The sequence below is a fragment of the Bos taurus genome, chromosome 17, assembly GCF_002263795.3.
Source record: "Bos taurus isolate L1 Dominette 01449 registration number 42190680 breed Hereford chromosome 17, ARS-UCD2.0, whole genome shotgun sequence".
Lineage (NCBI taxonomy): Eukaryota > Metazoa > Chordata > Mammalia > Artiodactyla > Bovidae > Bos > Bos taurus.
Genome location: NC_037344.1, coordinates 18,581,318 through 18,653,406, shown reverse-complemented (window position 1 = coordinate 18,653,406; position 72,089 = coordinate 18,581,318). Strand labels below are relative to the sequence as shown.

Sequence of the window (72,089 nt, the reverse complement as noted above, 5' to 3'; positions counted from 1 at the left end):
TTTTTAAAATCTGTTCTGCTTTTTTCAATCATTCCTTCTCCAGTGCCTTTGGTGTTAAATTTTTCCTTAAAAATACTAAAAATATGTATTTCATTAAGTACTAGTTTAAAATTCTACTGTGCTCCTAGAGTTTACTATTGCATCATTAAACTGAAGAAATTACAGTCATTTTTAATTCACTATTTCCTGGATTTACTCCTTCTGATACAGGGAGACATTATTTTCCCCTACTTTGTTTTTTCTTTTTTTGGTAGCAGCACAGGGCATGTAGGATCTTTGTTCTCCAATGAGGAATCCAAATTGCAGCCCCTGCAGCGGAAGTACCGAGTCTTAACCACCGGACTGACTGAAGTCCTAATTTTCCCCTACTTTGAAAATGGTTTGCAATTCAATAAGCCTATCTTAGGTGAAAATATGGGGAACTAGTATGTATTTATTTATTATCTATTATATGCCAAGGTGGCAGTAGAGCTTGGCAGCTAATTGCTTGAGGGTTCAGAACCACATACTTAGATTTAAATTCAGACACCATAACCAGCTGTGTACCCTTGGGCAGGTAATAAAAATTCTTGGTGCCCAAGTTTTTAATCCACAAATTGGTGGTGACTGCACCCACTTCATAGGGTGGTTGTGACAATTAAATGAGTTAATGGCAACGATGTGTAGCACATAATAAATGCTCAATAAATATCAGCTATTATTCCTTTTTCACATTATATACAGCTTCATCTTCACAGGAGCCCTTCAGGTCTGTGTTCAGCTAGCATACAGCACCCCAGCCATCCTGCCTAAAGGTTTTCTGAGCCCAGAGTTCTGACCTTTTCTCTACAGCCTGACACTTCCCAGGAAGCTGCAACTGATTCTCCTGAAGGCTTAAAACAATAAACAATACATGAATTATGAGACGGCTATCACCTATGTTCTAAAAGCACAGTTGACATAAAACTTGTTACCCTACATTTGTCTAACTCTAGGTTAAACAAGTGAGTTTCAGGGTTACTTTTGTTCCAGATTAAATTATGCCCACATTCTTAGTGAACTGAACCCTGCGATCTCCCGGTAATCAGTAGACAGCACTTCAGACCAAAATTTACACAGCTATTTCAATAAGCAAAAGGGAAAAAGGAACTCTTATATGAGTGCCATTACGCTCTGCCAAGCATTCTACATTTCCTATTTAATCCTCTTGGCAAAGTCGGTGCTATTTCTCCCATTTTCTAGATGAGGAAATTAAAGCTCAGACAGGTTAGGTAACTTCTGCAAAGGTCAGACAGCCAGCACGTGTCAGAGGCAGCATGACACCTGGCTCCAACCTCAGAAAGAAAACATCTCCATGAACTCCTGGCCTCTCTTTATGGCATCCTCTCAAACCCCTTGTCAAATACTAGTTAAAGCTTATTTAGGGTTTACTGTATGCCAGGCTCTGTTCTAAGTACCTACAGGCAATATTTCATTTACTTCATAGTTTGAGGTTGGTACTATTATTGTTCCAGTTTACAGAGGAGGAAACAGGCCTTGAGGAGTTAATAGTTTGTTTTGTGTTACATATCCTGGAGCTGGAGCCAGGCAATTTCAGAGAATGTGACCTCAGACACTAGGTAAGGCTTCTTCCCATAAAAAGAGGTAGAAGCATGGAAAGCAAACCCAGTATTCTTTCTTTTTTTTTTTTGAAAAAATTTTTTAATTTAATTAATTTATTTTTATTATTTTTTTTTACATTACAATATTGTATTGGTTTTGCCATACATCAACATGCATCCGCCACGGGTGTACACGTGTTCCCCATCCTGAACCCCCCCTCCCACCTCCCTCCCCATACCATCCCTCTGGATCATCCCAGAGCACCAGCCCCAAGCTTCCTGTATCCTGCATTGAACCTGGACTGGCTATTTGTTTCTTATATGATATTATACATGTTTTAATGCCATTCTCCCAAATCATCCCCCCTTCCCTCTCCCACAGAGTCCAAAAGACTGTTCTATACATCTGTGTCTCTTTTGCTGTCTCTCATACAGGGTTGTCATTACCATCTTTCTAAATTCCATATACATGCGTTAGTATACTGTATTGGTGTTTTTCTTTCTGGCTTACTTCACTCTGCATAATAGGCTCCAGTTTCATCCACCTCATTAGAACTGATTCAAATGTGTTCTCCCAGTATTCTTTCGATGGCCACACGCTATCAACTAGAAAGAGCCCTGGGCTGGGACACTTGATAGGGCTTTTAATCCTGACTCTTTCACCGTGCTACGTTAAGCAAATTAATCACTCTAGGACTTAGGTTCCTTACCTGTAAACTAGAACTTCATTTTACGGAACTTGAGTGTATCCCACTAGAATTCTATGACTCACAGCGTATCAGTGTAAGCGACATAAGCAAATCAGAGAGGAGTTTCATTTGGCCAGTCTTCATCAAAGGGATGACTTAAGACTCTAAAGGAGTTTTTTTTTAACATTTATCTGAGCTGGAAACTTTCTTTAAAACTCCTATTTTGCCACCTTAGAGAATACTTAATAAATCAATTCAGAATCAACATGCCATTCATGTGAAAGTGACAGCTCAGCAAATATAACATGTAGATTTTTACTGTCTGAGATGAATGGATGGATAGACAGTTAGGGAATTGAAGCCAGGTAGACCTGTGGATGGAAGAGCCTGGTGGGCTGCAGTCCATGGGGTCGCTAAGAGTCAGACATGACTAAGCATCTTCACTTTGACTTTTCACTTTCCTGCATTGGAGAAGGAAATGGCAACCCACTCCAGTGTTCTTGCCTGGAGAATCCCAGGGACGGGGGAGCCTCGTGGGCTGCCGTCTATGGGGTCGCACAGAGTGGGACACGACTGAAGCGACTTAGCAGCAGCAGCAGACCTGTGTTATTACACTGTCTCTGACATTTACATGTTATCTGACCTTTGGAGGAGTCACATTAACCTGTCTAAGCTTTACTTTCCTCATGAAGAAAATGGGGAACATAGTATCTACCCTGCTGAGCAAATTAGATAACAAATGTTTAGCACAACATTTTGGCACTGTCTTCCCCCTCTGCTTATTAAAACTGATAAGATAGAGACACATACACATGCACACATAGTCCTTAACTCTAAAAATTCAAAGACTGATAGAAAAAGAAAAAAAAAGGCAAACTCTATACAAGAAAAAATCCGACAGCAAACCAAAAAGATGGATTTTGGGGACAACCACTGAAACACAGATGTATCCTCCAGTGGGGACAGGGCAAGGGAGAAGGTGAGAAACGCAAGGCAGGGCCGGACAATGCTGCCAATCTCCTTGGAATTATCAAATTCTTCCCCACTCACTTCCTCTCAGGTTTTAGGGATCATAACAGACAGCTCCAGACCCTGATATTTCCCTTCAAGGATTTTCCCATGAGAATCCATGCTGTAATTCACTCATGTCCCTGATGCCAATTTTAACCACTGACAGTCACGGAAATCCGCCACGGAAATGTTTGCGTTGCTTCCTGCAATGACCGACAAACGGCAGGCCTCTCTGACACATTTGGAGGCGTCATCAGAAACTCTTTCTGGTGACCTGACACAGCTCCTGAGGCACAGGAAGAGAACAAGAATAAGGCCTCCCCAGCAGCTCAAGGTACATGCCAGGAAAGGGAGCAAGCAGATGATGCCGTTTGTTTTTTTTGTTTTTTTTTTTGAGAGATCATTATAAATTTATAGGCAGCTGTAAGAAATGATACAGAGATCCCGTGTAGCCTTTACCCAGCTTCCCTCAGTGGTTACAACATGGAAAACTATCCTACAGCATCACAACCAGGACGATGAGACCATCACCACTGACACCAGAACAGCTCCATCCCCACAAGCCACGTCTACTCCCCTCCCTCCCGACTACCATTAATCTATTTTCCACTTTTATAAGTTTGTCATTACAGAATGTTATGTAAATAGAATTATAGAGTATATAACCTCTTTGGATTTAACTCTCTAGTGATTTATCCAGCTGTTGTATCTATACTTCTCTCTTTCCCCTCCCGCCCTTTTTTGGGCCTTGCCATCCAGCCTGTGGGATCTTAGTTCCCCAACCAGGGATGGACCCTGGGCCCATGGCAGTGAAAGCAGAGTCCTAACCACTGGAACCCCAGGGAACGCCCAGTACAGTAGTTCTCTCTTTTCGCTAAGTAGTACTCCATGGTGTGGCTGTATCACTGTTTAATCATTGAGCTGTCAGAGGACATCTGGATTGTTTCCCGGTTTCGGCTATTACTAATGCAGCTGCTATAAACATTCATGTTCAGGATTTTGTAAGTTTTCATTTCTCCAGGATAAATGCCCAGAAGTGCAATTGCTGGGTTGTATGGTAGTTGCATGTTCAGTTTTGTAAAAAAAAAAAAAATACTGCCAAGCTATTTTCCAGAGTGGCTGCAATATTATTTTTTTTCGTTTTTTTAAAAATTATATATTTATTTTTGGCTGTGCTGGGTCACTGTTGCTGCCTGGGCTACTCTCTAGTTGCCATGCACAGGCTTCTCGTGGCGGTGGCTTCTCGTTGCGGAGCACAGGTTCTAGGGTGCAGGGGCTCAGTACTTGCAGCACCCGAGCTCCAGAGCACAGGCTCAGAAGTTGTGGCCCATGGGCTTAGTTGCTCCAAGGCACGTGAGATCTTCCCTCATCAGGAACCACACCTGCGGGGTCTCCCTCATCGGCTCGCAGATTCCTGAGCCCCTGAGGAAGCCCCTGTAGTATTTTAAATTCCCAACAACACTGAATGAGAGACCCAGTTTCTCCCCATCCTTGCCAACATTTAGTGTTGCCATGATTCTTTTTTTCGCCTTTCTGATCAGCATGTAATGGTATCTCCTTGTGATTTTAATTTGCACTTTCCTGACAGCTAATGCTCTTGAGCATCTTCGCATGTGTTTAGTTGCCATCTGTATGTCTTTGGTAAAATGCCTCTGTATATTTTTGTCCCTGTAATAATTGTTTTTCTACTATTGAATTTTGAGAGTTCATGTATTCTAGATACTAGTTCTTCTTAGGATATGTGATCTGTAGATATTTTCTCCACTCCGAGCTTGTCTTTTCATCGCCTTAACAGACTCTTCTGTAGAACAGAAGTTTAATTTTGATAGAGTCCAATCTATCAATTGTGTTTTCAGTGTCAAGTCTAAGAACCCTTTGCCTAACCCTTGATCCTGAAGAGTTTCTCCTAAATGTTTCTAAAAATGTTATGTTTATCTTTAACACTTGTGTGTGTGCTCAGTCATGTCCAACACTTTGTGACCCCTTGGACTATAGCTCGCCAGGCTCCTCTGTCCATGGGATTTTCCAGGCGAGAATACTGAAGTGGATTGTCATTTCCTCCTCCAGGGAATCTTCCTAACCCAGGAACGGAACCGCCTCTTACATCTCCTGCACTGGCAGGCAAAATCTTTACCATTGGCTTCCCCTGTGGCTCAGTTGGTAAAGAATCCACCTGCAATGCAGGAGACCTGGGTTTGATCCCTGGGTTGGGAAGATCCCCTGGGGAAGGGAAAGGCTACCCACTCCAGTATTCTGGCCTGGAGAATTCCATGGACTGTATAGTCACAAAGAGTCAGACATGACTGATCGACTTTCACACACACCTGGAAAGCCCCACCTTTTACACTTAAGTTTCATCTATTTTTAGTTTTATGGTTTTGCTGGTGGAGGGGAAGTTGTTTGTTTTTTGGATTTTTTTAGCCACGCAGCAGTGAAAACACCAAATCCTAACCACTAAACCACCAGGGAACTCCCGCTTGAGTTAATATTTTATAAGATGTAAGACTTAGGTCAAGGCTCATTTTTTTTGTCTATGGATAACTAAACTCTCCGGCACTGTTTGTTGAAAAGGCTACCTTTCCTCCTTTGAACTGCTTTTACAATTTGTCAGAATCGGACAGGCATATTTCTGTATGTCTCATTTCTGAGTACTCTATTCTGTTCCATTAATCAATTATCTATCTTTCTACCAGGACTGCACAGTCTTGATTTCAATAGCTCTGATTTTCATGTCTTGAAATTGGGTAGACTGATTACTCCCTCTGTAGTTCTTTTGACTTTTCTCATTTTGGAATAATCTTGCCTATAGCCACCAAAAAAAACCACTTGATTTTTTTTTTTTTTTCCTTTCTCTCTTGCTTCCTTTTTTTTTTTTTTTTGGCCATGCCATGTGGCTTGTAGGATCTTAGTTCCGCAACCAGGGATTGAACCTAGTCCTTAGCACTGGGCCACTAGGGAACTCCCAAGTGCTCCCTGAGTTTTTAATTTCAGTGTCTACATGTTCCTTGCTGGTATAAAAAATTACAATTGAGTTTGGTATGTTTATTTTGTATCCTGTGACTTTGCTGAACTCACTTATTATTTCTAGGAACTTTCTGGTAGATTTCTTGGGACTTCCTACCTAGAAAATCACATTATCTGCAAGTAGGGACAGTTTAATTTCTTCTTTTGAATCTGTATGCCATTTATTTCCTTTTCTTGCCCTATTGTCCCTGGCTATAACTTCTAGGATTACAACTGAACAAGAGAGATGAATGTGGGTATCTTTCACTTGTTCCTGATGTTAGAGGGGGCTCTGGGTTGAAAATTCATACCTTGATGTCCTACCCCCGGTACCTCAGAATATGACAGTTATTTAGAGAGTAAGTCCTTAAAGAGGTTAGTAAGTAAAAATGAAGTCATTAGGGTAGGTCCTAATCCAGTATGATACCAATCCTCAAAAAAAGAGATTAGGACACATATTTATATGTGAGACATCAGAATAAAACAGCCATTTCTAAGCTTAGGAGAAAGGCCTCAGAGAAACTACACTGCTGACACCTTGATCTTGCACTTCTAGTCTCCAGAATTACAAGAAAATTAACTTCTGTTGTTTAAGTTACCCAGTCTATGGTACTTTATTATAGCAGTCCTAGCAAACTAAAAGCACAAAATTTTTCACCATTAAATATAACATTGGCTATAGGTTTAAGATGTTCTTTAAGAAAGTTCTCTTCTATTCTTGTTTCACTGAGAATTTTTATCATGAATGCATGTTAAATTCATTTTTATGAAAAGCTCTTTTCTACATCAATTTATACAATTGCATGATTTTTCTTCTTTAGCTTGCTAACATGGTAAATAACATTTGACCGATTTTCAAATATTGAACCAGCCTTGCATCTCTGGGATAAGTTCCATAAGTCTTGGTATATATTACTAAATTCTATTTACTGATATTTTGTGAATGAATTTTTCATCAGTATTCTTGAGGGATATAGTCTGTAGTTTTCTTTGTACTCTTTTTGGTTCTAGTGTAAAGTAATAATATTAGCTTCATGAAAAGAATTGTGAAATGTTTCTTTCTGTTCTATTTTGTGGAAGAAATCACATAGAATTCATATTAATTCTTCAAATCCTTGGTAGAATTCACCAGTATAACAGTCTGAACTTAAAGATTTTTTTCTTGAGAGTTCTTAAATTATAAATTCAACTTCCTTAATACTTACATGGGCATTAAAATTATCTATTTCATATTGGATAAGTTGCGATAGTCTATATTTTGAAGAATAACCCATTTCATCTAAGTAATCAGTCGTGTCTGACTCTTTGCAACCCCATGCACTGTAGACCACCCAGTTCCTCTGTCCCTGGGATTCTCCAGGCAAGAACGGTGGAGTGGGTTGCCATGCCCTCCTCCAGAGGATCTTTCTGACCCCGGGACTGAACCTGCATCTCTTATGTCTCCTGCATTGGCAGGCAGGTTCTTTACCACTAATGCCACCTGGGCAGCCCTCATGGTAGAGCTATACCTATTATTCTCTTTTTATACTATTTGGGTTTTGGGTTTTTTTTTTTTCACTATTTGCACTTGTTTGTTTATTTGCTAGCTTGTCTTTTGACCGTACCATGCAGTTCGTGGGATCTCAGTTTCCCGAACAGGAACTGAACGCAAGTCACAGACAGCAGCGAAAGCCCAGAATCCTAACCACTGGGCCACCAGGGAACTCCCTATCCTAGTTATTTTTTAACTGATCTATTTATGTTTTGTTCCAAAGCAGAAAACTTTTATTTTTCTTACAGTAAAAAGGAAAACCTTCAGAACAATAATAATAATATTTTTTTAAATCACTTACATGCACACATAAATATGCATTTGTATATAAATGGAACACTATGTATGCCATCAGTAACAGCCTCTTTCATGCAACAATGCATAATAGATCTATGCTGTTCATTTATAATGACCAGCATTATAATGACGAGGCATTCTGTTGTGTGAATGTATCATAATATTCTTAACCTAATCTGATATTGATTAACAAAAGATCACGTTGTCTCTGATGTTTTATTTTAATAAATAATACTACAGTGAACATCTTCATGCATAAAATTTAGCACATATGTGTGACTGACTCTTTAGAATTACTTCCAAATAGAATTGCTGGTACATTCATTTAAAATTCTGATATATACAGTCAAACCACATTCTACAAAAATACATTACTCCACCATTACCTTGCAAACACTGGGTTTTATCTTTTTTTACCCTCTTTGCCAATAAGATATGTGAAAATAATCAGGATTTGTTTAATTTTTTTGGTAGTGGAAGTTTTTATTTTTTGCCTTTCTTTAACTACTGGTGGAGTTGATAACGTTTTATTTTGTTTTGTCATTTGTATTTCTTTTTTAGGAGCTGCCTAGAAGAGGTAGGTTTTAAATAAATGGTTTTATTAGACACTCTGGATGTTTAAGTACCTGGAAAATAAGATCCAACTTTAATACCTGTCCCAAATACCATAGCAGTGAGAATAGTTTCACGCTTTCTAATTTTACTGGAAATCATTATAATTTCCTCAGTGTAGAACAAAACAAAGTAAAAACCCAGCTGGGGATAGATGGTGGTGATTTTTGCACAACAATATGAATGCCACTAAAATATACCAATCTAAAATAGCTAAAATAGTAAACTTTATGTTACATATACTCCATCACAATTAAGAAAAAATCATCTGGGGAAATATAGATATATGTATGTGTATATATATATATATATATATATATATATATATATATATATATACATACACACACATATATAAGAATTTTTACTTTATTAGTTTATAATAAGAGGATTAACTTTCAATCTATTTTCCTTAAAAGAAAAAAAGAATGAGACAACAAAGAAAATATGGCTAACATTCTACTTCTGTTTTCAATACTCTATATATCATGGGTTTCTTAAAAGATTAAATCTATGCTTGTTTATTAACATTTTGAGATTTATAAAATCAAAAGTCGCATTATGAAGAAATTGGATAGTGTGGCAAGGGCACATTAGAGAAATATGAATTAATCATTTCCTCATCCTAAAAACTTTGCTTACACTGCTACAAATTTACTGCAGTAAAGGAAGTTACTTTATATTTAAGTACATTTGTGTATCAAACTGTATGTGAGAAAATACTCTATGAAGTCTTCTGGGATGACTGGGTTTTTTTAAACTCCCTTTATACCTTTCTGGATCAAAAGCCTTAGAGGTCATCTTCCTACTACTAGCTCATTTTTTTTTTTTTTAGGTAATTTCATCCAGTATTTTGATCCTATTTCATTATTCATTGACATTCTCATTATCATGAAGTAACATTTCTTCAGTTCCTGTTGGAGACTGTAAGACTTGGTGACGTAAGTCCTGTGGCCAGATCATAAACAAGTAGGACTTTCCATTAGCCCAGGGAACCTCAAAGTCTGGAAAAGAAGCTCAGAAACAAACACCTCACCCTTGGGGCCCCCAGGCCCAAATTCTCCTGTGGTGCCTCAACCCTCTTCACACGTACACACGGCTTTCTCGCAGAGCTGGGACCCAGAAAGAAAAGACGCCCATGGTTTTAAGGAGTGGAATTGAAAGGGCAGAGTCTCCACCCCTGCTGTTTGCATGGAACCCACTGGTCTTCAGCTAGGAGGTCATTGGGTAGATAGAGAATTCTCCCACCATTCCTCCCAGAGCTCCTTGCAACCCCTTCTCTACTTAGCAGCCATTTATGGTTTATATTTTAAGTCTTTAAGTGTGTTTTATATCTAAGAACATAAGACAGATGTTTGGGTTTCGGGTTCCCTAGGCTAATTGGGTTCCCTAGTTGTTTATGATCTGGCCACAGGACTTGTACCACCAAGTCATACAGTCTCCAACAGGAACCTAAGAAATGTTACTTCACAATAATAAGAATGACACAGAAAAATGAAATAGGAGCAAAACACTGGATGAAATTCCTAAAAAAAAAAAATCAGCGAGTAGCAGGAAGATGACCTCTAAGGCTTTTCATCCAGAAACATATAAGTTCAGTTCAGTTCAGTTCAGTCGCTCAATCATGTCCAACTCTTTTCGATTCCATTGACTGCAGCACGCCAGGCCTCCCTGTCCATCACCAACTCCCGGAGTTTACTCAAACTCAGGTCCCTTGAGTCGGTGATGCCATTCAACCACCTCATCCTCTGTCTTCCCCTTCTCCTCCTGCCTTCATTCTTTCCCAGCATCAGGGTCTTTTCAAATGAGTCAGTTCTTCGGATCAGGTGGCCAAAGTATTGGAGTTTCAGCTTCAAAATCAGTCCTTCCAATGAACATTCAGGACAGATCTCCTTTAATACGGACTGGTTGGATCTTCTTGCAGTCCAATGGACTCTCAAGAGTCTTCTCCAACACCACAGTTCAAAAGCATCAATTCTTTGGCGCTCAGCTTTCTTTATAGTCCAACTCTCACATCCATACATGACCACTGGAAAAACCATAGCCTTGACTAGATGGACCTTTGTTGGCAAAGTAATGTCTCTGCTTTTTAATATGCTGTCTAGGTAAGTAATAACTTTTCTTCCAAGGAGCAAGCGTCTTTTAATTTCATGGCTGCAATCACCATCTGCAGTGATTTTAGAGCCCCAAAAAATAAAGTCTGACACTTTTTCCACTGTTTCCCCATCTATTTACCATGAAATGATGGGGGGACCAGATGCCATGATCTTCATTTTCTGAATGTTGAGCTTTAAGCCAATTTTTTCACTCTCCACTTTCACTTTCATCAAGAAGCTCTCCCATAAGGGTGGTGTCATCTGCATATCTGAGGCGATTAATGTTTCTCCTGGCAATCTTGATTCCAGCTTGTGCTTCATCCAGCCCAGAGTTTCTCACGATGTATTCTGCATAGAAGTTAAATAAGCAGGGTGACAATATACAGCCTTGATGTACTCCTTTTCCTATTTGGAACCAGTCTGTTGTTCCATGTCCAGTTCTATCTGTTGCTTCCTGACCTGCATACAGATTTCTCAAGAGTCAAGTCAGGTGGTCTATTACTCCCATCTCTTTCAGAATTTTCCAGTTTATTGTGATCCACACAGTCAAAGGCTTTGGCATAGTCAATAAAGCAGAAATAGATGTTTTTCTGGAACTCTCTTGCTTTTTCCATGATCCAGCAGATGTTGGCAATTTGATCTCTGGTTCCTCTGCCTTTTCCAAAACCAGCTTGAACATCAGGAAGTTCACAGTTCACATATTGCTGAAGCCTGGCTTGGAGAATTTTGAGCATTACTTTACTAGCATGTGAGATGAATGCAATTGTGCGGTAGTTTGAGCATTCATTGGCATTGCCTTTCTTTGGGACTGGAGTGAAAACTGACCTTTTCCAGTCCTGTGGCCACTGCTGAGTTTTCCAAATTGGCTGGCATATTTAGTGGAGCACTTTCACAGCATCATCTTTCAGGATTTAAAATAGCTCCACTGGAATTCCATCACCCCCACTAGCATTGTTCATAGTGATGCTAAGGCCCACTTGATTTCACATTCCAGGATGTCTGGCTCTAGGTCAGTGATCACACCATCCTGATTATTTGGGTCGTGAAGATCTTTTTTGTACAGTTCTTCTTTGTATTCTTGCCATCTCTTCTTAATAAATTCTGCTTCTGTTAGGTCCAGACCATTTCTGTCCTTTATCGAGCCCATCTTTGCATGAATTTTTCCCTTGGTAGCTCTAATTTTCTTGAAGAGATCTCTAGTCTTTCCCATTCTGTTGTTTTCCTCTATTTCTTTGCATTGATCACTGAGGAAGGCTCTCTTATCTATCCTTGCTATTCTTTGGAACTCTGCATTCAGATGCTTATATCTTTCCTTTTCTCCTTTGCTTTTTGCTTCTCTTCTTTTCACAGCTATTTGTAAGGCCTCCACAGACACCCATTTTGCTTTTTTGCATTTCTTTTCCATGGGGATGATCTTGATCCCTGTCTCCTTTACAATGTCACGAACCTCTATCCATAGTTCATAAGGTACTCTGTCTATTAGATCTAGTCCCGTAAATCTATTTCTCACTTCCACTGTATAATCATAAGGGATTTGATTTAGGTCATACCTGAATGGTCTAGTGGTTTTCCCTACTTTCTTCAATTTAAGTCTGAATTTGGCAATAAGGAGTTCATGATCTGAGCCACAGTCAGCTCCCGGTCTTGTTTTTGCTGACTGTATAGAGCTTTTCCATCTTTGGCTGCAAAGAATATAACCAATCTGATTTCGGTGTTGATCATCTGGTGATGTCCATGTGTAGAGTCTTCTCTTGTGTTGTTGGAAGAGGGTGTTTGCTATGACCAGTGTGTTCTCTTGGCAAAACTCTATTAGCCTTTGCCCTGCTTCATTCTGTACTCCAAGGCCAAATTTTCCCGTTACTCCAGGTGTTTCTTGACTTCCTACTTTTGCATTCCAGTCCCCTATAATGAAAAGGACATCTTTTTTGGATGTTAGTTCTAAAAGGTCTTGTAGGTCTTCATAGAACCATTCAACTTCCGCTGCTTCAGCGTTACTGGTTGGGGCATAGGCTTGGATCACTGTGATATTGAATGGTTTGCCTTGGAAACGAACAGAGATCATTCTGTTGTTTTTGAGATTGCATCCAAGTTCTGCATTTCGGACTCTTTTGTTAACCATGATGGCTACTCCATTTCTTCTAAGGGATTCCTGCCCACAGTAGTAGATATAATGGTCATCTGAGTTAAATTCACCCTTTCCAGTCCATTTTAGTTTGCTGATTCCTAGAATGTCGATGTTCACTCTTGCCATCTCCTGCCTGACCACTTACAATTTTCCTTCATCCATGGACCTGACATTCCAGGTTCCTATGCAATATTACTCTTTACAGCATCGAACCTTGCTTCTATCACCAGTCACATCCACAACTGGGTGTTGTTTTTGCTTTGGCTCTTTCCCTTCATTCTTTCTGGAGTTATTTCTCCACTGATCTCCTGTAGCATATTGGGCACCTACCGACCTGGGGAGTTCCTCTTTCAGTATCCTATCATTTTGCCTTTTCATACTGTTCATGGGGTTCTCAAGGTAAGAATACTGAAGTGGTTTGCCATTCTCTTCTCCTGTGGACCACATTTTGTCAGAACTCTCCGCCACAACCCTCCCATCTTGGGTGGCCCCACACGGCATGGCTTAGTTTCATTGAGTTAGACAAGGCTGTGGTCCACGTGACCAGATTGGCTAATTTTCTGTGATTGTGGTTTCAGTCTGTATAAAGGGAAACATATAAAGGGAGTTTGAAAAACCCAGTCATCCCAGAAGACTTCATGGGTTTCCCAGGTGGCACTAGTGGTAAGGAAACCACCAGCCAATGCAGGAAACAAAAGAGACCTGGGTTCGATCCCTGGGTCAGGAAGATCCCCTGGAGGAGGGCACTGCAACCCACTCCAGTATTCTTGCCTGGAGAATTCCATGGACAAAGGAGCCTAGTGGGCTACAGTCCATAGGGCCTCAAACAGACACAATGGAAGCAACTTAGCTCCAATGCATTCACCCTTCAGTAGCTTTCCATTGTTCTTAGAATAAAACTAAACAGAGAAGAACGCAGAGCGTTGCTCACCACCCAGTTCTACAAGGATTAAGTCCCAACCCACTACAGTCACTGACCAACACTGCACGAAGAGGAAATTCAACGATGACAGGATGAGTTACCCTGTGTTTTGGAAAAGTAGACCCTTTAGATTGAGGTATACCTCAAGAACAATTTCAATAAACCCAGACTCTTGCATTTTCTCATACAGAGAAAAACATTAAAATCATTAACTGGAGAGACCTGGTTTTTGAGAACAGCAGTAATCTTTTACTAAGATATATGTTGACCACATACATTTCCCAGCCAGAAATTATATGTAAACTGACTTCTTCTCAGTCTCTACCTTCTCCTCCTTTTGGAACTACTGAGAGGCTCTCTCCTGGGCTATAGTCCTCAGTAAGACCTGGAATAAAACTTAAACTCATAACTCCAGTTTTTTCTTTTTTTTTTTGGTGTTCCATATGGCTTGTGTGATTTTAATTCCCCAATCAGGGATTGAACCTGGACCCTCAACAATGAAAGCATGGAGTCCTTACTACTAGATTGCCAGGGAATTCCCAAAATTCACAATTCTCATGTTGTGTATTTTTAAGTGAAAACAAAAAACCAAATTCTTTGACAATTGTGATCTGACTCCTGTCACATTGGCTCGTTTTGTACCCAAACATCATCAAATGATTATTTCCAATTCAAGGCCATTACCCTGGCAATTCTCTGCCCCAGTTCTTCCCAGAGAGGGGCTCTTCCTCATCCTTCAGTCTCAATTCAGTTATTACTCACTATCACGTTGTTTCATTTACTTCCTTCATAACACTGACCACATTGTATAATTATCCTATTTATTTTGCAGGCCTATTATCTGTCTTCTCCCTCAACTAGAATGTGAGCTCCATCAGGGTACCCCTGTCCGGGTCATTCACTGTTGTATGCCTATAAGCAGACAGGGTAGAGCAGGGGTCCCCAGCCCCCAAGCCACAGATTGGTGCCCAACCATGGCCCATTAGGAAAGGGCTGCATAGCAGAAGGTGAACAGTGGCAAATGGGTGAAGCTTCATCTATATTTATAACCACTCTAGTTGCAGAAAAACAAGCTCAGGGCTGTCACCGATTCTACATTATGGTGAGTTGTATAATTATTTCATTATATACTACAATGCAATAATAATAGAGACAAAGTACACAATAAATGTAATGCACCTGAATCATCCTGAAACCATCTCCCCCACACACAGGTCTGTGAAAAAATTGTTTTTTATGAAACTGATCCCTAATGCCAAAAAGGCTGGGGTCCACTGGGGTAGAGGACAAGAGAAAAAGAACCAGGCACAGCTTTCTTAACATAAGAAAAGCCATTTTTGACTAAGCCATTTTGTGATCTAACCCTGACTACAATGCTTGCCCTGGAACAGGTCTCAGTAATCAATGAGCTTTTTTTTTTTTTAAGTAATAATGATCTTAAGGGAACAACAAACAAATTTTCAGGCCAGAGAAGTAACAGTAGCAGAGATAACAGATCCTTTGCAAAGACTCCCTGTTCTGTTTCAGTTGTAGAGACTAGCTGTTTTGCAGAATTTATATGCCCCTCAAACACTCCAGTACTCTTGCCTGGGAAATCCCATGGATGGAGGAGCCTGGTAGGCTACCATCCATGGGATCGTGAAGAGTCAGACACTGAGCGACTTCACTTTCACTTTCACTTTTCACATTCATGCATTGGAGAAGGAACCGGCAACCCACTCCAGTGTTCTTGCCTGGAGAATCCCAGGGATGGGGGAGCCTGGTGGGCTGCCGTCTATGGGGTCACACAGAGTCGGACACGACTGAAACAACTCAGCAGCAGCAGCAAACACTACACCACCAGGTCAACTTGAACTTAAGGGATGGTGATACTGAACTTTTTTGACCTTCCTGACTTTAGTCAATGAAAGTCTGGACCTTTGCCCCTGTTCAATGCTGAATTCTCCTCAAGTCCCATCATTAACATGCATATACCCTTAGCTTAAAACATTCCAATTTTGCTGTTCAGGGAGACACTAGCTTTGGAAAAGGTCCCCAGTGTTCTCCTACTTGCTGCAAATTATAAATCCTTCCTTCTCTCATATTTTGGTTTGATTATGTCTTTTGGCTCAACACCCACAAAGTGGTGCACCTAGTTTCTTGGGTTACATGCCCAGCACTTAGAAGTGTGCCTGGATTAGGCAGTGGTCAATATAAGTGTCATGAAACAGACAAGAACGAGTGCTTAAAGACCCCTTTACCCTCTGCCCCAATCAGTTAGTGACCATGAAACTGAGATGCCCAATGTATACCATCTTGTGGGAAAACAAGTATACTGCAATTCATTGAGTATTCTTAGCAAATACTCAGTGTGATAAGAATTACAATTAAGGTGTCTCTGTCCTACCCTCGGAATTTAAAAAATTAAAAAATTCAGGATGAATTTACCATTTGAAATTAGAATACATAATATCTGGTAGCCACATCTTTCAAGTGCTCTGGAAAAGACCAGGTGTTTGCTAAATCTCTACCAAGTGTTGCCTCAGGAATCCATGATATAACTGGGATACAGGGATGCTAAGAAATTTCTTTTGCGTTGTACCCAGAGGGCTGCGGTTAAACCTAGTCTAGAAATAATGAGTATCAGGGGAATTTAACTGTGTTTCTCAAACACTGTATATTCTAGGGGAAAGAATGTAAGGAAAGAACAGCCATAATAAAGATGACTGCTCCCCAAAAGCAAAAAGCGATCTTTCTATAGCTAGCAAGCCTAGGGCTGTTCCCATCTCAGGCACCTCCTCTCCCTTCTGTTTTGCTGGCCCAAGCACTGCAGCTCAAGTTCCTCCTAGGGGTCTTAGGCAGGCTCCTTCTGAGGAAACTGTTAGTAAGAATTACCTGGGGGAGGAGGGTAGGGTTACCTGAAAACTGGTTCATGGTAGGTGTTGAGACAATAGATCAACCAAGCCAAAGATTGGGAGAAGGAAGGATTTATTATTACTTACAGCAAGTAATAGAGGAAAACAACAGAATGGGAAAGACTAGAGATCTCTTCAAGAAAATTAGAGATACCAAGGGAATATTTCATGCAAAGATGGGCTCGATAAAGGACAGAAATGGTATGGACCTAACAGAAGCAGAAGATATCAAGAAGAGGTGGCAAGAATACACAGAAAGACTGTACAAAAAAGATCTTCACATCCCAGATAATCACGATGGTGTGATCACTGACCTAGAGCCAGACATCCTGGAATGTGAAGTCAAGTGGGCATCACTTGAGCATCACTAAAACAAAGCTAGTGGAGGTGATGGAATTCCAGTTGAACTATTTCAAATCCTGAAAGATGATGCTGTGAAAGTGCTGCACTCAATTTGCCAGCAAATTTGGAAAACTCAGCAGTGGCCATAGGACTGGAAAAGGTCAGTTTTCATTCCAATCCCAAAGAAAGGCAATGCCAAAGAATGCTCAAACTACCACACAATTGCACTCATCTCACACGCTAGGAAAGTAATGCTCAAAATTCTCCAAGCCAGGCTTCAGCAATATGTGAACTGTAAACTTCCAGATGTTCAAACTGGTTTTGAAAAAGGCAGAGGAACCAGAGATCAAATTGCCAACATCCTCTGGATCATGGAAAAAGCAAGAGAGTTCCAGAAAAACATCTATTTCTGCTTTATTGACTATGCCAAAGCCTTTGACTGTGTGGATCACAATAAACTGTGGGAAATTCTGAAAGAGATGAGAATACCAAACCACCTGACCTGCCTCTTGAGAAATCTGTATGCAGGTCAGGAAGCAACAGATAGAACTGGACATGAAACAACAGACTGGTTCCAAATAGGAAAAGGACTACGTCAAGGCTGTATATTGTCACCCTGCTTATTTAACTTATATGCAGAGTACATCATGAGAAACGCTGGGCTGGAAGAAACACAAGCTGGAATCAAGACTGCCGGGAGAAATATCAATAACCTCAGATATGCAGATGACACCACCCTTATGGCAGAAAGTGAAGAGGAACTCAAAAGCCTCTTGATGAAAGTGAAAGAGGAGAGTGAAAAAGTTGGCTTAAAGCTCAACATTCAGAAAATGAAGATCATGGCATCCGGTCCCATCACTTCATGGGAAATAGATGGGGAAACAGTGGAAACAGTGGCAGACTTTATTTTTGGGGGCTCCAAAATCACTGCAGATGGTGACTGCAGCCATGAAATTAAAAGACACTGACTCCTTGGAAGGAAAGTTATGACCAACCTAGATAGCATATTCAAAAGCAGAGACATTACTTTGCCAACAAAGTTCCGTCTAGTCAAGGCTATGGTTTTTCCTGTGGTCATGTATGGATGTGAGAGTTGGACTGTGAAGAAAGCTGAGCTCCGAAGCATTGATGCTTTTGAACTGTGGTGTTGGAGAAGACTCTTGAGAGTCCCTTGGACTGCAAGGAGATCCAACCAGTCCATTCTAAAGAGATCAGTCCTGGGTGTTCTTTGGAAGGAATGACGCTAAAGCTGAAACTCCAGTACTTTGGCCACCTCATGCGAAGAGTTGACTCATTGGAAAAGACTCTGATGCTGGGAGAGATTGGGGGCAGGAGGAGAAGGGGACGACAGAGGATGAGATGGCTGGATGGCATCACTGACTCAATGGATGTGAGTCTGAGTGAACTCTGGGAGTTAGTGATGGACAGGGAGGCCTGCGGTGCTGCGATTCATGGGGTCGCAAAGAGTCGGACACGACTGAGCGACTGAACTGAACTGAACTGAACAGCAAGGAAGGAGAACACCGGGGATCCTTCCCAAAGCAGTGTCTCTCTGAACAGCAAAATTGGGCAAGTGTTAAGAGTATGTGCATATTCGTGACGGGGCCTGAGCAGAAAAGAAGTCAGCATAGAACTGTGGCAAATATCCAGGAGTCCAAGCTTTAGTTGATTCAAGTCAGGAAGACAAACATCATTCCACCCTCCACTTGGACAGAGTGGCCATAGCGCCTGCAGAACTCAAAGATATATTATTATGTCTATCCCTTGAGAAAGAACTAAGACCCTGCTTTATCACTGCACTATTGTTTGACTGCCCTTCCGCTGTTTCTGCATTCCTTTGTTTCCTTAAGATCATTGATTACTGAAGCCTGTCCAAGGGTAAGTAAGCATTGTGGCCAGCCTTAGATCACAAAATGACTTAGTTCAAAATGGCTCCTCTCATGTCAAGGAAGCCATGCCTGGTTCTTCTTCTCTGGGGACCTCCCCCCACCTACCTGCTTATAAGAGGAACTAGAAGTGAAGCTGCTCTTTAGTTGTGTGAATGATTTAATGTCTTTTTTTTTTAATATTCTTTTTTCTTTTTTAAGTTTCTTATTTACTTATTTTTTGGCCTTGCTGTGTGACTTGCAGGATCTTAGCTCCCCAACAAGGGATTGAACACACGCCCTTGGCAGTGAAAGCATGGAGTCCTAACCACTAGATTAAGTCAGAGAATTCCCTGACTTAATGTCTTAAAGTAAGAACAAATTCATGTATTACTTATAATAAAAAGAGAAAACAACATTATTTCTAAGACAACAGCTTATCTTCTGTTAGGGAGGAAGAAAATTTCTTCTAGACTTTAAGGTTCTTCTGGTTGGTCTAAAAATTAAATTGACATGAGACACATTAACAGTAGAAAATAAAACAAAATTTTAATGAGATGAGAGAGACCCAGGAAAACTGAGAAACTTGCCAAAATGGCTGAAGCCTTTACCTTGAGTACCATCCTTGCTAAAGGAAAAAGAGGATATTGAAGATGGGAGGGTCAGGCATGGGCGGGGGGTTACAGCAAAAGCACAGTAAATAAGGCTTAAGGTTCTTACACAGAAATCAAGTCTTTCCCTCCTCCATTCATGAGAGTGTTTAGAGATTTGGTTATCCTCCTCTTCTTGGTACATCCAGGGAGATACCCTTGGTATTTCTCTTACAGAAATTTTGTAAATATCTCTTACGAAAGGTTAAGTCCTACTTGATTTTCACATTTTTTTCCATATCTGTTGTTTCTTAGAAAATAACCAACGTAAAATATTCTAAAGAGACATATTTTGGGGCAGCAAATTCTGTTCCACTACAGTCCTGCCTTTGAAGCTTCTCCAAGAAGTTTCACAGTTTAGAAGCTAAGTTGATACATTACTCCCTATCTTTTTTGAACCAGTTACTCAGTCCTAAGAATAGGTCAATTCAGCTAAACAGTTGTGTCTCATTTCAGGAAGTGGTGATGTTGCCAGACTCTTAAAATTAGTCTTATATTGTGAGAGAAGTTTCTATGGCAACAAAAGAAAAACAAAGGTTAGTAGCTGGAGCAAATTATAAACTCAGTGTCTCAGTCCTGAGAACTGCCAGCTTTGCAGGTTGCAACGTCTCTGATAATGTCATTGATGTGCAGGGAGACTTTCTAGCAACAGACAGATCATCTAAACATGAGCTATTGTTACCAAAACACAAGTTTATGTGCCCAAGGCACAGTGAGGTCAAACAATATCAAAACATTGTAGTCTGGAACAGAGAAAGGTTTATTGCAGGAATATGGATAGATGGGGAAACAGTGGAAACAGTGGCAGACTTTATTTTTTGGGGCTCCAAAATCACTGCGGATGGTGACTGCAGCCATGAAATTAAAAGACGCTTACTCCTTGGAAGGAAAGTTATGACCAACCTAGATAGCATATTCAAAAGCAGAGACATTACTTTGCCAGCAAAGTTCCGTCTAGTCAAGGCTATGGTTTTTCCTGTGGTCATGTATGGATGTGAGAGTTGGACTGTGAAGAAGGCTGAGTGCCGAAGAATTGATGCTTTTGAACTGTGGTGTTGGAGAAGACTCTTGAGAGTCCCTTGGACTGCAAGGAGATCCAACCAGTCCATTCTAAAGAGATCAGTCCTGGGTGTTCTTTGGAAGGAATGACGCTAAAGCTGAAACTCCAGTACTTTGGCCACCTCATGCGAAGAGTTGACTCATTGGAAAAGAGTCTGATGCTGGGAGGGATTGGGGGCAGGAGGAGAAGGGGACGACAGAGGATGAGATGGCTGGATGGCATCACTGACTCGATGGATGAGTCTGAGTGAACTCCGGGAGTTGGTGATGGACAGGGAGGCCTGGCGTGCTGCAGTTCATGGGGTCACAAAGAGTCTGACACGACTGAGTGACTGACCTGAACTGAACCGATGGAAGGAGATGGCCCAAACTCCTGAAAGCTTTCAGCAAAGCCCTTTCCTAGGAAAAGTGAGGGAGGGGTGTGGTTGGCTGTTATAAACTTCTTGGTGTCAGACCTTTATTCTTGAGGTCAAGTCATGGTCAGGTAATGAAGAGCCTGTAAATCTCTACCAAACAAATCTTCTCTGTTCTGATATGGAAGGGCAAGGTCCCAAGGCTTAACCCTCACCCTCCAAGGTCCAGTCCTGGCCGGAAACAGATCTCAGTTGGTGGTTCCCTTAGGAACAGGTCCCCAGATCTTGTCTAGCTTTCATCGCTGAGGAAGCCAGGCGCCCAGGACCCAACTAGCCTTCTGGCTCCCCAGGCCACCCAAATATGGGTGGGAGGAAGGTCCCACATACTGTCTCCCAGGCAGAGGCTGCTACTGCCATTAGGTCACAGAGGTGGGGAGAGGGGAGAGGTTCACTGCCGCCTCAAGACCTAGACCTCACCAGTCGGGGGGCCCTGATGAGGGCTCTGGAGCCCTGCAGGCACAGCCCCCAGACTATTCCCCAGGCCCCCCATATCACCTGCTGTCCCGAGGCCCAGGATCTGCCTCTTACTTCACTCTCCATCTGACGGCCACCACTCTTTGGATCCTTGGATGAGTCCCCCACCAACAGTTGCTCACTGACAGTTGGTGACTCATGGGATGGGCCCACTGTAGCACTAACCAATGGCAGAGCAGGACCACTAACAGTCACTCAGTGACAGTTGGTCACTTGGGGGAGGAGCCCACTGCAGTGCCAACCAATAGCTGAGCAGGACCATTAACGGTCCACACATAACTGTTGCCTAGTAAGCGGTGGGGGGGGGGTGGGGGGCAGGGGTGTGACGGTAATAGTGCATAGCAACAGTCCCATGCTAAGGACTGTGATCAGCCAGTCTCTGTTACATTGTGGTGATCTCTCTTAAATGTATATCAGCTATTCAGCTTCACTTTGCAGGGTTTCAAAAGAGGGACCGCTTAATTCTCAAAAAGGGCCAAGAGGAGCTACTCCACATTCAAGGTGAGGAAGGGTGACCTCGTCCAAGGTAAGGAGCAGCGGCTGGGCTTTGCTGGAGCAGCCGTGAAGAGATACCCCACATCCAAGGTAAGAGAAACCCAAGTGAGATGGTAGGTGTTGCAAGACGGCATCAGAGGCCAGACACACTGAAACCATGATCACAGACTAGTCAATCTGATCACACGGACCACAGCCTTGTCTAACTCAATGAAACTAAGCCAGGCTGTGTGGGGTTAGCCAAGATGGACGGGTCATGGGGGAGAGGTCTGACAGAACGTGGTCCACTGGAGAAGGGAATGGCAAACCATTTCAGTATTCTTGAACCCCATGAACAGTGAAAAGGCAAAATGATAGGATACTGAAAGAGGAACACCCCAGGTCGGTAGGTGCCCAATATGCTACAGGAGATCAGTGGAGAAATAACTCCAGAAAGAATGAAGGAATGGAACCAAAGCAAAAACAATACCCAGTTGTGGATGTGACTGGTGATAGAAGCAAGGTCCGATGCTGTAAAGAGTAATATTGCATAGGAACCTGGAATGTCAGGTCCATGGATGAAGGCAAATTGGAAGTGGTCAGGCAGGAGATGGCAAGAGTGAACGTCGACATTCTAGGAATCAGCGAACTAAAATGGACTGGAAAGGGTGAATTTAACTCAGATGACCATTATATCTACTACTGTGGGCAGGAATCCCTTAGAAGAAATGGAGTAGCCATCATGGTCAACAAAAGAGTCCGAAATGCAGTACTTGGATGCAATCTCAAAAATGACAGAATGATCTCTGTTCGTTTCCAAGGCAAACCATTCAATATCACAGTGATCCAAGCCTATGCCCCAACCAGTAATACTGAAGAAGCTAAAGTTGAACGGTTCCATGAAGACCTACATGACCTTTTAGAACTAACACCCAAAAAGGATGTCCGTTTCATTATAGGGGACTGGAATGCAAAAGTAGGAAGTCAAGAAACACCTGGAGTAACAGGCAAATTTGGCCTTGGAGTACAGAATGAAACAGGGCAAAGGCTAATAGAGTTTTGCCAAGAGAACACACTGGTCATAGCAAACACCCTCTTCCAACAACACAAGAGAAGACTCTACACATGGACATCACCAGATGGTCAACACCGAAATCAGATTGATTATATTCTTTGCAGCCAAAGATGGAAAAGCTCTATACAGTCAGCAAAAACAAGACCGGGAGCTGACTGTGGCTCAGATCATGAACTCCTTATTGCCAAATTCAGACTTAAATTGAAGAAAGTAGGGAAAACCACTAGACCATTCAGGTATGACCTAAATCAAATCCCTTATGACTATACAGTGGAAATGAGAAATAGATTTAAGGGACTATATCTGATAGACAGAGTGCCTGATGAACTATGGATGGAGGTTTGTGACATTGTACAGGAGACAGGGATCAAGACCATCCCCATGGAAAAGAAATGCAAAAAAGCAAAATGGGTGTCTGTGGAGGCCTTACAAATAGCTGTGAAAAGAGAAGCAAAAAGCAAAGGAGAAAAGGAAAGATACTCCCATTTGAATGCAGAGTTCCAAAGAATAGCAAGGAGAGATAAGAAAGCCTTCCTCAGCGATCAATGCAAATAAATAGAGGAAAACAACAGAATGGGAAAGACTAAAGATCTCTTCAAGAAAATTAGAGCTACTAAGGGAACAAGTCATGCAAAGATGGGCTCGATAAAGGACAGAAATGGTATGGACCTAAGTGAAAGTGAAGTCACTCAGTCGTTTCCGACTTTTTGCGACCCGTGGACTGTAGCCCACAAAGCTCCTCCGTCAATGGGATTCTCCAGGAAAGAATACTGGAGTTGGTTGCCATTTCCTAAAAGAAGCAGAAGATATTATGAGATGGAAAGAATACACAGAAGAACTGTAAAGAAAAGATCTTCATGACCCAGATAATCACGATGGTGTGACCACTCACCTAGAGCCAGACATCCTGGAATGTGAAGTCAAGTGGGCCTTAGAAAGTATCACTACGAACAAAGCTAGTGGAAGTGATGGAATTCCAGTGGAGCTATTTCAAATCCTGAAAGATGATGCTGTGAAAGTGCTGCACTCAATATGCCAGCAAATTTGGAAAACTCAGCAGTGGCCACAGGACTGGAAAAGGTCAGTTTTCATTCCAATCCCAAAGAAAGGCAAATACCAAAGAATGCTCAAACTACCGCACAATTGCACTCATCTCACATGCCAGTAAAGCAATACTCAAAATTCTCCAAGCCAGGCTTCGGCAATATGTGAACTGTAAACTTCCAGATGTTCGAGCTGGTTTTAGGAAAGGCAGAGGAACCAGAGATCAAATTGCCAACATCTGCTGGATAAAAGCAACAGAGTTCCAGAAAAACATCTATTTCTGCTTTATTGACTATGCCAAAGCCTTTGACTGTGTAGATTACAATAAACCATGGAAAATTCTGAAAGAGATGAGAATACCAAACCACCTGACCTGCCTCTTGAGAAACCTATATGCAGGTCAGGAAGCAACAGTTAGAGCTGGACATGGAACAACAGACTGGTTCCAAATAGGAAAAGGACTACGTCAAGGCTGTATATTGTCACCTTGCTTATTTAACTTACATGCAGAGTACATCATGAGAAACGCTGGGCTGGAAGAAGCACAAGCTGGAATCAAGATTGCCAGGAGAAATATCAATAACCTCAGATGTGCAGATGACACCACCCTTATGGCAGAAAGTGAAGAGGAACTCAAAAGCCTCTTGATTAAAGTGAAAGAGGAGAGGGAAAAAGTTGGCTTAAAGCTCAACATTCAGAAAACGAAGATCATGGCATCTGGTCCCATCACTTGATGGCAAATAGATGGCGAATAGTGGAAACAGTGTCAGACTTTGTTTTGGGGGGCTCCAAAATCACTGCAGATGGTAATTGCAGCCATGAAATAAAAAGATGCTTTCTCCTTGGAAGGAAAGTTATAACCGACCTAGATAGCATATTCAAAAGCAGAGATATTACTTTGCCAACAAAGGTCTGTCTAGTCAAGGCTATGGTTTTTCCAGTGGTCATGTATGGATGTGAGAGTTAGACTGTAAAGAAAGCTGAGCGCCGAAGAATTGATGCTTTTGAACTGTGGTGCTGGAGAAGACTCTTGCAAGTCCCTTGGACTGCAAGGAGATCCAACCAGTCCATCCTAAAGGAGACCAGTGTTGGGTGTTCATTGGAAGGACTGATGCTGAAGCTGAAACTCCAATACTTTGGCCACCTCATGCGAAGAATTGACTCACTGGAAAAGACCCTGATGCTGGGAGGGACTGGGGGCAGGAGGAGAAGGGGCTGATAGAGGATGAGATGGCTGGATGGCATCACTGCCTTGATGCACCGTTTGGGTGAACTCCAGGAGTTGGTGATGGACACCAACTCCAGGGAGGCCTGGCGTGCTGCAGTTCATGGGGTCGCAAAGAGTCAGACACGACTGAGCGACGGAACTGAACTGAACTTAGTTCTCAAAGATTCCAAGTCAACAGTGGGAGAAAAATTAGAAATATTAGTTTGAAGAGTTATAGCCGAATATTTCCATACCAGTCCAGTTTATAGGTAGATAAACAAAACCCCAAAGACAATTAATATCATTACAATCTAAAATCCATGGCTGAGTACCATACGTTTTGCTGAAACTGAGCAGGAACCTGTGTGGCTCCTCCGCATGGAAGCCTTTCAGAGAGCTGCTAATCAGGGAATGGAAGGAATGCAGAGACAGACAGGAAAAGCCTAGAACCAACAGAGCAACTTTGGGGCAGGGTCCTGGTTGTGCCAAGGAATACACATAACACTATCTTTCAGGTCTTTAGAGAACTAAAACTCCCAATAAATGGAAGATGTTAGCATTCTTCATTTCAGATTAAAAGAACCAGAAAAGCTCTTCACACCTTGAGACCCTACACACACCCTAATCCTCATCAGCCACCCTGCCCTTGAGACACTGCTGTAAAACTCCTGTCCAAACCCTCCCAGGTTAGGACACACAGGTTTTCAGGGCCAGGAGCCTGCTGTGTTCCCCTTTGCCTGGCAAAGCAATAAAGCTAATCTTTACTATTTCACTCAAAACTCTGTCTCCAAGATTCGACTTGGCACTGGAGCACAGAAGCTGAGCTTTCAACATCAATTCCAAGTTGGCAAGGGCTCTGATTCTCAGTTATTCAGGGATCCAGGCTGAGTCTCCACCATCTGTAATACACTGTTTTTCAAGTCAGCTCTGGCCATCACTGTAAAGGCCAATTCACCTTCTGAGAGGAGGGAAGACGGAACATAAGAAAAGCATATGGGATATTTTTTCGACAAGGCTTGGAGGTAGCATATGTCCCTCCTTCTATTATTCCATGAAAGAACTTAGTCCCTTGGCTCTATCTACCTCCTGGGGAGATTGAGAAATGCTGGGAAGCTGGTAGGCCAATGGTACTGCAGGAGAGCAAAATTCGCCTCCACAAAATGTCTCTCTGGCATGCAAATTAATTCCAGATGGAAATAATCAAGGCCTCAAAGACTCAGGGAGAACCTTGGCCTTCCCACTAACTGTCTAAAAGAATTTAGAGGGCCTGTTCACACAGTGGAGTTACCACCAGAGAGATCTGCCAAGAAGATGGGCTGGGTGTTGCGGGGGAAACAGGGCCCAGAGTCCAGCGTCTATTCTGCGTCCTATACTGTCTCCCAGGACCCAGCAAACATTTGCTTTTCCACCTCCAAATGAATCGTCTTCCTCAACTGTGAGGAAACCACTAGCCACAATATCCTCTTTCATCTTCAGGTGACGATATTTGAGACGAGGACTTTGGCCATTTTGGTGAGTTACTCAGTACTTCTGGGTCTCTCCCATGTTTACGTTATTAAGCTTTTGTGTGATTTTTCTTCTGTTAATCTGTCTCAGGTCAATTTAATTCTTAGACTGGTCTGAGGAACCTAGAAGGGGAGAGGAAAATGTCTTCCTCTCCGACAGCAGAAAGAGAGAGAGTTCTAGAGTTTAGATATCAATCTGTGCTACCTTTAGAGATCCTAAGGAGATAAGGCTGCCAGATAAAATATAATTGGAACTCCCAGCTCAATTTGAATTTCGGACCAAAAAATGAGTAATTCTGTGGTATAAGTATGTCCCAAATGTTACACAGGCAAACTTACACTAACACTTACACTAAAATATTATTCATTATTTATATGAAATTCACATTTAACTAGCACCTTCATTTTTATTTGCTAAACCTGGCAAGGGTAATTACTAGGTTTTAGACTTAGGTGAAATGGTAGTTGGCAATGTTATTATCTAGAGGGAAAGAAGACAAGTTCAAGATAATCAAACACACAAGAAAATCCATGTATAAGCCAAAATGCCAGTTCATTAGTTGAAAATGGAGCGTGTATTTGGTAGGGTTAACTAAAACTGGCTATTGATACAGGTCACTCTGTGTACTTTTGGAATAGCTCAGTCAAGAAACAATAATCATAGAAGAAGAAAGCAGGAGTGAAATAATAGCATTAGGACAAAATACAAAGCGATCTCCAAGGTACCTTAAGGAATGTAAGCAAGATGCAGAGTGATGTGTATAAGATGCCTGCCTGTGTGTGTATTTTCTTGTACGTGTGTGTTTGCTTGTTCCTACTGTGGAAGCATGGAGTCCTAACTACAGGAATACTAGGGAATTCCCTGCAGAAGCTATTTATTGAGTTTCAGATCCTGCCTGGACTAAATACTATCTCTTCTTTGATTAATATTATATATGTAATGTACTAAAGTCATATATCTATGTTATATATAATATGCATATTATATACATATCTGTTAGGTTATACTCTGTTAATAGACTCCATCAGAATCTGTTAGGTTCAGCTGGATATAAAGAATTCTTTATCAAGATGTGGTTCATATATATAATGGAATACTACTCAGCTATAAAAAATAAAATAATGTCACTCATAGCAACTTGGCTGGACCTGGGGACTATCACAGTAAGTGAAGTAAGTCAGAATGAGAAAGACAAATACCATCTGATATCACTTATATGTGGAATCTAAATTCATATATATGAATTGACACATGTTCATGGCAGAAATGCACTTAGCTATGAAACCAACTCACAGACATAAAGAACAGACTTGTGGTTGTCAAGGAGGAGGGTGGCAGGGGAGGGATGGGGTAGGAGATTGCGGTTGGGAGATGCAAACTATTATACCCAGGATGGATAAACAACAAGATCCTACTGTACAGCACAGGGAACTATATTCAATGTCCTGTGATGAACCATCATGGAAAAGAATATTAAAAAGAATTTATGTACATTTATAACTGAATTACTTTGCTGTACGGCAGAAATTAACATTGTAAATCAACTATACTTCAATTAAAAAACAAAACCCTTTATCCCTCCCTCCTCCACTGTGGGTTTTTTTTTTTTTAATAAAAGTTTACTTTCTCTCACATAAAAAATGACCAGAGGTGGGCAGTTCTGGGGTGGTATGCCAACTCCATAATGTGGTCAGGAATGCAGGCTCCTTTCAATTCTATTTCAACATCCACAAAGTGTAACCCTCATTCTCATGATTCTAAATGGCTTCCAGAGTTCCAGTCATCACTCTCACATTCCAGGAAACATACAGTTAGAAAGAAGGGTGCCCACACTTGTTTTAAGGAGAATTCTCAGAAGTACCATATAACACTTCCTTTTACACCTTTTTAACCTGAATTTAGTCAAATGGCTAAATCTCTGTGAAAAGAAGGCTAGAAAATGAAATATTTTAACTGGTGACAATGTCCTGCCAAACACAGGGTATTAATGCTCAAGAAGAAGGGGAGAATGCATAGCCATTCAGACAGGCATTGTTAAAACCATTCTATGCCTGAGAAAACTGAAGCCCAGACTGGTTAAATAACTTACCCATCACTTTACGGCAACAGAAAGGGAAAAAGTGGAAACAGTAACAGATTTTATTTTCTTGAGCTCCAAATCACTGTGGATGGTGACTGCAGCCACAAAATTAAAAGACTACTTGCTCCTTGGAAGAAAAGCTATGACAAATCTAGACAGCTCATTAAAAGGCAGAGACATCCCTTTGCTGAGAAAAGTCTGTATAGTCAAAGCTGTGGTTTTTCCCGTAGTCATGTACAGATGTGAGAGTTGGGACCATAAAGAAGGCTAACTATGTGGCAATCTGGATTGGAGGGGAGTTTGGGAAAGAATGGATCACCTGAAACTATCAAACACTGTTAATTTGCTGTACTCCAATATAAAAGAATTAAAAAGTAATTAATTAAAACCCAAAAAAAAAAAAAAAGGCTGAGAGTTGATGCCTTTGAACTGTGGTGCTGGAGAAAACTCTTGAGAGTCTTGAGAGTCCCTTAGACTGCAAGGAGATTAAACCAGTCAATCCTAAAGGAAATCAACCCTGAATATTCACTGGAATGACATGCTGAAGCTGAAGCTCCAATACTTTGGCCACCTGATGCCAAGAGCTGACTCATTGGAAAAGACCCTGATGCCAGGAAAGATTAAGGGCAGGAGGAGAAGGTGACAGCAGAGGACGAGAAGGCTGGATGGCATCACAGACTCAAGGGACATGAGTGTGAGCAAACTCCAAGAGATAGTGGAGGACAGGGAAGCCTGGCGTCCTGCAGTCCATGGGGTCGCTAAGAGTCGGACACGACTGAGCGACTTCCCTTTCCCTTTTCACTTTCATGCATTGGAGAAGGAAATGGCAACCCACTCCAGTGTTCTTGCCTGGAGAATCCCAGGGACAGGGGAGCCTGGTAGGCTGCCGTCTATGGGGTCGCACAGAGTTGGACACGACTGAAGCGACGTAGCAGCAGCAGCAGCAGCAGTCTTATCACCAATTGCAGAGTGCCCACTTGGAACCTATAGTTTAAGGCCCCAACAGGATTCACATCTTATATAGTATTGATATTACAGGCTGCCAACTGATTTAAACAACAACAAAATTTTGATTACATATTCTGATAGTATAAAATGTTTGAAAATGGCTGGTAATCCCATTTCTATAGAATCCCTATGTAATATTGTATTTGCTGCTACGAAAAATAATTTCCCAGTCAGTTCACACAGGTTTAAGGAAATCTGCTGATTGGCAAGGAAGGATCTCAATTCTGATGTAAATAATTCTATGTGGCCCTGAAGGCACACAGTCTTAACTCGTGATTACATTTATAACCCAGCAGTTCCTTTGATACTAAGCTTCCAGACAAAGTGTCCTGCAGATAGACTTTTCAAGGGTGGAACTTTTCATTTCAGAGCTTCTCGTGGCTGGTAACATTCCATTATGGTGTCTGCTTGAAGGCTGTGATTCGTTTTAAATAAAGCTTTGGTAGAATTACCTGTTTTTGTGTGTGTTCCCTATAATTATTATACCAGCTAATGTAAAGTTTAAGAATACAACTTGGAGTACTATCAAATTGGTTCCAGACATCTGAGGGGTGGCTATGCAAATGAGGAGGAGATTCAGTTACACACACAAAAAATCATATTTCCTTTTTCTAAGGTATAGACACAGAGGTCTTATCAAACTACAGCAAAGTTTGATTATAATGAAATAAATTGGTTATTATTTACACTGACAAGTAGCTCAGAGATTGACGATCTAATGCCAGCAAAAAATCAGGTTGTTTAGTTTGCCTAAGTGCTAACACACAGTTTTGCTAGGGAAAAAGGAGAGGGGGCAGTTGACATGTCAGGGGCAGGTGGGGCGGGGTATGGAGGCAGAATTTAATTTACTAATAGTGTTATGAAAGCTTAGCCTCTCTGTGCACCAATGCCATATCAAACCTCAGAGACAGAGTTTTGGGTGAAGTAGAAAATGATACAGAAAAGCAAAATGGCTGTCTGGGGAGGCCTTACAAATAGCTGTGAAAAGAAGAGAAGTGAAAAGCAATGGAGAAAAGGAAAGATATAAGCATCTGAATGCAGAGTTCCAAAGAATAGCAAGAAGAGATAAGAAAGCCTTCCTCAGTGATCAACGCAAAGAAATAGAGGAAAACAACACAATGGGAAAGACTAGAGATCTCTTCAAGAAAATTAGAGATACCAAGGGAATATTTCATGCAAAGATGGGCTCGATAAAGGACAGAAATGGTATGGACCTAACAGAAGCAGAATTTATTAAGAAGAGGTGGCAAGAATACACAGAAGAACTGTACAAAAAAGATCTTCATGACCAAGATAATCACGATGGTGTGATCACTGACCTAGAGCCAGACATCCTGGAATGTGAAGTCAAGTGGGCCTTAGAAAGCATCACTAAGAACAAAGCTAGTGGAAGTGATGGCATTCCAGTGGAGCTATTTCAAATCCTGAAAGATGATGCTATGAAAGTGCTGCACTCAACATGCCAGCCAATTTAGAAAACTCAGCAGTGGCCACAGGACTGGAAAAGGTCAGTTTTCATTCCAATCCCAAAGAAAGGCAATGCCAAAGAATGCTCAAACTACCGCACAATTGTACTCATCTCACATGCTAGGAAAGTAATGCTCAAAATTCTCCAAGCCAGGCTTCAGCAATATGTGAACTGTGAACTTCCTGATGTTCAAGCTGGTTTTAGAAAACGCAGAGGAACCAGAGATCAAATTGCCAACATCCACTGGATCATCAAAAAAGTAAGAGAGTTCCAGAAAAATATCCATTTCTGCTTTATTGACTATGCCAAAGCCTTTGACTGTGTGGATTACAATAAACTGTGGAAAATTCTGAAAGAGATGGGAATACCAGACCACCTGACCTGCCTCTTGAGAAATCTGTATGCAGGTCAGGAAGCAACAGTTAGAACTGGACATGGAACAACAGACTGGTTCCAAATAGGAAAAGGAGTATGTCAAGGCTGTATATTGTCACCCTGCTTATTTAACTTATATGCAGAGTACATCATGAGAAACGCTGGGCTGGAAGAAACACAAGCTGGAATCAAGACTGCCGGGAGAAATATCAATCACCTCAGATATGCAGCTGACACCACCCTTATGGCAGAAAGTGAAGAGGAACTCAAAAGCCTCTTGATGAAAGTGAAAGAGGAGAAGGAAAAAGTTGGCTTAAAGCTCAACATTCAGAAAATGAAGATCATGGCATCCGGTCCCATCACTTCATGGGAAATAGATGGGGAAACAGTCAAAACAATGTCAGACTTTATTTTGGGGGGCTCCAAAATCACTGCGGATGGTGACTGCAGCCATGAAATTAAAAGACGCTTACTCCTTGGAAGGAAAGTTATGACCAACCTAGATAGCATATTCAAAAGCAGAGACATTACTTTGCCAACAAAGGTCCGTCTAGTCAAGGCTATGGTTTTTCCTGTGGTCATGTATGGATGTGAGAGTTGGACTGTGAAGAAGGCTGAGCTCCAAAGAATTGATGCTTTTGAACTGTGGTGTTGGAGAAGACTCTTGAGAGTCCCTTGACTGCAAGGAGATCCAACCAGTCCATTCTAAAGGAGATCAGTCCTGGGTGTTCTTTGGAAGGAATGATGCTAAAGCTGAAACTCCAGTACTTTGGCCACCTCATACGAAGAGTTGACTCATTAGAAAAGACTCTGATGCTGGAAGGGATTGGGGGCAGGAGGAGAAGGGGACGACAGAGGATGAGATGGCTGGATGGCATCACTGACTCGATGGACATGAGTCTGAGTGAACTCCAGGAGTTGGTGATGGACAGGGAGGCCTGGCGTGCTGTGATTCATGGGGTCTCAAAGAGTTGGACACGCCTCAGCGACTGAACTGAGAAAGTGATAGGTTTATTACTTGGCCAAGTAAAGGGAGACACACCAGGCTTCTGCCTCGAAAAGCTATGTGTCCGACCTTGGAGGATTTGATGAAGGGTTTTGTAACAATGATTCAAAGCTGGAGACTCTTGACAAGATTAGGACATGAGCAGGGTTCAGGTGGTTTTTTGGCTGCTCCTCCCTTGATGAGCAACTGTTCCAATCCGCCCTTTGCAACTCAGAGAAGGTCATGCAGGCTGGAGTCTTGCCTACAGGAAATAGGGGAACAGAATGGCCTCTGTGCCTGGGAGCCCCACAGGGCCCCTCTTGGTTTGACAAGTTCAGTCTCTTATAAACAGATTTAAGCCAAAAAAACAAGTGAGATTGGGACAACTGCTACATGTGAGGACAGAATATTTAGACATTAGGGGAAAAAATGTCTCTGAACAACCTTAAAGTTAAAGAACTTGTATCCTTTGGGGCCTGGGACTCAGGTTCTATGATGACTGTGTTAATTAATGAAGCTCAGGCTGGTTGGGCCTAACTCAGCCAACCAGGATTTAGAATACTGCAGGAAAATTATGGATTTCTTACTATTGGATAAAGTAAAGGAGATCTCAGAAAGGTGTTAGCGAAAGGATCAGTTAAAAATTTACATGCTTAATGGATATAAACAGTGAATTTCACTGAATTTAAGAGACCATTTCCAAGGCGTTAAAATGTTAAGGGGAAAAAAAAATCAAACTTGTATTTTGTATCTTAGAATTGATGATGCAGAGCTCATGGTATGCAAAAACATAATGACAGTTGTTTCAGCTTGGCAAAAATGTTGTTAGGACAAGTTTCAGAACTGGGTGAGCATGCTCAAGACAAACTGGAGACCAGGTTACTGAGGGCAGGACTTGCTATGACAAGAGTCCATTAAATAGGGGATCTGCATCAGTATCGGGCTCTGAGATCTTTAAGATGGACTGAAATACTCACACCTACCTCTAAGTCCACTGCATTAACATTACAGAGATATCCAAGGAAAAACTTTCTAACTGGCTTCTTTTTATTTATTTTTTAATTTTCTGGCCACACCCTGTGGCCAGCATATGGGATCTTAGTCTCCAACCAGGGATCGAACCCGCATGTCCCCTGCATTGGAAGTGAGGCGTCTTAATCACTGGACTGCCTGCCAGGGAGGTCCCTTAACTGGTTTCTTATTTCCAAAAAAAAAAATACCTTCAGGGATACCACATGGTCATTAAATCAATTGGTATGTTGTAGGCTTTTAATTTTGTATTTCATTTTATTTTTTATTGTTACGGGTTTCAAAGAGGACACTGGAGATTTAAATCAATTTTGGTTGCCCTGGTAGGCTTTGTATTCTGTCAGCTAGAGACTGATAACTCTAATCAAAAAGATTCTATCCTATCACGTTACATATTCATAGTTTATTCTTTTGTTGTTGTTTTGGTAAGTTGGATCCAACTCTTTTGAGACACAAAGGACTGCAGTCCACCAGGATCCTCTGTCCGTGGGATTACCCAGGCAAGAATACTGGAGTGGGTCACCATTTCCTTCCCCTGGGGATCTTCCCAACCCAGGGACTGACCCCACGTCTCTTGCATTGAAGGCAGAGTCTTTACCATTGAGCCACCGTGTAGTATTTTCTATGCTTATTTGTTTACATTTTGAATGACTGGCTTTGGATTATTGGTTTGTTTGGTGTTTTTTTTTAATTGAATGAAATATTCTTTAAATTCTAATAGTGCTTTAAAATTCTCAAAAGTTTCACACACATGATTTCATATAATCCCGTAATAATGGACTACTGGTTTTAACATTCTATATTTTCAATCCTGTCAATTGCCTGTATGACTAAGACAGTGTATATTTTGCTACTTCCTCAATACAGAGGAACTGTGCCTAACAGATCCATTCAACCTGAAGCCTCGAGGATAGAATGTTCTTCCTTATACAATTGTCTGCATTGTTGTGAGGATGGAGGAACAGATACCTGTCACAGCAAGCCCAAAATACATCCCAAATCTCTTTGGCCTGCTATACAACGTAGAATCTCTGGTCCACTTTCTATAAAGAGAAGATGACCCTGAAAAGAATGTTGACTGGGTAGAGTGAGACCCGGGAATTTCAGCAAATTTGGACTCTATAGACAAAGTTACAGGGTGGAACTTCAGGTTATTTGACATAAGTATAATATTATTGGACAAAGTATTTTAGGAAATTGGAGTGGCTCCCATGTGAAGAAAACAGACGAGTAAATTGGGAAGCTTACTGTTTGAAACAGGTCCATACAAGGACAAAATAGTGGCATAGATCAGTCAGAAAATCTACTATGAGATGATGCAATGCCGAGAGGAATTTTCCAAAAGGAATTCATTGTGTTGAACACCACTGCTTTTGCTGAGGGTATTTGCAGTATCTCATTTAACCCTAACAACTGTAAACAATTGTAAAATAGGTATGGCAGCTCCAATTACACTAATGAAAACAGTAGTTTGGTGAAATTATGTAACTTTCCCAACGTCACTCAGTTTCTGAGTGGTTAAGTTGAGATTCAACTACAGAGCTGACTAATTCCAACACCATTGCTCTTTCGGAAAAACAAACTGTCCTTAGGCTCTAAAAACTACAAAATACTGCTGAGAGAAATTAAAGAATACCTAAACAAATGGAAAGATACCCTATGTTCCTTGATCAAAAGACTTTATATTGTTAAAATGATAATCCCACCCAAAGTGATTTATCAGTTCAACATGTTTCCTATCGAAATCCCAGCTGGTTATTTGGCATAAATTGGTGAATTGAACGTAAAATGCACACAGAAATTCAAGGGACCTAGAACAGCCAATACAATCTCGAAAAAGAACAAATTTAAAGGACTCACACTTTCCAATTTCAAAACTTATCACAAAGCTACTGTAATCAAGGGACTGACATATACACACTACAGTATATGGATATCAAATAGATAACTAATAAGAACCTGCTGATAGCACAGGGAACTCAATATTTTTAATGGTCAACAAAGGCCTGTATAGTCAAAGCTATGGTTTTTCCAATAGTCATGTATGGATGTGAGAGTTAGACCATAAAGAAGGTTGAATGCTGAAGAACTGATGCTTTTGAACTGTGATTCTGGAGAAGACTCTTGAGAGTCCCTTGGACAGCAAGATCAAACCAGTCAATCCTAAAGGAAATCAACCCTTAATAGTCATTGGGAGGACTGATGCTGAAGCTGAAGGTCCAATCCTTTGGCCACTTGATGGAAGAGTCAACTCATTGGAAAAGACCCTGATGCTGGGAAAGACTGAAGGAAAGAGGAGAAGGGGGTGACAGAGGATGAGGTGGTTAGTTAGCATCATGGACTCAATGGACATGAATTTTAACAAACTCGGGGAAGCCTGGAGTACTGCAGTCCATTGGGTCACAAAGAGTTGGACGTGACTGAGCGACTGAACAATAACAACAATATGGGAAAAGAATCTAAGGAAAAAAATAATAGATATATGTATATGTATAACTGATTCACTTCACTGTACATCTGAAACTAACACAACATTGTATTAATAAATCAACTATACACCAATAAAAAATTTTTTTAATGTTATGGAAGCAAAAAAAAATGACTATAATCAAGAATCTGATACTAACATGAAATAACAAATATAAAAACTAAGGGAATAGAATTAACAGTCTAGAAATAAACCCTTTCATTCATGGTCAAATGATTTTCAACAAAGGTGCCAAGATAATTTAAAGTTGGACCCTTACCTAACACCGTATACAAAAATTCACTCAAAATGTATTCTAGATCAAAATATAAGAGCTAAAACTACAAAGCTCTTAGGAGAAAATGTAGAAACAAATCGTTGTGACCTTGAGTTAGGCAATGGTTTCTTACATATGACATCAATTGCACAAATGATGAAAAAATAAATACATTTGACTTCATGAAAATTTAAAATTTTTGTGCTTTAAGTAACACAGGCCTGGGACTTCCCTGGCAGTCCACTGCTTCCACAGCAGGGGGCATGGTTTCATCCTTGGTTGGGGAACTAAGGTGCCACACGGCCCTCAGGATGGCCAAAAAGTAAATAAATAGAAATTTTAAAAATTAAATAACACCATCTAGAAACTGAAAAGACAATCCACAGAATAGGAGAAAATACGTGCAAATTATATAACTGAAAAGGACCTTCTATTCAGAATATGTATGATGCAACTCAAAAAGCTACATGGGACCTCAGTTCTCCAACCAGAGATTGAACCCCAGGCCACAGGTAGTAAAAGCCTAGAGGTATCCTAACCACTCTGCCACTAGGGAACTCCCCAATCCAGTCTTTGTAAATGGGCAAAAAATCTGAATAGACCCTTCTCTAAACATCATTAAATCATTAGGTAATGCAAATCAAAAGCACAATGAGATAACATTTTGCACCTACTAGCTAAAATAGCTATAAACAGGTATTAACAAGTGCTGGTGATTATGGGGAGAACTCGGAACCCTCCTACACTGCAGGTGGGAATATAAAATTGTGCAGCTGGTTTGGAAAAGAGTAAGTCCCTCAAAATATTAAACACAAGAGTTACCATAGTGAAAGTGAAGTCGCTCAGTCGTGTCCAACATTTTGCGACCCCATGGATGGTAACCTACCAGGCTCCGCGGTCCATGGGATTTTCCAGGCAAGAATACTGGAGTGGGCTGCCATTTCCTTCTCCAGGGGATCTTCCCAACCCAGGGATCGAACCCAGGTCTCCGGCATTGCAGACAGACGCTTTACCATCTGAGCCACTATGACCTAGCAATTTCAGCCTTAAGTTTATACCCAAGAGAAATGAAATCATATGTCCACACAAAAAACTTAAACATAAATGTTCACAGCAGTATTATTCATAATAGCAAAAATGTAAAAACCATTCAAATATTCCAACTGATTAATGGATAAGTAATGTGGTATATCCATAAAATAGAATATTATTTGGAAATGAAAAGGAATGAAATACTGATTGATGCTATAGCATCAGTGGATCTTGGAAACACTATTCTACGTGGAAGAAGCCACCAGGGACTACCCTTACGGTCCAGTGGCTAAGACTCTGTGCTCCCAATTCAGGAGGCCCGAGTGTGATTCCTGATTAGGGAACTAGATCCCACATGATGCAAATAAGACCCAGTGCAACCAAATAAATAAATGAATATTTGAAAAAAAAAAATCTCATATTACCCTCCTAAACTATTGGTGAAAATGTAAACTGGTATAGTCACTATGGAGAGCCATATGGAGGCTCCTTAAAAAAAGCAAAAATAGAGCTACCATATGACTCTGCAATCCCACTCCTGGGCATATAGCCAGAGAAAAATATGATCTGAAAGGATTTATGCACCCCAATGTTCATTGCAACACTATTTACAATAGCCAAGACATGTAAGCAACCTAAATGTTCATCGACAGAGGAATGGATAAACAAAATGTGGCACATTTATACAATGGAATATTACTCAGTCATTGAAAAGAATGAAATAATGCCATTTGCAGCAACATGGATAAGATCTAGAGATTGTCATAATGAGTGAAGTGTTAGGTAGGTAGAATAGGGAAAAGGAGTCCAAAATGGCGTTGGCTAAAAGACAAGAAAGGGAAAAACTCGAGAAAATAGAGCAAAGGAAGGTCAAAGGAAGGTCCGAGGACCAGAGTGAAGACTTCAGGTAGAACAAACAGCACTCCTGGCTAAGCCCAATTTGCATAGGGTAGGCCAGGTGAAGGAAAAAACATATAAAAGGAGGAGCCAAAGCATTTTCTCTCTTTCTCTCCCTCGTCCCTGTGCTCTTTCTCTCTCCCTCCCCCGCACACCCCTCCACTCTCTTCTCTTTGAGTCTTTGGGTTGGCATGCCCTCACACTTCAAGGATAGATTCTCCTGCTATCTTCTAAATAAAATAGAGCTGTAACACGGATTTGCCTAAGAGCTACAACACGGTTTGTCCAAGACCCGAGAGCTGTGATGCGCTGAGGGCTTTAATGTCCATGGCTCCAGATCTTTGTTGTGACGAGACAAAGAACCAAGGAACATACACTTGCGTGACAGAAGTAAGACAGAGAGGGAGAAATATATGATATCCCTTACATGTGGAATCTGAAAAGATACAAATGAACTTATAAAACAGAGACTCACAGACTTAGGAAACAAACTTACGGTTGGCTGTAAAAGTGAAAGTTGCTCAGTCGTGTCCAACTCTTTGTGAGCCCATGGACTACACAGTCCATGGAATTCTCCCAGCCAGAATACTAGAATACTGGAGCGGGTAGCCATTTCCTTCTCCAGGGGATCTTCCCATTCCAGGGATCGAACCCAGTTCTCTCGCATTGCAGGTGGATTCTTTACCGGCTGAGCCACTAGGGAAGCCCATGGTTACCTGTACACACTGCTATATATAAAATGGATAACCAACAAGGACCTACTGTGTAGTACACGGAACTCTTCTCAATGTTATGTGGCAGTTTAGATAGAAGGGAAGTTTGGGGGAGAATGAACACGCATATGCATGGCTGAGTCTCCTCACTGTTCACCTGAAACTATCACAGCGTTGTTAATCGGCTATTGTTGTTGTTCAGTTGTTAAATCGCATCCAACTCTTTGTGACCCCATGGACTGCAGCACCCAATATAAAATAAAAAGTTTTTTTAAAAATCACATATTATTACTGCACTTATGGAAATGTCGCTAACAGGTAAATTTATAAAGACGGACTAAGTAAGGAGAATCAGCCACCCTGAAATATCTTTGGCATATTAATTGTGTTAAACTGTTTCCGGGAAATAGCAGACAAGCTCTGAAAACCAAGTTGGGAGTTTCCCTTTAGTAAGAAACATTTATGCATGAAAGGGAAATCTCCATTTGTAAGGGTAAATCTCCCTGAACCAGAAAGAGGATTACCAAATCAGTGGAGAAGGCAAAGAGTTAAATTTGCATCACAAGTCACTCTTGTTCACTGTGCTTTTCCAGGTAGTCTCACATAACTGACTCTCCCTACCCTCAACATCCTCTTCCATCTTTAGCTGAGAAACGTACTTAGAGTGAGGGTTTTGGCCTTTTTAGCAAGTTACTCAGTTATTTTCTGAGTTTCTCCCAAGTATGTTGTTGTGGTTCAGTCCGTCACTCTTTGCGACCCCATGGACTGCAGCACGCCAGGCTTCCTCGTCCTTCACCGTCTCTTGGAGCTTGCTTAAACTCATGTCCATTGAGTTCGTGATGCCATCCAAACATCTCATCCTCTGTCGTCCCCTTCTCCTTCTGCCTTCAATCTTTCCTGGCATAAAGGTCTTGTCTAATGAGTCTGCTCTTCGCATCAGGTGGCCAAAGGATTGGAGATGCAGCTTCAGCATCAGTTCTTCCATTGAATATTCAGGATTGATTTCCTTTTTCTCCTGTTAATTTGTCCCACAACAATTTAATTCTTAGACCGGCACGAAGAACCTAGGACTATAGAGGAAGTTTTCTTCCCCCCAACAACAGGAAGTAGTGTTGACTAAAAAAAGATACACAACTTGAGAGTTTCGAGTTAAGCTTTATTTGAGGTAAAATGAGGACTGCAGCCTAGGAGGCAGTATCTCAGATGGCTTCGAGAGATATCCCAAACTCCGCTCCAAAGCGGCAGTGGAGGAAGGTCAATATATATGGTTTTGGTGAAAGTGGAGTTCAATACCATTAAGTACTCATTTTATGACCAACCTAGACAGCATATTAAAAAGCAGAGGCATTACTTTGTCAACAAAGGTCCGTCTAGGCTATGGTTTTTCCAGTGGTTATGTATGGATGTGAGAGTTGGACTGTAAAGAAAGCTGAGTGCTGAAGAATTGATGCTTTTTAACTGTGTGTTGGAGAAGACTCTTGAGAGTCCCTTGGACTGCAAGGAGATCCAACCAGTCCATCCTAAAGAAGATCAGTCCTGGGTATTCATTGGAAGGACTGATGTTGAAGCTGAAACTCCAATACTTTGGCCACCTGATGCAAAGACCTGACTCATTTGAAAAGACTCTGATGCTGGGAGGGATTGGAGGCAGGAGGAGAAGGGGATGACAGAGGACGAGATGGTTGGATGGCATCACTGACTCAATGGACATGGGTTTGGGTGGACTCCGGCAGTTGGTGATGGACAGGGAGGCCTGGCATGCGGCGGTTCATGGGGTTGCAAAGAGTCGGACACAACTGAGCGACTGAACTGAACTGAACTGGAGCACTCATTTTACAAAAGGGTTTTGTTAGTCATGAGGCTCTGATGTCACCATGAAAGGATTTATTGCTTCTCTAGATATGAGGAGATGCAAGGATTGAGATCATAAAATCTGTTCCTAAAAATATCCAACTATCTAAAGACCTGTCCCACCAGATTCCCTGGAGCACAGAGTGCCTCACTTACCTGAACTCCCTCAGGGGTTGTTGAAGGTCAACAGCTATAGCAGCATGGGCTTCAATCTAGAGGCAAATGGGAAATGCCTTTGTTGTTCAGTTGTTGGCAATGCCCTTGGTAAGTGCCAATTTGTAGTTGACAGTAGATTCACAGGAATCTACTGCCCAGGAATGGGGAATTTGCAGAGAAATACAGAGTGACAGCTAATATCTACAGATTTTCCTTTTAGGGTTATAAAAAATGTTTTAACATGGACTCTCCCTTTGGTTGCACAATTCCATGTGTCTGCTAAATCGCTTCAGTTGTGTCTGACTCTTTGTGGCACCGTGGACTGTAGCCCGCCAGGCTCTCTGTTCATGAGATTTTCCAGGCAAGAATACTGAAATGGGTTGCCATTTCCTTCTCCAGGGGAACTTTCCCACGCAGGGATCGAACCCAAGTCTCTTTATGTCTCCTGTATTGGCAGGCAGATCTTTACCATTAGCACCACCTGGGAAGCCCAATTCTGCAGATGTATTCAAAAGCACTGAATTGTTCACTTTAAATGGGTGAACTATACGGTATATGAATTACAGCTCAATAAAGTTGTTAAAAAAGAAAGCCAACATATTTTTTTGTTTATATTTTCAAGCAGATGTCCAAATAATAAGTTAACAACTTTTCACTGTTTCCTCTTTCCATCAAGGTTCTCGGACAACTTTTTTTTTTTTTTTTTTTAAATAGCCAGTATTGTGGAATTAAATCTTGAATCATAAGGCTCTGGTTGGATTCTCAAGGGCTTGGTTTCCTAAAAAGTCAGGAAACCTAACTCCCAATCCTGCCTAGTGATTAAACCAAGTGGGGAAGACTTTCTGTTCTCCATTTCTTGTAGGCAAGACTACAGTCTCCATGACCTTCCCTGAGTTCCAAAGGGTGGATTCAAACAGTTGCTAACCAAGGGATTAGCAGCCAAGAAATCATCCCAGGCAAGATTATAGGGACCAGAGAAACTCATCAAGATTAGGAAACAGATCATTTGATTAAAGGAGTGCATGCCCTAATCCCACCCTAATTTTGTCAGAGACCCCACCTTCAAACCATAGTTACAAAACTCCTCATCAAATCTTCTTGGATTGGGACACATGGTTTTCCAGGGCAGGAGTCCACTGTGTCCCCCTCAGCCTGACAAATAAAGCTATTCTTTCCTACTTCACCCAAAACTCTTTCTCCAAGATTTGATTTGAAACTGGTGTACAGAGGCCAAGCTTTTGATAACAGTTATTACCAGACTAACACTATTGGTCCCAGTTTCCTCAATGGTAAGTAAAAAAAAATTGAGCAGATGATCTCTAAAGGTCCTTCCTTGTGACACTAAAAGAGCTTCAATCCCATCAGTAGAAGTAGTATTGGTTCTGTTTACCTCTACAAAGCCAAGCAGTCAAAATCTGATGTGATTTCAATTTACTTTTCAATTTACTTATCAGGGCCAATTATGAAAAAAAAAAAAAAAACTTCTGGGGGCACAGTGGTAAAGAATCCATCTGCCATTTGCAAGACATGCAGGTTCAATTCCCGGCAGAAGGAGATGGCAACCCATTCCAGTATTCTTGGAAACTTCTATGGATAGAGAAGCCTGGCAGGCTGTACCTGCCAGGGTCACAAAGACATAGGGTCACAAAGAGCTGGTCATGCCTGAGCAGGAGCACTATCAGGACTTTGTATCTAAAGTAGAAACCACAGAAGCATAACACTGTGAATTCAGCATTTGTGGAGGTTGATTACTTAGTACCCCCATTAGAATCAAGTAGTTTGCGCTAACTTCTAATTTTTAACCAGTTTGTAGATGACCAATCAAGAAAGTTAGTAAAATGTATCCAAATAGTGTTGCAGGGAAGAGCCAGTTCTGACTCCATGCTGGATCTGTTTCTTTGACTTTAACCTTTGCTTTTTGTTGCTTTCGTTGCTATAATCATATGTAATGTCCTGCCTCAGATGCCCCTCCTCTTGTTAAACTGAAGTGCCTTTGTTCAGCTCACAGAGAGAAAAATCTGACCCTACCTACCTGTGAAAAGAAGAGATTAGCACTTCCCATTTTGCAAGACTGATGGCCCTTATTACTTTACTTCCTCATTGTCTCTCTCCATTCTGCCTTTTTCTGCAGTTCCTCAGCACTTTTCTCTCTGCTTCTATAAAAGAACCTGGCATCCAGACCCCTACCAGATGGTGTCTTGCATCATAGCTCTTTCTTCATTTAACACTATAAGCACATCTCCATATCACCAGGTAGTTTTTATCATTTAATGCCAGTAGTAGTGTCATGATGTCTTTAACCACTATCCTATCTTTGATAGACTGGTTCCCATTTTCCCCTATCTTCAGTAATGAGGGAAAAGGATTATTACCTTTATGCAAAAAGCATTCTGGTATTTAGGGTTACTTCCTTGAATTAGATTCTGATTCATAGGAAGTAAAGTGAATGCATCACAGGACATGACCATTTCATAGCATCTCCCCCCCAAATTGTACCAATTTATATTCATATTGAGAGTGATAAAGTTAACTTGTATACTGGGACCCACAAAAGGGAGGCCAACCCAGTGATCCCACATGTCACAAATATAAACCTAAGTCAGTCTGCACTTACCCCAAACACCTGTCAAGGAAACCGAACAGACACCAATCACTTCCTCCAACTCAGCTCACCTTACCTTTCCCTAGAAAACAGGACTTGCCAGCCTTACATGGAGATCGCCAACCTCCAGGCCAATCACACCCCGTTTCCATTGGCTCTTTCTAAAGCTCTGTACGACCTCTGCCCAAAATCCCTCTGGAAGAGGGTCCCACTGCTTGTGAAGGGCTGTCGTCCCCCAACACATGGACTCTCTTCCCTTGAATAGAGGATATCAAACCTATAACTCAATGGTTTTAGTTTGATCATTTGGGAGTGCACTACCAAGCGTGATTAAGACCTGAAATTTTTGTTACATCTTCATCACTGCTGAAGTACTTATTTATTGTTCCTTGTCTATATAACCCTGTTAGAATACAAGCTCCTCAAGGGCAGGAATCTTGGTTTACTGATGTATCTCAAGCATCTAAACAGTGCCTGGCATATAGGAGACATTAAAATATTTGTTTCAAGAACAAAGGACTTCCCCGGCGGCTCAGTGGTTAGGAATCTGCCTGCCTGTGCAAGGGACACGGGTTCCATCCCTGGTCCAGGAAGATTCCACATATGGTAGGGCAACTAAGCCCGTGTACCACAACCATGGAAACCTGCACCCGGGAACCCACACTCCATGGTAAGGAGCCACCAGAGTGAGAAGTCCAAGCACCACATTAGCTAGACAGCAGCCCCCGCTCACTACAAGTAGAGAAAGCCTACATGCAGCACCCAAGACCCAGCACAGCCATAAATAAATATATATATATATATTTTAAATCTCCCGTATGATTATGAACTTACCTATTTAAAAAAAAGAAAAGAACAAATGAAATAGAAAAGTTTGGTTTTTAAATCATTATTATGTCAGTCCCAATAGCAAGATTTAATAGCAGGTTACAACAGAAATTGCCGGTACCATCCGGCAAAGTCAATCAGATCCTGAGAACGTGCACGGCGGGGCTGAGAAAGGAAACTACAGCAAGACACTACAACAAAGATGGGGTCGAGAGGTTCAGACACGTCTCCACAAAGGGGAGCGGTCTGACACCGACTTTATTCAGCATCTTATATTTATACAGGAGAGCGTGAGAAAGACAAGACAGTTAACATTTTCTTGGTTGACCTATACATCTTACAAACAGTCACAAGAAATCTTGAGAGCATGGGAATGGCACCCTGTTATTATTTCTTACACCAGATAACATTTTTCTGTGCGTGAGAAGTTTGCACAGAACTCCAGGTGTCTGCAGTAAATAAGCGCCTAATCTCTGGGGTGGCGCGACAGAGAGCTATGTTTGCAAGCAAACCCTCAAGGACTGAGGCAGCTCCCAGAGCTGTGTCCTTCGGACAAAGGACCCCATTCTCATGGGCAGCTCCCCACAAGAAATGTCAAATAAATTCGTCCCCATGTTCTTCTCATGCTCTGGTATTCCTTATCCTGACACAGTTTAAGCCTGAATCATTTATTGCATGCCTACTTCAGATATAAAAGTTGTTTACCTTCATTCTTATATGTAAGAGAAACAGCTAGTTGCCAGCCTGGTTTCCGTTTCTCTTTCTTTCTTGGAGACCATATATTCAACTAGAAGACCACATTTCTAATCTCCCTTGCCGTTAGGTTGCTCAGATAGTTAATAAGATATATATGGAAACTGTTCGAAGTCCTTCTAGAAAAGATCTCTGAAATGGGAACAAACAGCTGATGTGGTTCCTTGCCTTCCTTCTTCTTCCTGCCTAGAATGCAGACAAGATAGACCCAACAGCCCTGTCTTATACAATGAGGTAAATTTAAGGATGGGACCTCTGCTCAGCGGAGGACAGAGCAGAAGAATACTTGGAGTCCGAATCTCTGGTGATGTGGAGATATCATGCCAACCCTGGACTGCCAGCCCCTCTGCTATTTTATGCATGGAGAAAATAAACCTCTGTCTTGTTTTAAGCCAGTTATTTCAAGTTTCTTATCAGCTAACCACAATTCCTAACTATACTAATCATCATTTTTCTTAGCTCTGAAGATTGCAGTAGTACAATAAATGTTCTTTTAAAACAACAAGGAATCTTTTTCTTTATATACTTATCTTTTAAATAACAAGACATATACTTTTTATTCTGAGCTAATTGCTATAGGAGAGCAAAATTTGCCACCCCAAAATGTATCACTCTGACCTGAGGATTAATTTAAGCTGATTATTTTGTGTGTGTATGATTTTTAAAAACCACTTTATTGAGATACGGTTTACAGTTCATAGAATGTACTGTTTAAATACATAATTTACTGGTAAGCTGATTATTTTAAGAAACAGAAGTCTCTCTTTTTACCTCTCCCTTAGCTGCCCAAAGAACTTAGAAAAAAGGCTTATTGGAATAGAACTATCATCAGAGATACCTGCAAGGAGTGTGGGCTAGGTGTGAAATAGGAGGGAAGGAAGCAGGGTACAACCTCTAAAAGAATGACACAGCCCTTGAGGATATGACATAAACTGGTCAGAACAAAGTCCAAGATGGGGGAAGATTTGTCTTCGCATGGAACTTGAACCTTACTGTATGCTCACTGTAATACATGAGCATTTGCATGACATACCTACAGGTGCCATGACATTTCCAAGGCTAACCATAAAAAGTCGAAAAGTGAATAGTGGTTCAGTTCCTGGAAATCTCTGACCCTTCCCCAAAAGTGTTGAAATAGACAGAGTTCCCTTGTGGTGGTAACTCCCCCATTCCATGGGAGCAACAAGTTTAGTTTTATCTCATTGGCGATATTTGGGGGCTAGCATTTGATACATGAAGTGAAGTGAAATCGCTCAGTCGTATCCGACTCTTTGCGACCCCATGGACAGTAGCCTGCACCAGGCTCCTCCGTCCATGGGATTTTCTAGGCAAGAGTACCGGACTGGCAAAAGAGTTATTAGAGCAAGACCTGTGAAAACAGGGCAGTAGCCTGGAGGAGGCTGAAAGAGCCCTTATTCTGCAGAATGGTCTGCATCTAAGCAGGATGAAGGGTAAGAGGAAAGGGAGAGAGAGAGGAAGGGAGGGAGGAAAAAAGAAAGAAAAAGGAAGGGAAGGCAGGAGTGTAAGCAGATAAGGGGTCCCCGGAGAAAGAGAACCAGGCATGGCTTTCTTGACATAAGAGACACTGTTTTGGCCTAAACCATTTTCTGATCTAAGCCTGGTCACAATGCTTGCCCTTGAACAGGTCTCAATAATTAACGATCTAAAGAGAACAAAAGAATTCAGCAACAGAGAAAAAGCAAGTCAAACAACAGTGCAGTGATAAAGCAGAGTCCAGAGTTCCTCCTCAAGGGATACACTTAAAAATATATCTTTGCATTCTGCAGGAACTGCGGCCCCCTTACCCAGGTGGAGGGAGTATGACAATGTTGACCCTTCTGACTTCTGTCAGCTAAAGCTGGTGTTAAGGGAACCACTGACCGAAACTGCCCACCCTGGCTAGGCACCACAGTAACCGTTTGCACAAGTTATTTTACAACAGGGAGTGAGAGAGGGTGGGAGGAAGGTCCTGGTAAGGAAACCAGAACTAACAAGCTTCCACCAACCAGAAGAAAGTCAAAATGACAGAGGAGATCCAGCCCATATGTCCTGCCAACCTCCCAGAATCCTCCTCACTGGAATCCATCCTGGTTGAGCAATGTGTGGGCCACCAGGAAGGACCTGAGTCAGAATGACTGCCCAGAGACAACCCAGAGTCTAACCCCATAGCCATAAAACCCTAGACAGCAAGCCACATGGCAAAGCAGTTCTCCTGGGTTCTCTCACCCTGCTGCCCTCTTCCCGGGCGCTCCTTCCCAATAGTCTCTTTCTTTGTCAGTATGTGTCTCCTCAGATAACTCATTTGCCAGTGTCAGACAGGCCCACTCTCGGTGCTAGAAGGCATCTCCCGGCATCACTCGGACTTGTGGACCTTTGCCCTAGTTCTATGCTGAATTCTCCCCTTCGTAAATATGCATGAAACCTTAGCTTAGAACTTCCCCAACTCTGCTGTTCAGGGCAACACTGCTTTGGGAAAGATCCTGGTGTTCCCCTCACTTGCTGCAAGTAATAATAAATCCTCCTTCTCCTGATCTGTGGCTTGGTTGTGTCTACTGGCTCAACACCCACAGAAAGGCAAAACCAGTTTGGGGGGTAACAGGACCATAGGTGACTGCAGTTATGAGAGTTTGGTAACTGGGAGCTCAACCTGCTGCTATGACAACCTAGGGGGAGTGGTTGGAGGGAGATTCTAGACAGAGGGGATATATGTATCCTTCTGGCTGATTCACATTGTTGTATGGCAAAAACCATCACAAGATTGTAAAGCAATTATCCTCCAATATATTAAAAAGAGAGAGAGAGAGCTTGCTAAGGCCATGGGAGTTTCCCAGCCAAATTCGCCCCTCAGAGTAGTCCTCTGTCTCACAGTGCTTGCCTTAGGGTCCCCATTGCGCTCAGCAGTGGGCTGGGAACGCTTCTGTGAGAACCAACGCGCCGGCTCCAGTGATGCCTGTCAGAGCAAACCCTCTGAGGGCATAGGTCAATCTTATCTTTGCAGTCCCAGTGAGAGGTCTGAGAGCCACATTCTCCTGGTTCAGGACACCTGATGAACCTCTGAAAAGACACCTGGCTCAGTTCAGTTCATTTGCTCAGTCATGTCCGACTCTTTGCGACTCCATGAACCGCAGCACGCCAGGCCTCCCTGTCCGTCACCAACTGCCGGAGTCCACCCAAACCCATGTCCATTGAGTCGGTGATGCCATCCGACCATCTCATCCTCTGTCATCCCCTTCTCCTCCTGCCCTCAATCTTTCCCAGCATCAGGGTCTTTCCCTTCTGAGAAAAGGATTATAAAAAAACTCCAACAGAGTCTAACATAAATTTTTGTTCTTTAATAATTATAAAAACAGAGCCAAAGTAACTGGGATTTTTCTGCATTTTAAAATATGCTAAAGGTGATATCACTTCAGTTATTAGAAACCGAAGAATCATTTCTAGTGAGAGAATTAGAGCCTTCGTTACTTTTTTTTCTTTCGACTACTCATCGACTGATATATTTCTAGTTTGGGACAGTGCCTATATGTATGTATGTGCTTAGTCACTCAGTTGTGTCCAACTCTTTGTGACCCCATGGACTGTAGCCCACCAGGCTCCTCTGTCCATGAGATTTCAAGACCAGAATAGTGGAGTGGGGTGCCATTTCCTTCTCCAGGGGATCTTCCTGACCCAGGGATCAAACCCATGTGTCTTGGGTCTTCTGCATTGGCAGGTGGATTCTTTATCAGTAGTGCCACCTGGGAAGCCCTTGGACAGTGCTATGGACTGAAATGTGTCCCCTACCCACCCACTCCAAATTCATATTTTGAAGTCCTAACCCCTAATACGATGTTTGGAGATCAAGTTTTCAAGAAGGTAACTAAGGTTAATTGGTCATAAAGGTAGACCCCTAATCCAATAGGACGGATGGCCTCATAAGAAGAGGAAGAGAGAGATTTCCCTTCTCCTCATGCCCACATATGTATAAACATATGTGTATTTGCGTGTATATGTGTGTATCTATATATGTGTGTATATGTATGTACATGTGTATATATAGCTGCACTTCAGCCGTTAACAAAAGAACTAGGAGAACTGCAGGAAGTCGCAACAGGAGAAAAACTATAACTTCTGTGTTTCTTGGCTCCTTTTCCTCAACTTTATGAGGTTCCTCCAGTCTCCAGAGAAAAAGAAGACTCACCTGGTTTCTTAAGGCATTGTTCTTTCACGGGTCTCCTGCCTTCCAGCCCCACTGACGACCGCAATCTGGTTTCCACCACTACGTAACTATTCGCACGAAGAGCCTTCTAATTGTCAGATCCAAAGGAGTCACGTGCTGCCTTGACCTCTAAGCAGCAGCATCAGTGTTCTATTCTGGCAGCTCTAGGTTCCCTGCCTCCCAAGATACCAATCTTCCTGTTTTCCAGCTCTGACCAGGTCTCAAGTCTCTTTCTCTTCCAACCATCCCTAAAGATGTGTTTCACGGGAATTTAATCCTTGACACTTTTCTTCTCTCCCTCAAAAAACTTTTTGTGAGTTACCTCATTATCCATGAGTTTAACTACTAGACTTTCAAAAGTGTCTGGCTCTGACTCCTCTATGAACTTCTGGTCTTAGTTTATTTGCCTACAAAGTAACTCCACCTGGGTGTTCCACAGAGGCATCTCAATTATATGTTCTGATCTCCACCTGTTTTCCTTGTTTGTTACCATTATCTACCAAGGACTCTGTCCTCTCCTCCCTCACCCCCCAGATTTAACTTAACTCAATGCTGTGGTTTCTGTCTCCTTCATAGTTCTCAAACCCATCTCTTTTCCACTATCTCTGCCTGCAGTTTATTGGTTTGGGAGGTTGTGTGGCGGCAGAAACAGAGATGTACATCAGAATCACCTCTGCGGTTTTCTTTTTAAAGAAGCATGCCTACCCTGGCCCTCCTCCAGAGGTTCTGAACCAGCAAGTCCTCTTCCGCCCCACAGTTCTTATTTTTCCCTGGTCTCCCATCCATCCTCCACACTGCTGACAGATGATCTTTCCAAAACGCAATTCTGAAAGTGGAACCTGTCTTTCAGAGGTTCCCCAGAACCTTCGGATAAAGTCCAGATTCCTTGGAAAACCCTTGACACTGTTTCTTGCTCACAATTTCCACCTCATCTCCTGCCACTCCCCTAGGGCACCCTACACTCAAGGCTTATCAAAGTGTGGTACTTGCTGTTCCCGGAATATCCCTCCTTTCCTTCCATAAGCCTTTTCTGCCTGGAATCCACTTTGTTCAAAAGCCTCTCCTGACTCCTACAGGCAGTGAGGCACTTCCTCTTCTGTATTTCCACAGGACCTTGTTCAAATCATGATTCTATATTTATTATCGGATGACTATAAATATTTCTGTTTATACAATGTCTCACCCACCAAACTGTGAGCAGACTTTGTTCATTTCATTATTTAGCTCTGTCGTGAAGACTGACACATAATATGTACTCAACAAATGTTTACTAAATGAATTTGTAAACATTTTTATTTATTTTTGGCTGCAACGAGGGTTTCATCACTGGGCAAGGGCTTTCTCTAGTTGCAGTGAGCAGGGGCTACTCTCTAGCTGTGGTGTGCTGGCTTCTCACTGCGGTGGCTCCTCTCGTTGCAGAGCACAGGCTCTAGGGCACTAGGGCTTCAGAAGTTGTGGCACGTGGGCTCAGTAGTTGGAGCTCCCAGGCTCCAGAGCACAGGCTCAATAGTTGTGGCGCCCGGGTTTAGTTGCTCCCCTGTATCCCTGGCAACTTCCGGGACCAGGGATTGAATCTGTGTCTCCTGCATTTGCAGATGGACTCTTTATCATTGAGCCACCATGGTTGGCTACCAGTCAACCTGCGGATTTAGCCACCAACCCCCTAAATGAATTTGAAGTGAATAAAGTTTTTATTTATATTTTTCTGATTGTTTAAAGTATACAGTATTTAGCATATACCAAAAATAATGCTGCTGACCCAGTTTCAGGAAAGCATGCTCTTTGAATCCCTTTTAATAATGACAGTTTATATTCAAACAGTACTTTTAATTTTTCAAAGCACTTTTATTTCAACAATTTATTATGATATTTCCAAACATATGCAAAAGAAAAAGAACTGTGAGTGAATTCCCATAGACCCTAGATTCTAATTCAACATTTTGCTATATTTGCAGAACACTTTTTATGGACTAGTTTGATCATCACCTTTTATTTGACCTAATGACTAAGGTATGACTTTTATAGATAAGGAAAGTGAGACTTAGAGATCTAATGATTTGCCAAGGAGGGTGTCTCCCAGTAGTTATGAGCAACCCTGTCAGCTGACACATCCACACCCTCTGCTCTTAAAAATATTTTGAATATCCTTAGTAATGAAAAGTTTCCAATTCCACAAGACAGCAGACTCAGCAAAATCATGGGAAAACCAACAAGAAAGCATTTCTAGGTCATAAATCATTCAGAGAGGAACCGAGTCTTGGGCATCTCTCCCACTCACCCCACTTCCTGTTCTGGTTAGTCATCATTTCCTGCCCAAGCTATCTGAGATATTTCTTCCATTCATTCTTTTCTAGTACCAGATGCAAGTCTCGAGTATCTTTCATATCAGCTAGTCTACTCTCTCCAGCCTTTTCACACGCCCAAGATACTTGACCTCCAATGACAGCACGGCCCTAAGACATATCCTTGCCCAGTTTACAAACAGCTCACCCTTTTCGACCATATTAAGTCTAATACAATCTCTGCCTTCCGCAGTGTAACCCATCCAAGCATCTGCCTTACTTCTTCACTTCCATCCTACATAAGAGATGTTGCCGCAAAGATACCTAGGGCTTTTTGCTTTATTCCCTTTTTTGCCTGTGTAAATCACCACCACTCTTTCTCCCAAATTCCACAAATGTAAATCCAAGTCATGGCTCTTCTCTTCTAATAAGCCTTCTAGAAAATCCAGGCGTGTTACGACCTCTATCGCCAAATTTACATAAACTGATGCCACTGATCTTAATCTACCTTGTACAGCTTTTTTTTTTTTTTACTTGGATTACTGTGATATTGAATACCTTGTACAGCTTTATGGTCTGATTTCTCCTGCCACGTTGGGCCCCCTTTGCCTGAGGATAACATTGAGGAAAGGGACGTGGCCTTACTCAGCGTCGCCCTCGCACACAGTAGGGGCTTTATCGTGCTTAATTTCATTTTAACGCAACACATCCCGCCGAAGGGGTGGGGAGCAGACACCCTCTGCTGGATTCTCACTTACACGAGTACACGGATGCTGTCTTTTACTCGGACACACACGTGTCCCCGGGGCCATAGCCTGGAAGGTCTTGGGACTCCCAGCCTGTGGGCGTTTCCACTCCACCCAGCGGAAGGGGAGGCTCATTTCTTTAAAACTGCCTTGAGGGATACTTGTTACCTTGGACCTCCCACAGCCTCCACCCCATAAACAGCTGAGTATCTGCGTCCTCTCAAAGCAGGATCACTCCAGTTCTACGAATCCCTGCCAGGTCGCGCCGGGCGCAGGTCCCATGGACACCCCCTCCCTGGTTCGCTTGGTAGCGCCCGCTTTGTCAGCGCGCTGCGCTCGCCGGTTACCCTCCAGCTCCAGCCGGCCCGCGGCAGACAGCGCCTCCGCTTCACAGCATCCGCAGCTTCGTTCGCGCCCTCTCGGGCTCGTCTGCCTGCGACCTTCCCCCGGGCCGCGGCTGGAAGAGAAGGATCCCCGGAGCCTCTGCTCGGACGGCCCCAAGAGTCTGCTGGGCTTGCCCGCCTCGGCGGGGCCCGCAGTTAGGTGGGGCGCGCGAGGGGCCGCGGCGGTTTTGGCGGCGGCGCCCGGCATGTATCAGAGCCCGCGGCGGCTCTGCTCCGCCCTGCTACAGAGGGACGCGCCCGGCCTGCGCCGCGCGCCCGGCCCGCCGCCGCCGCCGCGCCGCCTCTCGCCCACGGCCGCACCGCGGCTCGCGTCCCCCCGGCTTCTGGCGGCGGCTTCGGCGGCCCGCGACGTCGCGAGGTCGTGCTCCCGAACAGGTGAGTGCACCGCCGTTCCGGGCGGAGAACGCGGCGGCCGCCACCTGGAGACGGCGGGGAATGAATGGGAAGCCGGGGGCTGCCGGGCGGTGTGGTGCGACCGGGAAGCGGTGCCTCTTCTCCTTGAGCCGCCGTCTCTGCCCTCCTTTGCCGCCTTCTCTTGCCTGGGGCTTGCACCGCGTCCGGTAAGAGCTGCAACCCCGTGCTAGGTTCCCGTTTAATCGTTCCCGTTTGATGCCGCGGTTTCAGTATTTCTCGCTCTTGACCTGTTATCTTTTCCCCTTCCGAGGCCGCAGATTATTTTTGTTTTACTTATTGCGCTAATGGAACATTTTATGCAATATGTATATGAAGTTACTCTTATCTGATCCTGTGGCCTGCATGGCTTAGGTGGTCTGAATTTTGAAAAATGTGTGAACACGCATTGACTCTTTGGACATCTACTTGAATTTGGGGGGAGCCTTCCAGTCTTAATATTTGTGTCATTATGCGTCCTGTATACCTGGGGTTAAGATCTTGTAAAGATGATGCTATCTCTTTGCCAAGAACCTGTTCTATAGGTCACGTGCTCTGGATTTTGCTTGGGTTGTGGGGAGGAAAACGCCAGGCAGGATCTTACTTCCCTAACCAGGGATCGAACCTGCGCTCCTTGCATTGGAAGCCTGGAATCCTAACCACTGGACCCCCAGGGAAGTTCCCTGGATCTTCCTTTTTTTGGCCACGTAAGTTTCTGCCCGAGGCCTCAATACCGCGGCCACAATTTACATACAAATTAGTCATACTTTAAAAATTAATAAAGCTTTTCTTTCAAAAGTGGGCAGTTTCATCACGCTAGCAGGTATATTTTAGTCGTACTCAAGTTTATTGCTGTTTAAGACGTATGAACATCTCAGATTGTTAACGACTACCTTTTGCTCCAAAAGTTTTGTGTTATCTCTTTTATGCCGCCCTACACGGGTTGCCGGATCTTAATTCCCCCATGGGGGATTGAACCGCCAGGGCAGTGAAAGAAAAGGCGGAGCCCTAAACACTGGGCTGCCAGGGAATTCCCAAGTTTTGTATTAACTTCAGAACCGAGCAGTAGAAAGTGTATGTTCAATGTGGCTTTCTTTACTGAAAGTGATCACCCAAAATGCGATTCAAGTCAAGATTTTAAACTCTATTCAGATGATTGGCGGATGTTTAGATAGAGACATTCTTTTTAAAATTAGGATTTTATTTTTGTAAAGGGACTTCGCCGGCGGCCAGCGGTTAAGACTGCGTTTCCACTGCAGGGGTCACAGATTCCACCCCTGGCCGGGGAACTAAGGTCTCGCATGCCACCCAGCGTGACCAAAAATTAAAAAATATTAGGAAGTTAAACTGATTACTGGAGACTAAACTCTTTTGTTCTTTTTTTAAAAAGGATGAACTTGACAGTCATTGAGATTTTCTTTGCAGTTCTGTAGGAATTTGGCGTTTGTGAAATAACTTAGAATGGGAAAATTTCTAGAGGCACATTGTTGGGTTTGAGGTGGGAGAAGTAAAAGAAAATCAACTGGTGTCTTCTGTAGCACTGTATCTCTTGTCTTCACCTCTTACCTTAAATTTCCTGCGGGTCCTGGGGCAGAGTTAGCCAGTAGGTTCATTTTGGGAATACACATAACTTGTGTAATACAGATAAGAGAGCTGTGCTGTTAGTTGGGAAGAAAGGTCAGGACATGCTGGATCTTAGGCCTTTGACATAGAAAGATGCTTAATGAACTTTCTGGAAGTCCCCTGAAATCCCCTAGCTTTAGAAAGAAATTGAAAGGATTTATGGCTGTTAAACTACTACAAGAGCTAGGGCAGTTTCTCATTTTGCTCAGTTTTGGCTTCAGCTGCTTGTTGAGAGAAACTCATGAATGCATTCATTTGCATATCCTTTGATCACTCACTCACTCATTCAGAAAGTCTTTCCATTTCTGGTCTGTCTCACTCTATTGTGTTAGTCATTCAGAAGTGTCTGATTCTTTGCGACCCCATGAACTGTAGCCCACCAGGCTTCTCTTTCCATGGGATTCTCCAGGCACCAATACTGGAGTGGATTGCTGTTCCCTTCTCCAGAGGATCTTCCTGACCCAGGAATCGAACCCTGGCCTCCTGCATTGCAGGCAGATTCTTGACCATTTGAGCTAGGTGCCACCTTATAGGAGGTAAAAGAATGTGAGACATGGTCTGCCTCTGAGTTTAGTTCCCAGAGAGATGGGTTTTGCACAAAGACCTGAGTGTTTAAAGAAATAAAAACACCTTTTATTCTCTTTCAGTTAAAGGTTTGCAAATGGCACAAGGGTGCTGGAGAGCATGAAGTCCCTTCCATCAGTGGTGATCATTTTGGCTTCAAAAAGTGGTTGGCATTTGAATTGGTCCTTGAAGTACAGTTAAGATTGAAAGAGATTAAAAACATTTTGCTTGGGAAAAGCCAGTAGCAAAGTGGAAGGTGTGAGACATGGATGGTGGCAGGGTGAGAGAGGAGGTACTTTGCCAAATGTTTCCCAGGATTTATAGATCCTATTGTAGACTTATTAAGAAGAATCGTTATGGGTGGGTCCCGAATTCCACGTTACTTAACAAAATGACAACAATAAATAAAAAGCAGATTATTGTTATTACAGGCCTCAAGGTTTAGACATCTGGCTAGAGAAAGTCTTCAAGGAACTGAAAGCTACACTTCGCTCACTCCAGCATCTTTTGGGGTGCGTGTGTGCTGAGTCACTTCAGTCATATCTGACTGTTTGGGACCCTATGGGTCATAAGCCCTCCAGGCTCCTCTGTCCATGGGATTTCCCAGGCAGCAATACTGGAGTGGGGTGCCATGTCCTTAGCCAGGGGATCTTCCTAACCCAAGTCTCTTAACATCTTGCATTGATAGGTGGATTCTTTACCACTAGCACCACCTGGGAAGCCCCAGTCTTTGGGGAGGGGGTGCTAAATCCCAAGTTGACCCTATTTGTTAATCAGTTCCTTCATAACTTACGCCCTGTGGCAGTCAGATGTCACTGGAAAGGTGAGTGCAGCCCCTTTGCAGTCATCAGATGCTGGGTTATTAGAATTTAAAGGGGACCTTTTCTCACAGAAGGATCACAGGCCCCATAGAGAAGCAGCAGCTGTCACAGTTACTCTGCTGGATGAAACGTGGTCTGGTGTCATCTATGGGTTTATAAATGCCATCCTCCAGATGCCACCTCCTCAGATAATGAAGAGTTGGCTGAATTACTGTTCTCTACCACTGGAACACATTGCTTTTTTTCTTGGTACGATTTTAAAAGCAAATACCAGCTCATTTGAGGAGGCGGTTTTATTTAGTATGTCCTTTAACAATGTGAGTAATCTGCTTATGAGAGAGAAGTGCAACAGCTTGTAATTATCAAGCTTTATAGAAATATATTTTCTTTGTAGGAGAACAAGCTATTAGTTACAGCATTCAATGGTAAGAGCTTAAATACAGTGAGTTACTGGGGGCTTTTGAATTAGAAACCACGATATCAACTGATCCATAAGTTTTACTGAGCACAGTACACTTAAAAGGCCAAATATTTTATTGTTTCGTGACTAATTGCATTGGAAATTAAGATCTGTCATCAGGATTCCTAGAATTTTGCTAACCACTTGAATGGTTATCACATTTGAATGCAAGGATGACGTGCATGGGTGTTTAGTTCCATAGTAAACCCACTTGTACTTTAATGAAAATTTTTGGATTTGTTCTTTTTTAAAAAATATTTGGCTGTGCGGTCCATGGGATCTTTGTTGAGACATGTGGAAACTGGTTCCTGGGGACTGGGATCTAACCCAGCCCCCTGCATTGGGAACACAGAGTCCTAGCCAGGAAGTTCTGGATTTGCTGGATTTGAGCAGCCTTCCTACAGGAAGGAGTATGACCTCAAGCAAAAATCTTAGCTGTCTTCTTGTCTCTATGTGATCTCAAAGCAGCACCTGAAACCTACCAGCTACACAGAATTCAGCATCAGTGTCCGGGATGTGGGCGGGAGTGTCCAGGAGAAAGAGGGCTACGAAAAACTACCTGTCAGATTTAAATGTCTTTATGAAATGCAGCCCCACCCCGCCATGGGTGGGTTCCTCATTCAAGGTTGGTTGAATCCCCAGATGCAGATACCAAGGGTGTACATCATTATATAAAAGGAGCTATCAAAAGAATGCCTGGGTCCCACTCAGATCATCTGAATTTTAGTTTCTGCAAGTGGGCCTTGAGCATCTGCTAGTTCTGATGTATAGCCTGGGCAGACAGCCAGTGAGACACTTGCTTTGCTAAATGCTTGGAAGCCTGCTAGAAGTTTCTTAACTAGTGTCCCCAGAAGTTAGTCTCCAGTAGAGACGGCTATTGGATTATGAGGGATTGTGCAGAATGATTTGAAAACTGCTTTTTCCCTTCAGAACTGGAGTAGTCTGAGAAGTCCAAAGTTCCTTGGAGCCAGAATCATGGAGCAGTAAAGAAAAGTGGCAGCAGGGTGTCCAGGAAGCGCCTTGTGCATCATTTTCCTTTGCTTTTCCCAGCCTGTCCCCCACTCTGAGCGTCCAGTGCTGGGGCAGGTCTGTCCAGTACGGGGTACAAGGAAGTTGTTTTGCATATCCTACTGACACCCTGGACATGATGGTTTTCTGTTTCCTTTGTGTTTTGCTTTCACTGAGGGGGTTGCCGAAGATGTTCATCTTTCAGATTTTCTAGGTCAGATAGATTTGCTGAGATGTGTTCTACAATTAATTTCTCTTTCCAGTAGTGGTTCATTCTAAATTTTTATTTGGAAAATTTTCATGACAATTTTAAAATATAATTTTTTAAAAATAACATGTCTGTTAATTTTGCCTCAGAACTGCAATCTCTTTGACGGTACTGATTATCCTCTAGAAGTTGAGGATTGTTTGTCCTTGGTGTTCAGAAGTTCTGTCAGGATAAACGTCTCAGCATCAGATGAGCCCATTCAGTCTAAGGACATACCATTCTTTTTGGGGGGTGGGGGGCTGTGCTGGGCCTTCATTGCTGTGTGGGCTTTTCTCTAGTTATGGAGAGCAAGGGGCACTCTCTAGTCGCAATTCACCGGTTTCTCATTGTGGTGGCTTCTTGTTGCAAAACAGAGCATTGGTTCTAGGGTGCAAGTTCTTCCGGAGTTGCAGCTCCCAGGTTCTTGAGCATAGGCTCAGTAGTTGAGCACAGGCTTAAGCTGCTCCACGGCATGTGGGATCTTCCCAGATCAGGGACTGAACCCATGTCTCCTGCATTGGTAGGCAGATTCTTTACCACTGATCCACCAAGGAAGCCCCAGGACATACCATTCTCTAGCCCAGGAAAATTTCTATTTCTTGAATTTTATCATTTTCATCACTATTTTATCACATTGCCTGTTCTCATATTATTAAACTCCTGCTAGACAGATTGTTGTCCATATGGATCCACCCTCTGGCTGCTCTTGCATTTTTAAGAATGTTTCTTTATATTTCATGAGATTTTTTTGAACATGTCTGTTTTGCAGTTGTTTACGATTTTTTGGACATTTTCTAATTCTCTGCTCCTTTCTTCATAGAAGCCTAGTCTGTCTTTGTGTCCTATACAGTTGTGTGAGCCTGTTTCTCCCCCATACCTTTCCTCCTGGGAGAGCAGTTTGCATTTTCTCTGTAGTTGGGGAGATTTGGGGGTCAGGGGTGCAGGCAGGCTCCCTTCTGTGTTCTCCAATGCTTAGCTCACCCCTCCAGCCACGCCTTCAGAAATATCCCTGAGGTCCACGGTCTGCTCTGCCTCCCTTCCCGTCCATCACTCTTGGGAGCCCTTCCAGGGCCCACATCTCTGAAGCCAGTTCTCCAGCTGGCAGAGGCCACCCTCTTCTGTCTGAGAGGGGAAGTGACAGAACTAGCAGCTGTCTCAAATACCATTGCTGAAAGAATGACCCTAACGACGGCCCCTTGCCTCTCCTGCCCTCTGTCTTGGTGGACTTAGCTTTGGGTTTCTTCAGAGCTCCCTTGGGAAGAGCCATGTTTAATTTACCTTCGGTAGTTTGTACTGCATTGCCCTCCGCTCTGGGTTCTCTGTTAATTCACACCTGTCTCTGTCTTCCTGGAATTGTTTCTTAAGCCCACTGGTGGCGTCCTTTCTGATTTTACCCATATTCTTTCAGTCTTTAGAAAAATATGCGTGTGTGTACTTTATTCCAGAAAGCTCTTAAGAATAATGTATTTTTGGCCTCATGTCTGATGACCTATTGTACATTATTTATCAATTCCCATCTTAAAAATGAGTCATTGGACTGGAGATTTTAAAACTGCTACCAGTGTCACTACACATTTTAAAAGATGATTCTTTTCCTACAAGTGCTGTAATTATTCAAGCAAGGCTATGGAAATCTATATATGAAAATTAGGTTTTCCCTATTTTAAATGACTGAGTCTTTCGTTGATTTTTGTGAAGTATGTACAAATGGACTGTACAATTCATAATCTAGAGCAGGAGTCTGCAAACTTTTCTGTAGAGAGCCAGCTAGTATATATTGGGCTTAATAGACTAAATATCCGTTACAGCTATTCAGCTCTGCTGCTATAGTGCGGAAGTAGCTGCTGACAATACACAAATCTTATTTATGGATACTGAAGTTGGAGTTTTGGATGATTTTCACATGTCAGGAAATATTATTACAATCTTTTTTCAACCACTTAAAAATGTAAGCAGCCATAGGCATCTTATACAGGGCACTGGGAGATGTATGTGGACCTCTGACCCACAGGGAAGAATAGCAGAGAACTCCTTAGCTCCGTATTTCATTCATAGCTGTGAACCCAGAGCACCTCTTGAGCTCCTGGGAACGTTAATGATGGGCACCAGGTAGTAACACAAACCTGATTGTCTCAGTTGGTGGAGAGCAGCTGTCACACCAGGTTCTTTGTTTCTGCCTTTTCAGTTTTCTAGCATTTTGCTGGAAGAGTCTGGCTTATGCAAATGCTTGGCCAGCCCACTCATAATCAACCACCAATTTTCACACGCTAACTTAAGTATTCATTGTGGAGGGATTTCTCTTTCCCTAGCCATATTTTCAAGATGAATCTGGCATGACTGAAGGGACAGCTCTGCTTTGTCCAGAAGGCACTTGGGTATTCTTGTGTCTGACTGCTGCCTAGCAAAGAAAGGTCACTGGGATTGTCACTGTGTCTAGGAGCTTGTATTTATAGACCCGCGAGGTTGGGAGACATGACCTTCACTTGATATCTCTAGTAATGCCATGTGCCAGTAAAGCGGGTCATTACACCGCTTTGAACACCTTGTGCTGTGCCAGTGTGCACGCCCTGACGGCGGTGACCTGGGCAGAGGGATGAGGTGAAATTGGACCTTTGTTAATTGCCACGCACGCCCCTGGCAGCTCCATCCAGTCATCCTGACTGGTCAGCACCGTCAGAGACAAGCAGTGATCCAAGGTGCAGGCAGCCCTCTCCAGGGTCAGGTCCTTTGCCAACTGTGCAGTCAGTCACCATGTTTATAAAATGGAGAATACAGTACCTGCTTTGCTGGATCGTTGGAAAGATAAGTAAAGATACACGCTTGGCTCTCAGGTGTTAATAGCTGCTCTTTAATCCCAGAAAGAAAAGTAACAGTAGCTGCCATTTAGAATGTACTAGGTATAGCTCCTTTAACTCTCTTAACCCTCACAGTAACACAGTGAAGTAGGTCATGGTGATCCCCAGATGAAGAAACAGAGCCACAGAGATAAATAACTTGTTCAGGATCTGACTAGTGAAAAGAGAAGCCATGATTTCTGGAAACCAGTTGACCTACCTTGAGTCCATAAACAAGGCAGATATAGTCTCTATCCTCATGGAACTAATGAGTGAAGAACAGGGGTTGTAATTTAAATATTAAGGGTGACTTAAGGTTCTTACTCCTGGCTCAGAGGGTAAAAGCGTCTGCCTGCAATGCAGGAGACCCAAGTTTGATCCCTGGGTTGGGGAAGATCCCCTGGAGAAGGAAATGGCAACCCACTCCAGTATTCTTGCCTGGAAAATCCCATGGATGGAGGAACCTGGTAGGCTACAGCCCACGGGGTTGCAAAGAGTTGGACACGACTGAGCGACTTCACTTTGACTTTTCAAGTACCAGAAGAAGGCCATATGTAAGAAAAAGGGAGCCACTGGAACTTGATCCATGAAGCTGTAAGCCATGGGGACTGTAAATCTTTATTGATTTATTAATAAAGTATTAAATAAATATATTGCATACCCAACATCCAAGCTATTTTAGGTCGATGGCTGTCTTGTGAATATTTTGAAGGTGGCCACATTTATTCAGGAGCTTTCAGGGGACCAGTGAAAATTAGCTGCTGAGTTAGTTTTCTAACCTTTCTGAGGTGATTCAGCACAGTGGCCAGTGGGTGGCAGCACAGGCTCGCTGTTCCAACGATGCCTTCCTGTGACGTCTGTCCTTCAGGGTTTGGTGTGCTTTTCTCTTCGAGGTTTCCTTGGGCCCCGAGGTTGGTCAACTCCAGCAGCTTCTCAGGTGTGTACCCAGATAATCCTGGCTTTTGTTGTGTTTTTACTTTTTAACCAGCTTTTTTTTTTCCCCAAATAAAAAGGTTAGATGAAAGAGTGGCACCATTTGACGTTTTTGGAAATCTCTTCATTTGAAAGTCTGGCTTAATACGTGACAGCTGTCTATATCCTCCTAGTTGCCTCTCCGTTCAGTCTGTTGGGATATTTTGGTTAAAAGATATGAATCCAGTCTCTCACTGGTTATATAATCGGAGAGAATTATTTTAATAGCCTTTTACGATAATTGTGGGTAGTCTTTTGTGGTAGCTTATATTAATAGTTATTTGCAACGTCAAATCTGATATACCATATCAGTGAACATCTTCTTGGTTATTTGGGAAGTTGGTTAACTAGGTTATGTGGCTCTTCCAGATGTTATACAGTATAGAAATAACCTTGCTGCTGCTGCTGATGCTAAGTCGCTTCAGTCGTGTCCCACTCTGTGCGACCCCATAGATGGCAGCCCACCAGGCTCTCCCCGTCCCTGGGATTCTCCAGGCAAGAATACTGGAGTAGGTTGCCATTTCCTTCTCCAATGCAGGAAAGTGAAAAGTGAAAGTGAAGTCGCTCAGTCGTGACTGCAGCCCACCAGGCTCCTCCATCCATGGGATTCTCCAGGCAAGAGTACTGGAGTGGGGTGCCAGTGCCTGCTCCAAAATAACCTTAGTAACTATCATCTCCAATCTTGTCAGAGAAGTTTTTTAAGTACTGGGGACTTGTCAGGCTCCTGATGCCAGATGTGTTTTCCAGAATTTTCTCTGGGAAATTTTTCTCATGGGCAAAAATACTGTCAGCTGTTTTCCTTAAAGTGACAGGCTCACTTCTTACATTTTAGTGGATAAATGTCTGCCTTGTTTCTTGACTAAAGTTTGTTGGTTCTTTGAGGTGAAGACAGGGGAGAGTTTTGCAATCCAGGCACTCACCTGAGTGCTGTTGCTTAAGGCAGCGTATTTTGTGTGCAGCACAAGTGTTTATGTGGACTTTCCTTTTTGTCAAGTATTAAAGATAGGTCATCAGGGCTCCAAATTTAACAGAAGTACTTATTGCCGCCTCACTTAAGGACATTTGTGGGTAAAGCAGGCAATTTAAAAAATGAATAATGGTGAAGAGCACAGTGGCCCCTACTGGAGCCTGGGGCCAACTGCCTGAGTTAATGCTGACAAAGCGGCGGTTTCATCACAGTCGAAAACAAAGACAGAAAGGATGCCTCAGTGTTAATATGAAAACCCCTTGGCCCTGCGTTTCTCCAAAGGTGTCTCAGACATCCCTAATGGCTTTGTCTATGTATCTATGTGTACTATCAGGGAAACATGAAATCTGGATGATGTGTCTGACTCCCTCAGTACCACATGATTCCTTCTAAACCTTTCCTCATTTATCTGCAGCTTTCCTTTTTCACAGAAATCAGACTCCCACCATCCATCACTTATTGTATTTGTTCAACCGCAATATACATGTAAAGCATTTTTGGAATTGCTGACACCCACCCCCCAAGAGAAATAGCTTTGCTAATCTGAGTGCACTTTCTTTAGTCTTGAGCAGTTAAAAGCTGTTTTCCAAAGTGACATGATTCCTTTTTTCCTGAAGCCCCTTCTGTGAATTTGTCGTATATTTGTAATAGATTTATTTGTCAGAGTCTGCATTTCCTCTTGATCCCCCCACCTCCCTGTTGATCTTTTGAATTTTCGCACATTAAAGTTTACTCTTTGTGAGGGATAGTTAAGTCAATGGATTTTGACACAGAGTCATGTATGCATCACCCTACGGCTGTACAGAGTGGTTCCTTTGCCCTAAAATTCTTTGTCAGCCACTGGTCCCTCCCTCAATCTCTGAAAACCATTCTGTATAATTTGCCTTTTCTAGAATGCCCTATGAGTGGGATCGTGCAGTATGTAATTTTTAGGATCTGGCTTCTTTCACTTACAAAATGCTTGTGACTTGTTCCCCTTTATTGTTATGTACTATTTTGTGTGGTTGTATACATTTGCACATTGAGGGACATCTTTGCTTCCAGTTCGGGCATTTATTAATACAATTGCGTACATATTTTTGAATGAACTTAAGTTTAAGCTCACTTAAGTAAATCCCTAGGGGCATGAGTTCTATATTTATTTTAAACAGTGCCAGACTGTCTTCCAGTGGGGCTGTACATGGGAAGCAGTAGGTGGGAGTTTATGAAGGGATGGGTATTGTTTAAATATTTGATAGGCTCACCAGCGAGAGCCATCAAGGCCTAGGCCTTTTTTCTGGGCAGATGTTAACTTACTTCAGTATCTTTGCTGCTCTAGTTGGAATTCCTTCCACAGAGCTGAAGGGGAGAGGTGGGGCCAGGCCTGCCCCAGGCAGGACCCGCACAGACCAGCACTGTTCTTAACTGAGGTTCAATAGCTTTCGCAAATAAAGGCTTCTCAGTGTGTTGCATGCCTTTGGTCTACATCCAGAGCACTGAAGTGGCTGGTTTTGACACTGGTTCAGGTTTATAATTCTTTCAGGGGAGGACTTGTCAGCTCCCTCATGCCGTCACGCCTGAAGTCTGCTTGATGGGTTTCTTCCTCTAATGTGTCAGCCCTGTTAGCAAACAGACATGGTAGTCTGCTCCAGAGCTCAGTCCTCCTCTGGCAATAAACATCTCCCACCTGTTTCCAATTTGCACTTCTCTCCTGAACATCAGTTGTACCTGACTGCCAAGCTCCTATTTTCTGCAAACCCTACCCGGTTTTCCTAACCTGTATTGGCAGCTTCATAGTTGCTCAGCCCACCCATCTTGGAAACTTTTTTTTGACTGCTCTCTCATAGGCCACATCCAAGTAAGTCATCAACAAAACTTGTTGGCTCCAATTTTGGATTTACTCAGAATCCAGCCACTTAAACTGGGCCTAGAACTGGGGCTTTGAGGCCCATATTGCAGTGTGTCCTTCCTCTTTTTTGCTGCAAAGCCTTTGTCTTTAGGTGCTAGATTGAATTTTTGAAAACCCCCAAAAGTCACAAATAAAGTGAATGACAAAATATAGTAATCCACTATTGGGCCAAAATGAGCTTTTTTTGAGCTGAGCTGGCTTTAATAAGAATGTGTTTTCCTTGTTTTGTAGCTAACAGCCCTATAAATTTCCAAAAACAAACCAAAAAAGGACAACAGGGAATGATGAAATTAGAACATCCAGTTTAAGCAGTCTAGAGTAACAATTCTGATTCTGCCATTACTAATGATGATCACTGCAAATAATTCTTTTTTTAAAAAAAATTTTTTATTTGCTGCTCTGGGTCTTAGTTGTAGCATGTGGGATCTAGCTCCCTGACCAGGGATCAAACCTGGGCCCCCTGCACTGGGAGCTCAGAGTCTTAGCCACTGGACCACCAGGGAAGTCCCCAAATAATTCTTAATTGAATATGCTTGCTTCTTTCTGGTCCCCCTGCTCTGTCCCACCCCCACCCCCATCCCAGGCTTTTCTTTTTTGGTTGTACTAAATCCTCATTGGTTCATTCTTGGATCACATAGCCAGTGGATATTGTACTATCTTAATCTCATTTAGACTTGATTTGCTCTGTTTAATACAGCACCACCAGTTCGTATATCAGTATCTCTGGTCATTTTGGTCTAAAGCTTGTTCGCTACTTCCAGGGGTGGTTAAGACTTTTCTGAGAAGGGCCCAATAGTAAACATTTTGGCTTTGAGTGCCAGAAATTATCCTGCCATGTACCGTGTGCTTGTGGGCGTGTATATGACATCTGAAGATCAAGGACTGTACAAAATACATCTGGCTGCAGTTGGCCATCCCCTGCTGTAGTATTTTCTGGAAGAAGCGCTCCTAGAGTCAGTATTTCAGTTTTGCTAGATGTAAAATTCTTGGCTCACATATAAAGCCTGACATGTTTCAGATATGTAACTTCATTTTCTTCTTGTCTAAGAACATTACAGTTGAAGTCTGATACTCTGACTTCTAAGTTCCTTGCTGTTTTTGGCCTGGAGTCCAAGGGATTTTTTTTCTGTTTCTTTACAGTCCAGTCGGTGTTGGTCATTCTGGGTTGATAGTCTCAGGTATGTGTGTTTGTGTCCATGATACATGTTCTTTTAACCTCATAATTTTTCTTTCAAACCACTGACCTTTTTTTCAGCTTTATTGAGGTATAATTAGCGAACATTGTTGTGTATTTGAGGTGTACTGAGTGATGGTTTGATATTTGTACACATCTTGAAATAATTACCTCAATCAAGCTAATTAACATGTCACTCACATAGTGTGTGTTTCCGGGGGTGGGGGGGTGAGATCACTTAAGATCTAAGATCACTTAGAGGAAGGATTTCAAGTATGAGATACAGTATCCTTAACTAAACTTACCTTGCTGTACATTAAAGCTCCAGAACTTAATTCATCCTGCATGATTGAAACTTTGAAGAGTTTTCTTGGTTTATAGTTTCTCGTATCAATACGTGTTTCATTTCCTTGCATTGGTTTTCCTGCTACAAGAAACTTTTATCCATATTGCATCTTTGCTTTAAATAAGTACATAGTATTTGCCACTATCTTGCAAGCTTTATCTCATTTCTCTCTGTTACGTGTTTACTAATTCTTCACATTGCCTCATTTGTAAATTTTCTAATTTAGACTACTTTGTCATTTTCTTAATATAATTATCCTATATTATAATAGGATATGATTTTGATTGGCTTTCTGGGCATGTCTTCCAGCACTTTCATTGTGTTAATACATTATACTGTTCCTTGTTCACTGAAAGGTTTTTCTTAAGTTTTTAGGAGGAAGTGTTGTTTAGGATAACGCCTTAAATCTTCAACTCCTATTGGACACAATTAACCTTTTTCACATTCATTTTCGCATGGTACTTGCTTTTTTATCACAGCAACCACCCTGAAACAGCTTGGCGAAGGTGATGTCATCAAAAGGATGCAGAGCAGTCCTGTTAAAACTGAACAGCTTCAAGCTGCTCATTTGCCTGGAGCCTGACAGATGTCAGATATTGGAGCCCTTGTGAGTTTGCCATGATGCCCTGACAGATTGGTCTACTGTTAGGCTATTACTGATGCTGGAAACCATGCTTGGGAAAACAGTAGAACTTTTTACCGCTTTTTGCTGAACTAGAAGTACAGAAGAAAGATTTTCAAAGTTGTACTGCCAGCCAGGAAGAAAATTTCTTTGGACCCATGTACTCAGATAGGCAAGCAAATTGATTAAAAAAGAATATATTCAAGTCAGACATCCAGGAAACAAGTGTATGCGCGTGTTCATGCATGTGCCTTTGTGAGCACAGGCTTGCAGGCAGTTGCACATACACAGAAATGTGTGCTGGGAAAACTGGAGTCTCTTTGCCTCACTTTCTCACTGGGGAGTCCTTGAAAAGGAGTGATAGAGCATGCTTGCATCTTGATCTTGATGTTTAAGGATAGGTCCTGGGGGTGAACACTTGAATTGGCCTTTGTGACCTGCTGTGTAAGGTGAATTCAATGGCTTGCTAGTTTCACGTGCAATCAGCTTGCCAAACAATGTGTTTTGTAAAGAAAACTTTGTGTCCTTCAAGAGAAGGCAAAGACTTGGATGAGGTCAGGAAATCCAGGTTCCTCCAAACCAGGAATCTTAGACATGATTCCAAGCAGAATCTGGCCTAATTTATACTGTAATGAAGAGAAAACAAGGTTGACCTTTAAAAGAGCAATCCACTGCCTCCTAGTGAGGTGACAGATGCCTCTCCCTTCATGTTAGCTTGTTGAAGATTGTGCTCTGTTGTCTTTAGTTATTATCCAGTTAGGTAAGAATCAGAAGCCTCAGGAAACGGACCTAGACAATGCTTCCTGCACCACCATATCCTCCCCTCCCCACCCCATCTCTCCCCCCACCACCGCCAACCTCTCTTCTGATTTTTAAAAAATCTGGCAGTTAAGATTAGATTGCAGACTGTACTGCTCAGTGATGTTCTCAGAATCCTATAGAAAGCCAGAGCCTGGATTTAATCCAGCTGATTCTTTAATCCAGCGTAATAGGGATCCGAGTAGCTGACACACTAAGAGCCTGCTCTAATGCCATCTCGGAGTAATCAGGCTTTCTGACATCTGGCTCTTTAAAACTGGCCTTCAAGTTCTCATTTAAAATACATAGAAAAAGGAATATGGATTTTGTTTAGCCATGCTTTCCTAAGACTGTGTCTACAAATTATAAAGACAAGTTTCAGGTTAGAATAAGCCATAAAGATCAAGGTATTTCAGCCGTAGTATTTCAAGTAGTTGTCCTCCTAGAAAGCTAGAACCTGGGCGCTCCTGTAATCCACCCCGTAGACCATGAACGTGGCAACATCGGCCCCAGCTTCTGTGGACACTAACTGCTTTATCTTGTGGTCGCTCTGAGTGAGAACTGGAGAAAGGCAGGAGAAGGCTGAGTGTGTAACACGTGTCTCCTTCCCCGCAGTGTATCCCATGGGAAACGGCACGAGCAGGCTCTACAGTGCTCTCGCCAAGACACTCAACAGCAGCGCGGCGTCCCAGCACCCAGAGTACCTGGTGGCCCCTGACCCAGAGCACCTGGAGCCCATCGACCCCAAAGAGCTCCTGGAGGAATGCAGGGCTGTCCTGCACACCCGGCCCCCACGGTTCCAGAGGGATTTTGTGGCTCTGCCAGCCGATGGCCCCAGTAGCCACCCTCCCATTAGGGTCATGCAGTGGAACATCCTTGCCCAAGGTAGGCCTGCTGCGTCTCTGCCCGAACCGCCACCGCCTCCCTGCTTCTGCGCATGCCCGATGCACCTCCGCATGTGCGCACATGTGCGGGGGCGGGGTGTCAGACGAGGGGTGCGGGCGGCTTCGCCCAGGGAGCTCTCCCAAGGGGAGGTGGGGAAAGGGAGTCATCTGGTTTTCACTGATAAATCCAGCGACTCCAGAGGTATTTCTTACTCACGTGTTGGTAAGTTGCATATTCAGTGACAGCTTCTGTCTCCCAGCACATCCAGATTACAAGGCCCCGGTCTCTTATTAGCCTGAAACTTTGTGTTGTCTCCAGCTTTCAGTCCACAGCACTAAGATAACATTTGCCAGGGAGAAACTGAGTCTGCTGAGTGGGCGATGTAGAATCTTCTGCAGGAAATGGGGAGGGGGCGGAGTTGGTCTGGGTACTCTGGCCAGATTCTCTTCCAAACGCACCTTTATAATTTGAGATGTTGCCTCTCTTCTCTATGCTTTGAGATATTTGTTATGGTAGAAAGACTCCTTTCCTGGGTCTGCTGGATTTAAAAACAGGTGTGTCAGTCAACTTTGTGCAGTGCTGCACAAAGATCACGGAGCTGTTGAAATTTTAAGAAGAAACCAGGGTCACCATTCTTCCCTCATTTTCTGGAATAGAAGGGCATACTGAATGACTTTCCATAATTTTGGATTCGTTTTTTCTTTTCCCAGATATAGGTAAAAGCTGCCCGTTTAAAATAGGTGTCATTTATGGTTTCTATAAAGGCCTAGTACTGGGTTAAATGTATTTAGTTCATCTGACATAGCTTAGATCTCTTAGACTACAAAGAACATTGTTTAAAGCCAAAACTTAATGTTTTATGTCCTGGAATATGTGGCTTTATTATGTCTTCTGTCCTGGAATAGACAGATAGTTTTAATGTGAAAATCAATTCCTTGCTTCATGTGGATGGTAAGAGGTAATTAGTTTGGAGGTCGGTGCAGTAAGAATCCCCTCCAGAGCAACTGAAGCAGAGAAAGTACTCTGAAGGTCTTGGGTGACGTCACACCTAAGGAGACCACCCCCCCCCCCCCCCCCCCCCGCCAGGTATTTAGCAGCTGACAACCGACCGGCTTTTTTATTTCAGCTCTTGGAGAAGGCAAAGACAACTTTGTCCAGTGCCCTATGGAAGCCCTCAAGTGGGAAGAAAGGAAATGTCTGATCCTGGAGGAGATCCTCGCCTACCAGCCGGATATCCTGTGCCTCCAAGAGGTGGACCACTACTTCGACACCTTCCAGCCCCTCCTCAGTAGACTGGGCTATCAGGGCACCTTCTTCCCCAAGCCCTGGTCGCCCTGTCTGGATGTGGAGCACAACAATGGACCCGACGGCTGTGCCTTGTTCTTCCTCCAAAACCGATTCAAGCTGGTCAACAGTGCCAACATCCGGCTGACGGCCATGACGCTGAAAACCAACCAGGTGGCCATTGCCCAGACCCTGGAGTGCAAGGAGTCCAGCCGCCAGTTCTGCATCGCCGTCACCCACCTGAAGGCACGCACCGGCTGGGAACGGTTTCGATCAGCTCAAGGCTGCGACCTCCTCCAAAACCTGCAGACCATCACCCAGGGGGCCAAGATTCCCCTGATTGTTTGTGGAGACTTCAACGCAGAGCCCACAGAGGAGGTCTACAAGCACTTTGCTTCCTCCAGCCTCAATCTGAACAGCGCCTACAAGCTGCTGAGCGCTGACGGGCAGTCGGAACCTCCGTACACGACCTGGAAGATCCGGACCTCAGGCGAGTGCCGGCACACGCTGGATTATATCTGGTACTCCAGGCAGGCACTCAGCGTGCGGTCAGCCCTGGACCTGCTCACCGAGGAGCAGATTGGACCCAACCGGCTACCGTCCTTCAATTACCCTTCAGACCACCTGTCCCTAGTGTGTGACTTCACCTTTAACGAGGAACCTTGATGGATATTTATAAACGCTTGTCTGTGTCTTTTTAATCGCAGGAGTCTTAACCAGGGATGTTTCAGGAAACTGAAATAGAATAAGTTGACTGAGGAAGGGTTCCCAGTTTCTCTCACTTCTTTTGTTTCCAGCATGCCCTTGGGAAGGAACCCCGTTAGCTCACATTAAAACCTTTTCCATTAAAACCTACAGCAAAAAGGTTTTTGCACTCCAGTATTGCTTTGCATTGTTTTCTTTCCCTTAGGATTAATTACATGTTGATCATTTAAGGGCATTATATTGGGCTTGTTTTGAAGCTTTTTCTGTTAGAGTCATTAAAATAGTAGACTTGCTTGAGTCTCCCATAATTAACAAGTATGCAGGAACAGTTTCTCTAGACATTTCAAGTTATTTATTTGTGTTTTTTAATATCAAGTTATGCATGGCAATATTTATTTTTTATATCTTCATGTAAAATTAAGTAAATTATAACATGAACATGCTAAAACCATGCAAAACATAAGTTATAGAGTAATTTATAGTAATTTTCTTAAAAGCTTTAAAGATGTTTTTATTGGAATCTAATAAAATAATAGTGTACAAAGGAACTATTTAGTCTTGAGGGGTTTTTGTTATTTAAGTGGAGATACCAGTTCTCTATGATCTCTTCTTCATAAATCTTTGCTATGCCTCTGTGTTCTCCATTAGTGTGTTTCTTGAAGAGATTCCATGGCTAGTCTTCATTATTTGGTCACTGTTACACATTTCCGGTATTCCCTTGGAGTGCTCTTGGTGTTTATTCGCAATCACTCTGCCATTATTTGTATTGAATGTGCTTTGCACAGTACATATATTTAGGTGTGTGTGTGTGTGTATATATATATATATATATAATTTGGTAGTGGCTAAAGACAGTAGGACCTTCTTTTTAGAGATGGGAAACTTCCTGGTCTGTTCATGACGCTGTGGTTGAGATTTACTAAGATAGCCAGGCAACTGGTTTTAAAAGATCTAAAAACCAGAATATAAAAAGTTAACCTGAAATTCTCTTCGCTCAGAAATAAAGTGGTAAAGATAAAAGGTGAAACTCCTTCCTAATGAAATCCCAGAAAACAGCCCACTGGTAATAATATATTTTAACCCATGAGTTGTAAATATTTAAGATTAATAAATAGTCTTTTAAAGCTAGTGTTTTAATATCTTGTTTTTTTAATGCATAGGGAATCTGAGAATAAATTTGGTCTTTTAATACTGTTAATGTGGTGCTCACACAATCCTAGACAGTCAGACCTTGATTTTAAAGTGGACAAAGGTGGTTGAAGGCAGCATCTGGTGCTGTTTGTGAGGTATCACTTGGTGACAAGGTTGGAGTCCCCAAAAATAGTTCCTCCAGGTATTCTGCATTGGAAATGCTTTTGAAACAAATAAGGGTTTCAGTATATATTGTACACACAAAATATCTGGAAGGAATGGCAAGTAGGAAGAACATATGTACCAGCTGTCATCTGGTTCAGATCTTAGCAGTGACTGAATTTGCACATTGA

General features: G+C 42.5%; 1 protein-coding gene across 5 annotated transcripts; it reads left to right on the top strand.

Moving 5' to 3' along the window:
- The first annotated feature begins 52,985 nt into the window (after positions 1–52,985).
- On the top strand, positions 52,986–71,733 carry NOCT (nocturnin). Of its 5 annotated transcripts, none has more exons than XM_059876137.1 (4): positions 61,855–61,901; positions 65,932–65,969; positions 68,347–68,616; positions 69,743–71,733. In XM_059876137.1, the coding sequence occupies exons 3-4, from the start codon at positions 68,355–68,357 to the stop codon at positions 70,564–70,566; spliced, it is 1,086 nt and encodes a 361-aa protein (XP_059732120.1). In that variant the 5' UTR covers positions 61,855–61,901; positions 65,932–65,969; positions 68,347–68,354; the 3' UTR covers positions 70,567–71,733.
- Positions 71,734–72,089: the final 356 nt, after the last annotated feature.

What these genes read in the sequence shown, in the direction of transcription:
- NOCT (XM_059876135.1), top strand. Translation starts at nt 61,805, where the DNA reads ATGCCTTCCTGTGACGTCTGTCCTTCAGGGTTTGGTGTGCTTTTCTCT. An exon ending in CAACTCCAGCAGCTTCTCAG is followed by an intron (nt 61,902 to 68,346) that starts GTGTGTACCCAG and finishes CCTTCCCCGCAG; the next exon opens with TGTATCCCATGGGAAACGGC. An exon ending in GTGGAACATCCTTGCCCAAG is followed by an intron (nt 68,617 to 69,742) that starts GTAGGCCTGCTG and finishes TTTTTATTTCAG; the next exon opens with CTCTTGGAGAAGGCAAAGAC.